At 36.3% G+C, this 72089-nt stretch overlaps 1 protein-coding gene, 1 long non-coding RNA gene and 2 other non-coding genes across 4 annotated transcripts; all 4 read right to left on the reverse strand.

Moving 5' to 3' along the window:
* Window positions 1-1714: 1714 nt before the first annotated feature.
* On the reverse strand, window positions 1715-3922 carry LOC127849809 (cyclin-dependent kinase inhibitor 1B-like). Its single transcript, XM_052382562.1, has 2 exons — window positions 3499-3922; window positions 1715-1809 (listed from the first exon to the last, which is right to left on the reverse strand). Exons 1-2 carry the CDS (start codon window positions 3920-3922, stop codon window positions 1715-1717), a joined length of 519 nt encoding a protein of 172 aa, XP_052238522.1.
* A 21737-nt stretch (window positions 3923-25659) lies between these two features.
* On the reverse strand, window positions 25660-25741 carry Trnal-aag (transfer RNA leucine (anticodon AAG)). Its single transcript has one exon. It is a non-coding gene; the product is annotated as a tRNA-Leu (tRNA).
* Window positions 25742-47208: 21467 nt separating this feature from the next.
* Window positions 47209-50357, reverse strand: LOC127851546 (uncharacterized). Its single transcript, XR_008035818.1, has 3 exons — window positions 50063-50357; window positions 47955-48053; window positions 47209-47697 (listed from the first exon to the last, which is right to left on the reverse strand). It is a non-coding gene; the product is annotated as an uncharacterized LOC127851546 (long non-coding RNA).
* Window positions 50358-54443: 4086 nt separating this feature from the next.
* Trnal-aag (transfer RNA leucine (anticodon AAG)) lies at window positions 54444-54525 on the reverse strand. The gene has a single exon. It is a non-coding gene; the product is annotated as a tRNA-Leu (tRNA).
* Between the last annotated feature and the right edge of the window lie 17564 nt (window positions 54526-72089).

Genomic DNA, 72089 nt, shown 5'->3' on the forward strand with positions numbered 1-72089 from the left:
TACCGAACCAAATCTGATTCTTGGTGGTAGAACACATAATGGTGACTAATTTCTAATTACAAGCCATCATTTGTACAGTCCAAATGATGAAAAGCTTTACATAAGTCTGACAGGCAAAAATGTTATAATAATCTTGATCCTATTAAATAATGCCTAATGATAATGTTACATCAAATTGTTCAAGATTACATAAAAGTCTTTCAAAAGATGACATCATTTTGGAATTCAAATATTATGTTTTACTAAGAAGATTTACACGGTGATAACATTTCCCCTTTCTTTCCTTAAAAAGACTGCATAATTAAAGATAATGAGCTAATTTACCCTAAGGCAATATGACGAAAAGCAGTCGATCAACTCACTTGTCAATTCTCGATTTCATATTAATGATGACTTGAACAAAATCCCTAAAGCAATATACTTGCATTAAAAATCAAAAACAAAGAAAATGCGGTCTAAAGTAGAAGTGAAGCATGACATGATAGCTATGAATCGAGATCTGTGTACATACAAATGTCCCATAAATAATGTCAATTGCAATAATATATTTCTTATTAAAACTATACAATAACATTTTCAGCAACTTTACAAGTGCTGCGCTATTCTGCTACCCCCACAAACAGCAGTATTATCGCCTGATTTTAGACTGTACAATCCATTTGATGGTGAGAGGTTAGCGCCCCCTTTGGGAGCTAGCTCTATCACATTCAGAAGTAACCGTTCGTATGGCAACCAGAACGCGCACGTGCCGAGATCATGACTCGTCTGGAACATTAGAATGTCGTCTGCGCGAAGAATATAATTATTCCAGTCTTTTGCGTGGCAGCTTTTGTTTTTCCTTAAATCCTTTCGTGTCCAGATGTGAAAGTATGTGAGTGCACGTGCAACGCTGGTTTGGATTTAAGCATGAGGCTTTACGCACGGCTCGATATGCAAAATAGGAAGGAGCGCGCACAACTGCACCAAATCGGCTAGCACTTCCAGAAGCTGAAAGAAGAAAACACATATTTGTTAAATTATAATCAGGCTTTAACCATTTAAATAAGGTCCTCTACTGCTCAAATATTCAATAAAACGCCCAGCAATGTGTCAACCTTACATTCAATAAGATTTATTTGCCCGCAACAATAACCGTGTTAACGCGATATCTTATTTTCCCACGTTCTCATGTATAAATTTGCTGCCCCTACGCTCTAGCCGCAGCGGAGTCTAAATCTATTTAAAGATCCGAGTTACGCGCGAGTAGTCATGACAACTGCCCACGTGACTTGATAGTGTAATCGAGAGTTTACAACAGCGAGCGAGCTGGGTTGACCCAGCTCGTTTAAGTTGTAGTAAATGCAAATATCAGAGTAGGACACTTTACTACAACCTCAACGTAAACTCAAGACAGATTAGCGGAAATGATTTTCATTTCTACACCAACATAAATTGATGGTTATATTTAGAAACGCATGAAGAGTGTTTGCAAAATATTATTTTCCTCACCAAGTTATGAAAGGCAGCAATTACCCACAGGTGTTTCCATCTTAAACTTTGTGAATGTGTTCCTGGGTATTTAACTATTTTATATATGAGCAACGTTCTGAGAAAACGGGGCTTAAAGCAAATGCGTAAATAGGTAGGACACTTCACCTTTCAAAATGATGTGTCGTTTGATAATAGCAAGAGCACACTCACCATTTACAAATAAATAGTCTAGATCTACGCTGGTCTAATGTCTGAGGCCGCGACGTTTTGACGGAGGCAGGTCAGTATCACTGTCGGAGTCCGAGTGGTCAAGACGGCGTTTCTTGACCTTCATGAACTCTGAAAACATAACAACACAGTTTTCAACTTATTCAATACATCTGATTTCACAAATATGAAAAATGTGGGCAAGAAATTGGAAAACTTTATTATCATTTGAATTAAAAGTGTTTTCGTACATTTAATTTTGCATTTAACTAAACGGTATTTTAGTTAAGGATTTATACATGTCAATCTATGAAAAGATTGTTGTATTATATTACTCTTTAATTTAATTAAAATACGTTCATTTGCAATCTGGTTTGACAATGAATGTAATAACACGCACACAGACGCGCTAGACGGTGGTGATTATTCAACGATGGTTCAACAATGCGAATTAAAGAATATTTGTTGAAATGTAATCAATTGATAAAGAATGAAATCATTGAATTGCTTTAACTGCGATTGGCAAAACACTCTATGATTGTCAATGAAAAGACTATCCATCGGTTATGGGCGATGATGTTATCGCCGATTTCGCATCAATCATGGGATCTTACTTAATATTAGAGTATTATAGTAGAAACATTTTTCCAAACCCAAGTTGTTTTTAGAGTTTCAATGTTGTACTAGTGTTATAGCCAATATTTTGGTAATAGATTGTTGGATGAAACACTTTCAAATATGCCGACCAAATCGATCCACATTGTAACAAGCACTATATTTATCTTGGCAGAAAAGTTAGCAACATCTGTTGACCAATTGAAAATCGATCGCACAAACGTGTTGCTTTCATACAGAGAGCAAGCATTGTTCTTTGTTTAATCACACTGAGCAATTTAACAAAAGTAATTTTTTTAAATTTCTCCTTTAAAACTTATTATTTTCATTTTTTTCTAAACGAAATCGGTATATAATAATTTTATGCAATAATAATTCGCAAACGAACAAAGATATATAACAGCATATTGGAAATGGTCCAAGTACGGATCGATTCTTGTTCTAAATATACCAGCTGAACTCTATCCATAACATTTCGCACTTCTGAACCTAAATATCAGACAAAGAAACGTATTGGGGTCTTGTTTCGACGCGTTTGTGTTATGAATGAACAGAGGGAAAACCCGGAGCGAGTTTAATAAATACGAACGAATAGCGGCCAATTTAGCGGACTTGTTGTAACCTGTAAATCAAGTCTGCCAATCATGAACAATAGAAGTGTATCGATTTTGCTTCCCGCAAAAATCGAAACAACCCGATCCGACACGCTGAATTTAAATGCCCGCTTTTTCATGTGTTGCTATAAACTGTTGTAAATAAACATCTTGCGAAACGAAACTTGCGTAATATGGGTAACATTGAAAATGTGTTTGATCTAGATTTATACCAATACGAAATAAGTATTTCAATGATCAACACAAAACTTCTAATATTTATGCGTGTAAACTTTTTTTCATGGGAATACGTTTTCAAATTTTGAATACAGAACATTTGGTAAAGAATTAGGTCAGTGCGATGAGATAAATGCGCAGAACAGAGCCCGGGGAAATGGCAAACAGCGTATATTTGATGCTAGGCAGATTTTTACAACCGCGAGTGTATTTACTACAGAACTCGAGTAGAGTGAGTCATAGCATCTTCGTCAAGCTTGAGTAAAATACGCACACACCACGCGATACGTGAAGCTGAACGCACGTAATAAAGTAGCCAAGTAGCAATGAATTCGCGATCGCAAATAACGTTTGAATACGTAAAACGTCAGCTTACCGTCAATTTTTGTTTGACGAACGACGCGGGCTTCTGGCGTCGTTTCATTTTCACGCTGAAGGTCCATAGACTCCGCTTTTTCTTCTGACGCAGACGGTGATGTTATCACTGGTATTCTGCTATTGGTAACTTTGTTCGGCACATTGTCAAAGTTCAAAGCAATCCTGGATTTCGGCTCAATATCCAGCCGAGATCTGAACTTGGTCTTGCGATATCCTTTCCGGTAAAATTCCGGCACATATTCGGTCGCCGGTACTTCACTCCACTGATAACGGCCTTCCATGACTTGATCTAAATCCTCATCATAATTCCATTTATTTTTAAAGACAGAGTTTGTCTGTTTCAACTGAGCCTGTAGCTCAGCCTTCAGTTTGTTGTGGTCTGGCATACCAAATAAACACCGACACACATGCGATTTATCCATGTCTCTGTTTTCAACTAATGCAACTCCTAATCTTGAGGAAAGAAAATCTTTCATAGGCATATTCCACGGTTCACAATTACAAATTACAAAATCCACGATTGTTAAGCACGTCTTGTCGCTACACCTTACGAAGCTTTTGTGTACTATAGACCGTCAGAGTCGAGTGTTTATAGGCGGTGGGCGTGGTTTAGATAATGCGAGTACGGTCACGCGGAAATACTGCGCGCTGATTGGTTGGCGTAGTTTAGCGTGTGAAAATTGGCCGCTAGCTGTATCAACAAGCCGGGATGTTATTTCCTGGCCCATCTGACAGAAAAAAGTGTTTAAAAATCAGGTATGCATTGTTTCGATTAAAAATGCACGTTAAAGGAAACATCGTTATGTTGTAGACGTATTTCATTGTTGTAAATATATTTAGTTCATAAATATATTTATTCTGAATGATATTGAAGTAAATTATTTTTTAAAGGAAACATTGCTCTGATTGTTCAATGGTTGGACAGAGTAGATTTTAACTGTAAACAGAATTAGTAGCGTTCTTTTGTAGTAGTTGATTAGTTTTCAGTATGTAGAGACTGGGTAGAACGGTGAACTGTTTTTACTAACATTTTAATACGTTAATTGGCTTGTCAAGCATGAGTTTATTCACTCAACCACATCCGTGTGCATGAATGACTATTTCGAATGTCATTCTTTGCATATCATTCATGCTGTCAACCTGTATGTTTATGATATTAAATCATAAATATAATATATTTAGGTAAATATGCAGTTTATACATCTTTTATATTCATGTCGGTCGGTTGTATTATTGTAATTATTTTGTTTTAATAGTTGTATTTGTGTATTAATTCAGTTGGTATCTTACCGTCGGAACACATCATTTTATATATAATTGAAATGTATACTTATTATAAGAATGTCATTCTTTGCATATCATTCATGCTGTCAACCTGTATGTTTATGATATTAAATCATAAATATAATATATTTAGAAACCCAAACGTGTTGTTCGAAGAAAGAACCCTAAGCGCCCATACGGCAACACTGGCGCCCAACAACGAGTCTTCGGCAACAACAGCGTTTGGAACAGAAAAACGGAAGTAGCGGACACGTTACTACGGCGAAAACAGACAGGAGCCTCAGACCGGTAGCGAGGAGGGGGAGAGTCCAGGAATTTAACACAGCGATTCCTTGGAAACCGGTTTTTGATTTTTCCCGGGGAGTAGGAGTCCACATTTTTGCGCGGCATCGAGCTCGAGCACCGATGTGAGTACAACTACGTATTTCTTGTGCACAAAACTTTGACGTCAAAACCGTTAAAACGTACGTACAGGATTTCACGTTCTGCTACGCAAGGAAGGATTCACGTTCAATCAGGACGGAGAGTGATGGACACTTAAATCGTTGTGGACATTGTGTATCGTGTCATTATTGTGTTTTGCTTGTATTTTGTAAGTGTTCCGACGGAGTTCGGTGAGTGTAAATATTTTTATAATTATTGTGCAATGTACATATATCTATTTATTGTAGTTTGATTGTCGTAAATGAATGATTTGAAATACCAATCAGTTGACTTACAAAAACAACAACAACATATATAGCTAATTTAAGTTTATGTGGTCATGCATTTTGCGAATTGGTCGAGATAAATGAAACGACCTTTTGTCAGCTCATTGGTAAGTTAGTGTCATATGAAGTTATTTTAAGGAAATTATAGTCCCTTTACGAGCACAAAGTTTATTGCATGGCGAAGTTAAATCTACTCACCACTTACATGACGTTAAGTAGTAGATAGGTTTGAGTAACTGGATTTATTTAGAAGCAGTAGATTTTGCCCAAGGGTTATAATAAGTATCAAGAGGTTTCAATGCGTAAATTTGTTAATTTGTCATACTTTACGTATGGTTGAATTGAAAACGCTTTGTGCGTATTTTTAAAGAGAAAACTCTCTTTATAAATACCGGAAAATAATTACTGTTTTTTTTTCTAAAAATTGATAATGTTAAAATGTACATATACGATTTAAACTGCATTATGTAGTTTAATGCGTGTATGTGCGACTGGCGTCTTACCGGTAAATGCACGTGCTCGCGATATCGTAGCGCAAGAAGAACGCTATTTCGGCAGTGTAGTAAACACGCGATAGTAAACCAGTTGCGAGTTCGAATCGAAATAAAATCGAACTTAGTAAACACCTGGTACAAAATAAAAGAGCTTTGAATAGATATTTGTGATAGTCAGGCTGTTGGTTTAAAATAAGCCCAAGGGAGGTAATACAGGTGTGTTGAGATAACTGTTTCGGTACCTTTATTGGAAAAAGGGAAAAAGTGAGTCGTTATTATTATAGCTTGATTAAACGAAATTTGACTTCGGTAAAAAGGGGAGATAATTGAACGTAAATGTAAATTAAGAAAGAGAGAAATAAATACGATTCGTGTGAATTATTTTTCACTTTTCTGTTCATTAAAGGACAATGAACTAAAAATTATATTCATACAATAAGTAATATAGCCTAAGAATTTAACATACGGGATTTTTTTTAGAATAAATCCCTAGTTAACAATTGTGCATACACATTTTTATTAATGTAACCACATTTAAAAGCATGGCTACGGGTAGCGACCGCGAATCAAGGGGGAGGCGTAGAAATATTGATGATGAACTGTTAGAATTACAAAATGCCAGGCAAATGTTTATTGAAAGGGGCAGACGGGGCTTACATGTTGAGAACCAAAGCACACCTTCACACGACATTAGGCCCGAGGAGGAAAGAGATCAGTCTAAAACTCCTGGCAGAGCTAATCCCAGTGGAAATGAGCAAATACAGGAAAATGGGGTTAAAACTCCAGTTGCAACCAGACTTTCTGAGTCGTTGATAAACAGAGAGCTGTCTGAAATGAGTATTCTGAGAACGCAAACAGAAACGGAAAATCAAACCAAGGATACTGACGTAAAAGCGAGAGAATTGAAAATAAAAGAATTAGCACTTGTGGAACGCGAACGCAAAAATAAACAGGAAGAGTCCCGTTTAAAACAATATTTTGAGGGAAAGGAATTCGAGTTGAAAATAAAAGAAGCTGAATTCAAACGGAAGTGCATCGAACAAACTGACAGGATTGCCGAACAGGAGTTAAGACTACGAGAAATAACAAGTAAAACTGGACCATCACAGAAAGAAAAAGATGATGTAATCACAGAACTGAAACTAGATTTATGCCATTTAGAACCTGAAATGCAAGAACCATTGAAAGATTTAGTTTTTGAATTTCGAGATGTATTTTCAAAAGGGCCCCTAGATTTAGGAAGCACCGACATAGTAAAACATAAAATACATCTTGACAATCCAGAACCGTTTAAGGAACCATACCGTAGAGTGCCTCCAGGCCTAGTCAGCGAGGTAAGAGAACATGTACAGGAAATGCTAGACATGGGAGCCATACGACCGTCGAACAGCCCATTTTCATCGAATGTCGTCACAGTGCGAAAGAAAGACGGGTCGATACGATTTTGTCTCGATTTCCGGAAACTAAACAGCCGGACACATAAAGATGCATACGCCCTTCCAAGGATCGACGATACCTTACACCTGTTAGCTGGTTCCCGGTATTTCAGTAAACTTGATTTAAAAGCCGGATATTGGCAAGTGGAAATCGAGGAACAGGATAAGGAGAAAACGGCGTTCCAGGTGGGAAACCTAGGGTTCTACGAATGCAACCGGATGCCGTTTGGGTGCTGCAATGCCCCCGCTACGTTTCAGAGGCTAATGGAGGCATGCATGGGTGAGATGAACCTGCGAGAATGCCTCATATACCTCGATGACGTCATCATATTCTCCGTCGACTTCCGGTCCCACATGTCGCGTCTCAGAGCCTGTTTTGAACGGCTAAGAGAACATAACCTTAAATTAAAGGCATCCAAATGTGACTTCCTGAAAAAGGAAGTTACCTACCTTGGTCACGTGGTGAGCGAAGAAGGGATCAAAACTGACCCATCCAAAACGGAAGCCATCCGCAACTGGAAAGTACCAACCACCATCAAAGAAGTGAGAAGTTTCTTAGGCTTTGCGAGCTATTATCGCAAATTTGTGGAAAATTTTGCTACAATAGCTCGACCATTAAACGACCTGTTGGCTGGGTACGAAAACAAATCGAAAAAACGTCCATTTGTTTGGGGTCAACAACAACAAAAAGCGTTTGAAACGCTCATAGACAAATTATGTACGACGCCTGTTTTGGCCTATGCAAATTACAATAAGCCGTTCATCTTACACACGGACGCATCTTTGAATGGTCTCGGGGCCGTCTTGTATCAGATGCAGGACGACAATACAAAACGGGTTGTCGCATATGCGAGTAGAAGTTTAAAACCGTCGGAGAAAAATTATCACTCGAGCAAACTGGAATTTCTCGCTCTCAAGTGGTCAGTCACGGAAAAATTCCATGACTATCTGTATGGAGTGTCCTTTGAAGTTCTTACAGATAATAACCCCCTAACATATGTAAAAACTACCGCAAAACTGGATGCGTGTGGTCTCCGATGGGAAGCGGCACTATCAAATTATGATTTCTGTATAAAATACAGAAGTGGAAAATCAAATATTGACGCCGATGTGTTGTCAAGACAACCACATGTCGATACCGTTTCGGTGGGAAATAATGTCATACGCGCTGTTCTCGCGGCACATGTTGTTGACGATACACCGATTGCCGCGACGTTCACAGACACACGACACAATCAAACAAAGTGCCAGACATTAAGCACGCATGACTGGGCACACGGTCAAAATGCGGATGATGTTATTTCCCGTGTTAAATCGTTCGTAGAAGGCGGACGTTTTCCCGACATCGTTGACTATAAATGTCAGCCGGAAGCAGTGAAAAAGTACTTACGGCATTTTAAACAGTTACATATATCCAATGGTGTTTTATACCATCGCACTACATCAGAAGAAGATCGCAGTTATCAGATTGTTTTGCCAGAGTCAGCTCGACAAGAAATTTTCCGTGCGTTACACGATGACTTAGGTCACCAGGGGCGTGATAGAACTCTGTCTCTGTTTAAAGAACGCTTTTATTGGCCAGGGATGGCGACAGACGTTGCTTTGTGGGTTAGCAGGTGTGGGAGATGCCTTCGAAGTAAAAGCCCGCCGATCATAGCAACAGGGCTTGTCAATATTGAATCAAGCTATCCGATGGAACTCTTATGCATTGACTACTTGTCACTGGAAGTATCTAAAGGCGGCTACGAGAACGTACTGGTAATTACCGACCATTTTACGCGGTACGCTCAAGCCTTTCCGACGAAAAACCAGACCGCTCGGACCACCGCAAAAGTGTTATTTGAAAATTTCTTCGTGCACTATGGGTTCCCCGAAAAACTACACAGTGACCGTGGACAGAACTTTCTATCAAAAGTAATCCAGAGACTATGTAAGATTGCTGGTGTTAAACGCACGCGTACCACCCCATATCATCCCCAAGGAAATGGCCAATGTGAGCGCTTCAATCAAACTCTCATCAAAATGTTGCGAACACTAGAGTCAGAGCGAAAGTCCGACTGGAAATCAGCAATTTCGGCCTTGGTACACGCATATAATGTAACCAAATGTGAGGTTACGGGATACTCTCCTTACCACCTTATGTTTGGCAGAACACCACGGCTCGCCATTGACGCTGTACTGGGCATTCTAGGTCAACGTGTTGGTGGAGCCTCGCCATCAGAATATATGAGACAACTTGAGCTACATTTAGCCAACGCATACAAATATGCCAACCGATGCGCTCTCGTAAATGCTGATAAGGCTAAACAACGTTACGACATCAGGGTACAGGAGGCGAAATTACTTCCGGGTGACAGGTGTCTACTTCGGAATAACGGAATAAAGGGAAAACACAAGCTGAGTGATATATGGTCTTCTGACGTTTACGTTATTTTAGATCAGCCCAATTTAAGTTTTCCCGTATTTCGCATTCAAAAGGAAAACGGCGATGTGGGCATTAAAACCGTCCACCGGAATCATCTGCTGCCGTGTTCCTTCTTACCGATACAGGAAGTGCAGCGTGTTTCGTCGCCTGAGGTTTCCGACGAGTCCTCCACGGACGTGGATGAACGCGCAGAGAACACGAGTTCCGACAGCCATCAGTCGGAAGTTGAAACAGATGCACGACGCTCCAAACGGAAGGAGATACCACGGCGCTGCAGCCAACGTCAGACCCGTCGGCCGGCTTGGTTTACATCCGGGGAGTATAAATTGTGATTGGTGTTGTTATGTATTTGCAATAATGATTAAGTACAGTGACAGCATAAATTTAACATGTGTGGATTTGTATTGGAAAGATACACAGCTGTTAACCTTCACTTCTGAGTATTTAAATACAAATAAGTGTATTATGTTTTTATTTGTCAAATTGTCATTGTTTTCAAATTGAAAATAAACAGTTGCAAACGAAAACGTTAATATTGTGGTTGTCATTATTTTTTTAACAACGATGCTTTCATAAATATTTTGATCACGAGATTAATCAAACCTCGCTTTACAAGCGATGTTTGAATTTTAATAATGTCGAGGACGACATTTTCTTAGAGAGGGGAAATGTGTTGTAGACGTATTTCATTGTTGTAAATATATTTAGTTCATAAATATATTTATTCTGAATGATATTGAAGTAAATTATTTTTTAAAGGAAACATTGCTCTGATTGTTCAATGGTTGGACAGAGTAGATTTTAACTGTAAACAGAATTAGTAGCGTTCTTTTGTAGTAGTTGATTAGTTTTCAGTATGTAGAGACTGGGTAGAACGGTGAACTGTTTTTACTAACATTTTAATACGTTAATTGGCTTGTCAAGCATGAGTTTATTCACTCAACCACATCCGTGTGCATGAATGACTATTTCGAATGTCATTCTTTGCATATCATTCATGCTGTCAACCTGTATGTTTATGATATTAAATCATAAATATAATATATTTAGGTAAATATGCAGTTTATACATCTTTTATATTCATGTCGGTCGGTTGTATTATTGTAATTATTTTGTTTTAATAGTTGTATTTGTGTATTAATTCAGTTGGTATCTTACCGTCGGAACACATCATTTTATATATAATTGAAATGTATACTTATTATAAGAATGTCATTCTTTGCATATCATTCATGCTGTCAACCTGTATGTTTATGATATTAAATCATAAATATAATATATTTAGAAACCCAAACGTGTTGTTCGAAGAAAGAACCCTAAGCGCCCATACGGCAACAGTTATGTGTTAAATGCACACTTTAAATAAGGAAATTCATTATTTAGTGCCTGATTTTTAGTAAATTTTGAAAATCATGGCTACCCCCAATCTTCTAAACTAGGTCATCACAATTTTGTCACATTTACAACAGATTTATTAACTAAGTTATAAATCTGTAAAGTCAAATGCATGGTTAAATAAGTTTTTTATGATTTGCAATATTGAAATGGACCAAACAATCGATATAAACTGGGAATAGTACAAAATACATTGATACAATATGAAAACAAATCGGCCTTTCAGTCTAAGGGAGGCAATTATGATAGCCTATCCATGTGATGTACAATTTGCATGTTCAGACTCGTCGATTTGACTGGTACGAGATGTGACTAACTCGACGAGCATGAACATGCATTATATCATCAAAATGGATTTAAATATACGCATTATGCAACCGATGTTTATTCTTGTCTTTTTTCTTAAATAACTACTATAGGTCGTTTAAGATGGTGCGATAACACTGTGTTTTATACTGGTTATAAGGTTTATGTGTAAAATATGAGGATTATTTGGAAATGTGTTAGAATATAAATCTATTCATTTTTTAATACATAAGAGACAAACAAAAAGACATGCTTGGGATATAATCATAACAGTTTTCGTTTACCGAAATATTTTATTTCATTTAAGACATATACAATGTAGAAGAAAATGAAGAAAAGCAAATTATTATAAATAAAATGCACATTTTATTGCTTTTGTTACTTCTGATGAAAAGGCCGATGTTGTTAAAAGTACTTATTCGATTCAATGTACTTACACAATTCACACATTGAAACTATTAAAGATTTTACGATAAATTACCATACAATAATCATCGTTGATTTTGTTAACCTAATTGTAAATTTTATACTTCAATTAATTGATAAGATATTAAAAGTAATTTTCTTTTTTCTGAAGAAACAATCATCAAATCATTTAGAACAAATATGCATTGGTTGCTACAAAGTGAACCTAATTAGTAAAGGATGTTCTTTTCCAGCCCATGGCATATTTCCGCTAAAGCTCTGTGAATTGAAGGAAATAAATTAATCAATTGTATTATTTTTACAACTTAGTTTAAGTGAGCGATAAATGTTTGACTTAATAGTCAGGTGCCTGTTATGATTAATAGTTAATTGATTACATTTTAATTGTCTATCATTTTGTAAGATTTCAACCTATAAAATTAATTATAATTATTAGATAAAAGATCATCCTCGTCATTTTGTTGTTGTTTTTGTTGTTGTTGTGTAATAATAAAAGTATTGCGTCAGAATATCTATGTGGTAATCATTAAGTTTGGTGTTCTTATTTATTGTTACGTATTAAATATCACGCATATCACACTTGTTCTCCATAACACGTTTTCAAACAATTCCATCAGTGCATATACAGTTTTAAATTAATGCTCTGGGAATACTTTAACATTAAATCATTTGCAATGGTAATTATAAGCATTTTTGCTGCTGCTGCTGCTGATGATGATGGGAATAATTATGATGATAAAAGATGGTAAAATGGGCGAGCGCTTCATATAATGGGCATTTAAAAGTCTCATTGTTGAATTTGAAAATATATCGGATAGCAATCTTCTAACTTCCTAAGATCGTTTGTTTGAACAGTGAAATAATTTGACGCACATCTGTATCAGAATAACTGTATGAGAGAGATTTTCCGTTGTGCATTCTATCGCATTACAAATCTTAAAAAAAATAATACAATGCTGAATTGGTCGATGGTGTTCTATGAAATTAACGTAATAGACATAACGAAATTTACATATTTATGTATTTAAACTTCTGAATTAACCGGGGCTGTTTCACCTACGTATTTTTTAGTATAAACTTAAAAAAAACCTTCATAATGTATAATTTTGATGTTGGGTTATGAAAGGAGTGTTTTGTGTTAGTTGGCAAAATGAGAGATGAAAAAGACAGATTGAACAAAAAGCACACTATTGAAAAGTATACTTGATAAAAACGGCATGACGGTAAAACGGATTGGACTATACGATCCATATTAAATAATAAATGGACTAAAGAGATTGACGAATCAGGGTAAGCCTCCTCAAATTAAAAAAAAACTTTTTTTGTGTGACAAGAATCTAATTGTGAACTATTAAGAGTAGATAATTAAAACAAAACAATAATTGGCGAGTATACAGGTATCAGATGTTATAAAGCCCAAGTATGCGGTTTAGTGTGTAGGGTCAATAGATCCAGTATGTGTGTGTGTGTGTGTGTGTGTGTGTATCAGAGTTTATTTACAGGTCCTACTGGCCTCTTCACGAAGTCTTTGTAGCCCGACCTGCCCCTGTGACCTTTCAGGGGATAAGTTTCCATGTAAGGGGCTTTTAAGCAGCTTCTTTGAATATCAGCAATTCATTATCTAGCTCTTTTCTGAACCCACCGCTGTGAGCATGTATATGTAATTTGCGCTAATGGCTCAGAATGTGGTGTGTAACCCATAACAGAGTGGTGTGTTGCACTTGAAAAGGCGCGTGCCAGATGCTCGTGTAATCCGCATGAGAGGAGGGGGTGGAATGCAGGCTGCCTTATCGATGCAGCTGTGTTTACAGAATATAAAGTAATCTGGTAATAAATCTTCGAGAATTTGACAAATATTTGCTTATTTTCTAAGGAAAGATCCCACTCTCAATAACGTCACAAGAAAAATAAAACGTCAATTAACAAGTAATAAATGTGTAAAATGCTACCCAATTTAGCCAGTACCTAACTGCATTAATCGATTCCATTTTTTTAATGTTCGAATTTAAAAAAAACGCTGTAAAATCAATTGATCTGGTTTCATAACAACACATGTTAAGAAAGATTGCCGTTTAAATACCTTTACATGTTTCCGCGCGTTGTCGTAAAACAATAAAATTAATGATACTATTTTATAACCTTACACATGTTTATCAAGTTTTCCATGGTATTGCGATAAATCAATGTTTTCGAAATAAAATACAGAATGGACTATTTTCAATTTGGTTCGAATCGTTTTCAACAATTTTTAGTGTTCATTAATTGGCAGGGTTCAATAAATTCACAATTTACCGAAGCTGCAACTCGCCGCTGCTTCCAGCTTTCGGTCAACATGCAATAAACACTCGAATGTCGTTAATTCGTCTGCAAAACAGGTGGCACTTTATGCCTTTGTGTTTTCGGCCAAATCTTCGTAGTTTTATCGATATTCTTTATCGAAACACCACGACAGATGGCCTTTCATGGCAGACGATCGAAAGACAAAGTAATATGGATGCATTAATAATTAATTTGTGGGAAAGTAGAAATATCTTCGAGTAATTCTTATCAACTTGTAAACATTCTTCAGCAAACTCGAGCGAGAGACGACGCGTGGCGAATAAAATAGAGGCGCGGTTGGATTAGCGGGCATTACTTGGACGCTTTTCAAAAGCAATCGTCTGTTTGAAATGGAATTAAAGCGGGTATATACGATTTTGTCAAATATTTATGAATTTATATAAACTGTGTAAAAAACTAACTATATATATATTTCAATATAAATTAAAATAAAAGTTAAGAAGAACATGTGTTGAACAATGCGAAATAAGCCAGATATTTAATTCTGAAATTGAAAACGGCTGTACAGCCGAATTCGCCAGCATGTATACAATACATGTACGATGTGCATCTAAACTTAGTTTAACGGTTTATTTGAATTCCTGCAACGATATCTATTCATACGACACACGAACACTATCTCCGATCCTAATACAAAGACGAATGCTTCGGTTATTGTAGGAAAATATGTACGTCATTATCGGCTCGGGGCGCTAATTTGTCTTTGCTGCATTTTATGAAATTCGGCTTTAATGTATAATTTTTCTTGCCTATTTTGTGTTATTGTAACATATTTTATCAATATATTACAATTAAACACATATAAAAAATCGTATATACCCGCTTTAAAATCGGCGTAGCAACATTTCATTGTGGTGCTATTACATTGTCTCGTCGCCGACGATTAATTTATTTTCAAACCGTGATGATGTTTTCTGTTATTATAATTTTATATTTGGTTTACGTTATCCAATTGTTTGTTTTTGCCTTACAATTCATATTGTATAGCAATTATTGCGCGAAAAACATAGTAATCTGAAAGTTGAATATAAGACGTGTGTTTTCATTTAAGTATTAAAATGAAGCAATCTGTTTGGTGTGATTACATTTTAAATGCCGCACTTACAGTGACTGACACTTTCTCTTTCATCGAAAGTTCACAGTTGTAAAAATGCTCTTTATATATGTCTTGTTACATCATGTTTATTCTCCGGGTTGATATATATTAATTTATTTTTAAAATTATTAACAAAATATCAAATCAATCAAAAACATAAATGCTTGGAAAGCGACGATATCGTAAGCAGACGAAGTGTTTGTAGATTGCCCGTTTCCTTATCAATGGATTCTGTTGCTATTTCCAGTGTAATGTCAGCAGATGTCACGACAGAACACGCGATTCTCCCATTAATCAGTTGATTAACAAACGAGACATTTATCTGTAATTAAAATTAACGAGATATACAATATCAAGTGCGTGTTTTGACACCGCACGCGTCGTGTTCTCTCGCTACCGGGTGACACATAATGCAATACACACAGTGGCAACAGATGCACGCGCAGACGCGACTGGGACGTGCTGGAATTCTGCTGCTGCAGACGACAATGCATTTCGCTTTCTACTTTCCGTTATTTGATTTGAACAAAACTACTCTTATAATTACACGGTTATGTTGTTTCATGCGTTCTTTATTTTAACAAAACAATAAACATCCCTATTTTCAGAAAGTTAATTAATTGTCTGCATATCAACAATAATTACTTGACTTCTGATGTCATTCTGAAAACATGACAAAAGCATCTAAAGCGGGAATAAACACTTAATTTCCAGCCCTCTTTTACCAAGTGAGCACCGTGGTCGGTGTATAATAGACCCCAATTTTCTCAGCTCTAAAGCAAAAAGACATGATAACACCATTATTATTCAATTTATATTATTAAGGGACCGATCCCTTTTATCCAATATTCCCGTGTAAGGAGCTCAATGAAAGGACGGGTTTTGTAATTTTGTCGTAAATTACCGGTACGACAATTGACGATATAAATGCGTCCAAATGATAAAAGAGATATCGATTGGCTCTCAGTCTTAAAAGGGACAGTATCGCAGTGATTGCTCCGATCCGTAATTTTTTTAAACGGATTACCTGTTCTAGTGATCTTTTTGGTACATTTAAAGCCTGCAAAATATAATTGTTTATGAACATTTAGACGAATATGAATATGCTGTGTTTTTTTGTATATGTTGGAAACTGGTGGACATGCCGTAATAGTTTTACACAAAATATCGTACACATTTGACCATGTTATGTACTTATCACACATAACATAAAATTTATCTTGTTCTCATGTGTTTACACGCATTATTGTTGAAAGAACTAATTTTAAGAGATAGGTTAGTCACGCCCCAAACTGCGACATTGCACCTTAAATCAATTTATCTGTTAATATCACCGTCACGAAAAAATAAGAGGTTTTTCAACCCATAAAAATACATGAACATTTATTCACACCATTGCTATGGGGAATTTATATTTTACTTCAACAATGATTTGTTTACGCCTCACGTTTCGCAATTGCTTAATTTAGCAATTTGCAAATTTCGTGCCCCATTAATTACGTTACTATTTGTCATACGAACCGGCGACATTTTAGACACTATCTCCACGCGTTATGTTGCAGGTTAAATGCATGTTTTGCACTTTTTCTTAAAGCGTATGATTTCAATTAAGATATATGTGCCTAATGTTTTTGGTACTAAATAAATCAAATGAGCATTCGCCACAAAGCGATAGCAATCACATCATACAGTAATAAATGCAATTGTGTCTGTGTGTGGGGGGGAAGGGGGGGGGAATCTCTTATTAAGCTGAATCGAATCGTTTCTTGCATTACTTTATCACTTTACTATATCAGTATTAAGTTCCAAATAACTTGCTACCACTTGTTGAAGAAGTTTCAAGTATTCTATCGCTTTTCCGCACCCATCGAAAATGTCAAAGCAACAAAAACACCAACCAGATGCCAATATTGCACAAAGGCTACAGAACACTATTTCCTACTCGTGAATATGTTCACTTCCTCTACACCTGCCAGTACTAGTCGATTCCATTATATTCCCATGCCTATATTGACCAATATTATGCTACAATGGTCATTACTGACCACTTGCTTTTAGTATTGTCCGTCAAAAATCCGCGACAAAATCGCCACTTATGGCGCGCCTGCATACATTGCGATCGACTGGACTTGTTAACCCGAACAAAAGACCGAATCTGCCACTAGTTGCGCTCGATTGTTTCCTTATTGTTTTGCATGTTAAACAAATGTCGCTAGGTGTTAGTTTTCTTACTTGCCACATAGTGTCATTACGAAACGGTCGTAGAAAAAGGCGATGAAAGAAAACATACATTAATATTGTATTCCCAATGTTCATTACTTAAATATGTTAACCAAGTGTCGGTAATTTTAACCTGTTTATATTGTGTTGTTGCAGTTTTAAACTTGGTTAGTGGAATGTTTTATTAAGACAACAATGTCACCTTTCTATTCCAGCAGATATAATAGACGACCTAATAAGCGTCAATTCTCTGATAATTTTGTTGTAACAAACGGTATAAAAAAGCCTTAAACGGGCGATTTTTTAACGCATTTATGCCTAGTGGACCCTCACATCCTTCTAAACTGTATTAATTTATTTCCAAAATTAGGGATGTCTAGTTTATTTATTTCTATATTTAGAATATTTCTTACAGAAATTCCATTAAGCAAACAGCGCAGACCCTGATGAGGTCATCATCTGGGTCTACGCTGTTTGCCAAGGCCTTTTTTCTAGACGCTAGGCATAAATGGGTTAATCATAAAACTACGGTTTGGTGCTTTATTTATGATCCTACGTACGTCTATTAATAACTTTATGCAAGTCGCTATTGTATATGTGTGTTAATTGGGATAAGCTTGAAATGGTTAATTCAAAAATAAAATCTTCTGTATTGAATCTGAAAGGTTGAGGTTACTTTCCCTCGTATATTGGCATAGAATAGCGTTGAATCTAAAACAGTTTCATTTTTAACACTTTACCACTAAGAACGTATTTGAAGCATTTGTTATCTCTTAGAAAGTTAAATTTAATCATAGACCTTTCTTACTAAATATAAGTTTTAAACGTTTAATTTCCAACCCTTAGATACTGATGAGCAGCAAACAGCATAAAATCTTTACTCACAGGCTGTTCTAGTTTTATGCTGTTTGCACATAGCCATTTTTACTTTGCATCTGAGTGAGAAAGGGTTTATGTAGGTAATAGTCATGACAATATTCTTTGAAATTTTTAGCATAAATGTCATTTTGCCGACAGATGTTTAATACGGCGATGTCCTGGTTCCGGGTTTGATTCCATCAACAATTGCAGCAGCATCGTGAAACCATGCACGGGGGTGGAATATTGGCCAATTACAAGAGGCATAAATTCACGTACCCGAGAAGTCATTATTTCTCAATAAGTACAATCATCACGCGTATCTCTCTGCCATCGGAAACTAATCAAAGCAATACAACGATAAATTTCACGTGGGTTTGTTCAGTCCATAGTCTACAATGTGCACCGGCCTTTAAGGTGCAATACAATTCATCTTGCACGGTGTAATTTGTTCCCTAATGTCATCAACACGTTTGATCGACCAACTTCAGACAAGGGCCTTGAAAGGGGCTCCGAGATATACCGGTACCTGTAATTTACAATACAACAATCGCTTGTCGAACATTTCAACAAATGCACAATCAAAGCCTTGATATCGATAATCAAAGGAAATGAGATGTCGAAGTGATGCAAATTTCAAAATGGTTGATGATTTATATTACTAAACTGACAATATGAATGCGTCGATGGTAAATATCGATAAACTTTAATGTTATGTCGATAGTGACTTATTCTTATTTATTCTAGAAGACAAACCACGAAGTAATAAGTATATATGTACTTTATGTATGGTTCCGGTTTTGAAGCGCTCTTCAGTGTTTATACCGTGAAATAGCACATAATGGAGTAAAGAATCGATACCGAATAACATTTCAAACTTCTAATGACAAAAACAAGTTGCACGATGAATGAAAGCGCTGTATAAACAGAAAGAAAGGACTAGAATCTCAACGGCTCCATAGGGACCACAACGGTAAAAATCAGGGATTTCACGCGTCGATGATCACTTTGGCAGCAATGCCGGTCAATCCTGACCATGCAGTGTTACATGGATGGCCACACAAATACCACCCGCATGAAAAAATTAATCCACCTACTTACATAATCCGCCGATGCTCAATTTATAAAAATAAATGCACCGCCATGCATAATCCTAGAATCATGAACATTATTCAGTCATCTAAATTGAGTCATGTCCTGGGTTTTACGTGATATGCGACCAGCGTGCATCCCTGGAAATCCTAGCTAAAACCCTTAGGGCAAGGATGATTTGATTGCACCAGCAAAGATTTTTTTCCTGGAATTCACTTATACAGCAACAACACCATCAACAGGTTTTTGCAGCCACAAAAAGCGCGCATTTTCAGCCATAAGTGTTACATGTTACTAGTACTTCACAGAACCTCGTCTCAATTAATTATTTATTACAATTATTTGTTTGCAAGGGTAAAGTCGCTTTACTGCTCATCCATAAGAACACGGTCACTCAAAACAACCTCTACACAACGCCATGCAGTACAATTAGTAGCCAATTTGTCTTCTTTGACATGAGCCGCGCTCTGAGAAAACGAGACCTAAAGCATGTGCAAACAGTGCCGTCCCAGACTAGCCTTTTCAGTCCGCACAAGGGGACGACGCTTTCCGTATAGACTGGTTCACCTTTCGGAAAGACGTCCTTTAAATGAAAATTCCATAACATGAAAAAGTGACGCCCCTAATTACATTGTGTAATTATATTGTGTGCACCGCAAAGGCTTGTCTGAGACGACTATTAACGCGCATGCGTTAAGCCCCGTTTTCCGAGAGCGAGGCTCAAATACTTCTTGCTGCACTTCAAATGCCTTCAGGTGCGCGCTCGAGCCGAAAATCCATATCTTAATCTGCGTACAAACACTTAATTATAAATATATTAGTAATTCATTATGACAACTGTTACGCTGCCAGTTATCAAAACTGACGTAAACCATGTGTATATATTTCCATAACCGTATCATAAGCCAAACAAGATCCTGTCAAATTACTGACTTTTACAGGCTTTCAAAATATTGACTGAATAAAATTATGTCAACATAAGCGAAATCTGACATTTTGGGCCATTACAGTCGAAAATCTATTACGCTAAGGTAAATATAACAATCGAAATAAGTGCGAATAACGGTTATATTCAAACCAATTTAGAATGTTAAACAATTTTAAACGTGCCAAACTTAAAACGCAGCGGTTGTCATTTTTGTTTGCAATTGTAGTAAATTTCAATTTGCATTTACCTTATATTTAAACACATGCTTATATCGAGAAGAATTATGCTTTCTTTTCCAATTGCTATTATACACGAGCACCTTACTTTTTAATACACGTATTCAAATATGATTGAATAATAAATTGCGTTTTATATTAACGATCATTTAAATGCATTACAATGAATGTAAACAAAATACAGTTTATTGTTGTTTTTTCGTACTTAATAGTTGTAAATTGCTGACAACACATAACACCAAGGCAAGTGAAACACGTAGAACACTTTTTACCTTAAAAACGCTTGGTAGAATTTAATGCATAAATCATTTTATATAAAATATAAATACATATTTTATATAGATAAACCATTCTTGCAAACGATATGGACATTCTTCTATACGGTATCAGTACAATTACACTTCATCATTCCCTAAAGTCAACGACATTGTGTTTCAAAATAAACACAACAAATTGTCCGCATGGTACCAAAACCTGTTCGCGCATACGTGAGAGTGCCAGTATTTGATAGTCCCAAAATCACCGACAAAGCAGCCAAATGGATCCCCAGTGGGTGCTAATTCCTATTGAAAAGATACCCGTAATTGTCAATTCCGAAGTTTTCAGACGGGGCCGTGTGTTAATGTATACTAAACACGAAAGGGCGTTCTTTGATTCTATGTACAACATTGCGCAATATTTGGGTAGTTACTTACCAGACATAAGTAGATGCGACAAAAACCTTGCTCCCTTCAAAGGCCAGTTTGTTGGAGATAAATAGACTTATATTGATAAATAACCGACCTGGTCTTTAAGTCCAAACAAAGAAAGATAGTAGATGTTAACCGTTAACACAGCAATGTGATAATTTTGTGATAATGCTGTTATCTTCGGATGATATTACACAATGCTTAGTTCAGGCGGCTGTGTAAGTCCAAACAGTGTCGAATAATGGAAGCAAGACAAAACATCTAACTACAGGAGTGAGGAAAGTGGTTATTTATCTACAATCTCAATGACCCAATCTGTAACGGGTTTTCTTTGAGGGTTACCCTTTATTTATCTGCCGACCAATTCAATTCTTCTCTACCTTAACGCATAATGAACTCATTGTCTCCGTTGTGGATAAATGTTTATCGCCAATTTGTAACGGTTCCCTTTGTAGTCTGAAGGGGCCGAACGATGAAGCGCTTGAAGACCGGACCACAACCCTCTCCATATTGACTGGATTTTCCTGTAGAAGAGACTTTCTTTAAACGAAAACAAATCCATAAAAGCGGGAAGTGTCGTCCCTGAATAGCCTTTGCGGACTGCAGACTATGTCAAGATATACAATAATATAAGGCTCGGTGTGTTGCTCCAAAATGACCCATTGAAAGATAAAGATAATTATTCGACCCATGTGTCTTCTACAGACATGTAGTATTGCCATCTGCACAGGCCAAATGGGAACGATTCTTTCTGCCTAAAATGGAATTTCGTTTGGAAGAGACGTCCTTAACACACAACCTTTTAAGCGTCAAGTGTCATCCCTTATAAGACAGTGCGGTTTCCAAAAGCTCGGCTCAATTTAAGATGGTTTGTAAACTGGCACTTTTCTTAAATACTAGTCTATACAACCCGATGTAATTACATCGAACTACCACTAAAGGTAATAAATATGTCAACCTTGTTGATGCTGCGAGCACTGAAAACGTAGACCCATAGGCCAGCAAATTAATATATTTGTATATAAAGTTAAATTATAATAAATTTGAACATTATTAGTGGTATACGATTACGGATTTTAAACGTATTCAAATTCAATACGTTTGTTGATGTTAAACATACTTACCGGTAGTGGAGTAAAGGGATGTATGTCATGCGATAAAAATGTATTAATAAAAATACAATAGCCTGTCATTACAAAGGCGTGTACTATGATTAGAAATAAATTTAACTTGAGAATTCTCCCACGAGTCTCAAGTAAAACTTAGCAATATTTCCCCTGACATTGCATTCATTAACTGCTGCAACCATTGTACGACCATTAGCCCGAAACGTTCAATCAGCAAACTTCTGTAATCCGTCGATGAAATGTTTAGAGGAATACTCTTAAAATTGTTATTTAATCTGCATGTAATCGTTTCTAATCAAGACCGCACACACAGACGGCCAAGCAACGCTCGCTGTTGTCATTAGGCCTTTTATATGGACATCAAAGTACCATTTATCCGGATTATCAGTTTTAATCAGTTTCAGAATGTTACACATTCCTCTAAAATCTGCTTGGTTAGAAATAATACCTGCAAAAATAAAACTGATAGCGTATATCAGTTTAAATATTGAATACAAATCCGTAAATAAATTTACAAACGACAATATAAGAGACGTTCCAAATGAATGTGATTCTGCAGAATATTGGGCCTCGCTCTGGGAAAACAGTGTTTAATGCATGTACGTTAAGTGTCGTAACAGGTTTGCTTGTGCAGTCCGCACAAGCTAGTATAAGGACGACACTATCCGCCTTCACTGGATTTTCATTAAGAAGTGACATTCCTTACACGAAAAATACAATAAAAATACAATAAAAGCGGAGAGTGTGGTCCATGATTAGCCTGTACAGACTGCACAAGCTAATCTCTAACGTGTATTTAGTACCGCTTTCCCATAAAGGAGGCACATTCATGTTCTAAAGTCGACTCAGAATGCCGTCCCGAGACGCAGATCGACTTTTAAAATTGAAATACACACGCACACACGCACAGCTTCGAAAGATGAAAAGATATTTTATATATAAAACAACAACAACAGAGCAGCGTCGCCGTGGTGTAATGGATATGGTGTCCGCCTAGCGACCCGGAGGTCACGGGTTCGATCCCCACCGTGGGAGCGTTCTTTAGATCACCCCAAAGACACCAAGTACTGGTTATAGGCCCAGGAAACGGACTCGAGGGCGTTTATATAAGCCTCAGGCTTTCGATGCAATCGATCTGAAATAAATAGGTTTAAACTAGCAGAGCAGCGTATTTAAACCGGTTAAATGATACTAAAAACTTATATATCAAAAGTACTCAGTGAAGTATATATGGATATCGTAAACAACAACATATTGAGCACTGTCGGGATTCGAGCCCTCAAGGACTGGTGTGTTTAAAAACCAGAACTGCACAACGTACAATATTAAATTTTCATCCTGTATACGCTATCATACAAACGAAATATAAAAAAAAAACACAACAACAAATCGATTCGTTCACTTTCATTTAGACTTACTCCCTTGCCGGTGAATCGCAGCGCCCCTTAAGGTAAAACAATTTGTCAAGAACTTTGTAATTGTCTGCGCATGTCATCAGCGTTTGATCGACCGACTTCACACAAGTGTCCGATTAGGTCTTGAAAGTTACTCCGATTCATATGAGTTATTTACAATGCAACAATTCTTGTCGAAAACTTCAACAAATTGACAAGCAAAGCCGCGACTTCGATAATCAAAGTTAATGAGATAACGAATTGATACGAATTGCATTATTATCTTTGATTTATTGTTAGCAAATGACAGTATAAAAAGCATGGTAAATAAAAATGAAACTTTAAAATTTGACAAGAAATCAACGACTTATGCCTTGATCATTGAGTAGTCGAAATATAGATAAATTATGGATTGATGACATTTGATAATCATTACTGTGTAACATGAAACATTATTCTCGCCTTCGATTACTGACTTCAAACGTCAATCTTTGGAAACATATATAGTGTATTAACCTAATTGAGTCTCGCTTTGGGAAAAGGGGGTTTAAATCATGTGCGTAAAGTGTCGTCTCAGATTAGCCTATACAGTCCACACAGGCTAATGAGGCACTACACGATCCGACTAAAGTAGATTTTCGTTAATTGAAGAAGTTCTTTAACCATTAAACCGGAAAGTGTCCTCACTGATTAGTCTGTTCGGAGCGCACAGGCTTTTCTGGGACGTCGATATACGCACTTGCATTACGTCCATGTTTTCACATAGCATGACTCAATATAGTTGCGTTATTTCTAAAGCGGATTGAAGATGTAAAAGCAAATAGTCTTTCTCTCTCGTCCTATGTGTTTGTCAACAATGAATCACCCTTGAATTAGATACACATTTTCCTAAAGGAACAGTTTAATAGTATACAATGAAAATAACAGTTGTAACACCGTCACTGAGCATTATCGCGATGAACAATGGTACGTGTTATTTGCCTATTACCCCGATAAACAATTGTACGGGATATTTGCCTATTATCCCGATGAACAATGGTACGGGATATTTGCCTTTTATCCCGATGAACAATGGTACGGGATATTTGCCTTTTATCCCGATGAACAATGGTACGGGATATTTGCCTTTTATCCCGATGAACAATGGTACGGGATATTTGCCTTTTATTTTAATGCTTCAGGTCAATTATAAGCATCATACACTGCGTACAAAATAAACAATTCAAATATAAAAGCTAAACTATGTCTTAACAATAATAAAGATATTGATCATAGAAGCTGTAAAAAGCTTGCTTGTTTCCACATACCTGGTCGACCCTAAGTTTTCGTGACGGCCATTAACTTTTTGTGGCACCTCAAGTTGAGTTTTCAGTCGGGATACTCGCTACTTTTTGCTACGCAAACTTTCTCATTTATACAAAAGAAATTATGTTGCATATTTGTTTTGAATATTAATATATATTTGAATAAACGAATTAAATTGGACAATGACATGTGCATCGAACAAACTGTATCCTTTTTATCACGTCGCATGAAACATACCGTGTATAATTGCATGAAATAGGAACCTGCGCGTCACACCAATATTTGTGCTCACTAACACCAAGAATGCCATGCAATCGTCACCATTCAACGACAAGCACTTACACTTTTTGATAAAATGGAAGTTCAAACTAACAACTACATTGTTCTTGCAAAATATATGGCAGCGGTGGGATTTGAACCCACGCCTCCGAAGAGACTGGTGCCTTAAACCAGCGCCTTAGACCGCTCGGCCACGCTACCTCTTGCGGCGCTTTGTGACTTTACTTTTATTTACTGTTGAACGAATTATCGGGTTGATTGCTGTATTTACAAGAATTTTTCACAATTGTGAAAAATCGGATAGGATAGCATTCTTCACTCATATAAAGTCAAATATGAGCCTCGTTTTTGGAAAACTGGGTTTAAGGCATGTGCGAAAAAGGTCGCCTCGGATTAGCCTGTGCTGTCCTCACAGGCTAATCAATAACAACAATTTCTGCCTTAAATTGATTGTCGCTAAGAAGAGACTTCCTTCAAACAAACAATTTCATAACTCCGGAAAATGTCATGTGCGGACTGCACATGCTAATTACGACACTAAACGCACATGAATTTAGCAATGTTTTCCCAAAACGGTTCATGTATTCGTCATTATTAAACATTTTTGTTGTAATGTTCAGGTATGTGGGATATACGATTTTTATAAAGGATGGTCGTATGACTCCATGTAACGTTATTTTTCCACATCAATGCGAGAAAACGGTATTTTGTGTTGGGTCCTATTGTCGCAAGCACAACTGCGTGATTTTATCTGAATACAAATAAAACGAAATTATTCGAAGGCCATTTGAAGAAACCATGAAGGTGAGAAACGTTTAATAAAATGTACAAAAAGTGTGAAGATATCCCATTATTGTGATCCGAAAACGTGTGAAGACCGTGCAAAGATCACACCCGAGATCAAACAAGAAATCTCCGCTAGATGACGGAAGATATAATTCCAGCGATAGCAGGGGAGGGTGTTGATCCTTAATGTTCTCTGTTCTGTTCTGTTCTGAGAGTTGTTGTTGTTGATTTAATTTGAATTTAATCCGCTATCCACTTCTTTGAAAAAGGTGTAGGTGATAATAATGTGCTCGGCAGATCCTGTGATCTGAGGATGATAGGTGCGAACTGAGCCGTAAGTATATTAGCACTCGGGGTTGTTAGAGGCGATAAGTCAACAAGAAGATGCCTTCTGTACAAAGTCCCTCCAGATGTTAAGTTTCGACTGACTTTTAGCACACAACCTGCGAATCATTGAAATTTAATAAACATCATTTATGAAATTGTTATCATCTGTGAGTGTGTGTTTAGCAAATGCAACGTAACTTACATTCACCGTAAGATGTTTAGTAAGGCGGAAACAAGGTCTTATTAGATCTTTGAGAAAAAAATCGACGTTGAGAGATAACTATAAAATAAAGTTCTCGAAAGATAAAAGATATTAGTCCCTAAGAACGACTTATCGAGGGAATATTATATTGCTGCGTAGTAGCGTCACGCTGCTTAATATATATAATTATACGAGCAGTGCTCTTTGAAAACGGGGTTAAATGCATGTGCGTAAAGTGTCGTCCCAAATAAGCACGTGCAGAGACTTTCTTTAAACAACAAATACCATAAAAGCGGTAAGTGTCGTCCCGCTTTCTCTTGGCGGAATGCAAAGCAATTGTGGATACATGTAATAGGAAACGAGAAATCGAGAACATGCGTATCAATAAATAAGACAGGGAAACAAAGATCAGTACTGTTATTCAAACAATAAAATTAAAAGAAAACATCTATCACGTAATTACGATATAATGGTTAAGGTTTTATTTGAGCTATGTGTCAAGCAAGTGAATATCTTTAAGGATTGCTTTTTTGAGTGTAATGTTGCTTCAGTAACTCTAACTGTGATGACATAGACCGTGCTCCATGCGTTTGAAATAAAATACCGAGCAGTTTCGTGCGAATGTTTGGAAATATGCTATACATTTTATTTTTAATTCTTTGTATCATTCATTCCATTTCAAACATAAATTCGTTACAATATTCAGTCCTCGGGCTCAATACAGAGCATTTCAACAAATTGTTTACATATATGTTAGACATGATACATGTTTAAAAATAAACACGAGACAACATAATGGGGAAGTACCCGTGGGCGACTGTGGATTGATCTTATTTATGAGCTATTAATTATTTTACTTTATCTTTACATCGTGTGACATTCTTACGTCTTTCCGGAAGTTATTTATCTTTTGGATAATTAAATTGCATATCGGTACGGTACATCTTTCGCTCGAGGTCCAGAAGTCCACGACTGCTAATTATGAATTAATGTTCGTTAACATTTATTAGCAATCCGACATTTCGATTGTAAAGATAAGAAATTTAAGACAATCGATATATGTGTTATGAAAATACACAATTTGGCACGATTTTCTTGTATACTGAGAAATAAGAAAGTTGACATTAACATCTGTTTTATTATGCACTTGTTATCTTTATAACATGTGCAGTGATGTCAATAAACAATCGAGATCTTCATTTGTCTACGCTTTCAAATTTCAGGCGATATTTAATAATTTTCATTATCCTACGTATTCTCTTTTAAAAACAGATAACAGTTTTCACTTTAATTTCAATCGTTATTCAATGTTGTAGAAAAAGGCATTCTTGTGGTTTCAGAATTGAAAACTTGACTTCATCAAAATAGATAACAAGCATACGCTTTTATGAAAGACAATGATTTTCAGTCAGTGAAAACTAGTTCGTTTATATATAAAATAACATGTAAATATGTGTATTTTCGACGGCACTTGGTGCGAATGTAACGAGCCTCTTGTACTTAACCCTTCGCCACTCAGAAGCAAAGTGAAAATGGCTATGTGCAAACAGCATATAACCATAACAGCCTGCGAGTAACTCGCAGTTTGTTCAGGTTTTATAATGTTTGCTGCTCATCAGTATCAAGGGTTTGGAAATGAAGCCTTTAAAATTTGAATCGAGTAAGAAAAGTCTGTCATTAAATTTAACTTTCTGAGGGACTACAAATCGTTAGTTAAAAAATGTCGATATTGTGTCCGTTATATTTTTTTGTTAGCTATTCTGCAGTTTTTTGTTTTGCATAATCTCTTGTGGACTCCGGCTTTTAATTACACGAAATTGAAAATTTTTTGTTTCACAACTTTAAAGTTATTATAATACATGCCCAAAAAATAAATTGCCACTCTTTAGAAAGAAGATTTATTAAAAAATCCTGGTACAAATATGTTAAAGTGGCCTTTTCACAGATTGTGGCATATTTTGAAGTTTGTCATTAAATGCTTTATATTGATAAATGTAAACATTGGATCTTAAAAGCTCCAGTAAAAAATCAAGCATAAAATTAAAAAAGGGAAAAACAAGTGGCCGGTACCAGGGCTCGAACCAGTGACCCCCGGAGTCCTGGAGTTAGTCTGAAGTAAAAACGCATTAGCCCTCTCGGCTTTTCCGCCTGGTATACACAGTTAGAGTATTTTATACATTATATAAGCAATCTTCGTAGTTTCGAAAATTTCAACGACAACAGAACTCACCAAATTATTCAATCGTTTCGCGTTGCAACGCTTTATAATTTTTAGGTTTTCAAATCGTCAAAAGATACATATAATGGCTATATTCGACTATGGTAAATGTTCAGTAATACTGTTTCCTCACAAATATCATAACTTAAACGAAAATTTGCGAATTTGAAACAACTTTTTCAATTTTGTCAATTTACCAAACCGTGAAAAGATCCCTTTAAAGAAATCCCGTTATTTCCGTCTGAACAAAAACGCGGATTTTCTAATTACTTTTAGAACAATCTGTGAGTAACGTAATAGTGTTAACAGAGTTATTAAGTCTCTTAATCTAATGAATTTGGAATCAATTTCTGATTATAGCTACTGGAAACAGATGGACCCTTTCCCTTTGATCAATTACGCGCTTCATCTCGTTTCTTAGTTGTATCCTGCGAGATTTTCAAAAGGGCTACGCGTCAGAGTTCAACATGTTACATGTTTGTTTTAAATATGTTCGTCGTCTATTTTTGGTTACATTTGTTGGAATTGTTTTCGGCTCGATGCATTATAAGTCATTGAAAACAAATATGCCTTCATTTTGATGTGGGCTTCGAAACTAAAGCCTCGTTTTCACTTAAGCGCGGGTTAGACACGCGTTATATCATTTCCATTTAAATGAAAATTGGACGCGCATTTGAACCGAACGTTATAACATGCAATTGATTACATTCAGATATTGTTTTTCGCAGACAAAACACGAAACGATAGATTGTATTTTCACCGGTATTCAGCCAAATAGAAAAAGATCAATAAATAAATACAAGGGATATTTTGGATTAAGCGTGTAGAATAAATGCACCGACATCTGTCATTGGTTGGCAATTAATATATGTTTTTATAAATCAAATCAAATCGTTTTCGGTGTTGCGCAGTGTGACATTTACGAGGAGCAGGCGCGTAGCTGTGCGTAGGCAGTGTAGGCACGTGCCTGCACATCATTATGAAAAATCGAAAAAAAACGGCCGAAAATGCAAAAAAAAAAATCGAAGGCTATGGGGGGCACCCCTCAAGAATTCAAACATAAAATATTTTGGACATTACAAATGTTCAACGAGTTCATATTCAAAACTAAGAAAGCAGGCGTAGCAGTACCTGTGTGAAACTCCTTGGTGTAGCAGGGCAGATGAGCTGACCACCTTCAAACAGTCATTCCCAGTCGTCGTCAACGCACTCGACTGTCTGCAAGACGACAATGACGAGAAGGCTGGCCAGTACCTCAACGCCATACTTCGCTTCGACTTCATAGTCGCACTAGTCACCACACAACACATTATCTCGTTCCTGGTCGGCCTGGCAGAGGTGCTCCAGAAGGTATAGCGCAGGTGCGTGAAGTTGGCTCGCCGTTCGACGTTCGACATTAGTTCAACATTCAAATTACCGAATGTCGAGCTGGCTCGGCATTCCAGCTCGACATTCAGTTCGGCATTCGCATATAATGTTGTATGCTTATTTTTGAATGTCGAGCTGGCTCGGCATTCCAGCTCGACATTCAGTTCGGCATTCACATACAGTGTTGTATGCTTATTTTCGAATGTCGAGCTGGCTCGGCATTCCAGTTCGACATTCAGTTCGACATTCGGATATAGTGTTGTACAATTTTTTTTGAATGTCAAGTTTGCTCGGCATTCCAGCTCGACATTCAGTTCGGCATTCGCAAATAGTGTTGTATGCTTATTTTCGAATGTCGAGCTGGCTCGGCATTCCAGCACGACATTCAGTTCGACATGGAGATAATGTTGTTCAATAATTTTTGAATGACGAGCTGGCTCGGCATTCCAGCTCGACATTCAGTTCGACATTCGGAGAAAGTGTTGTACAATAATTTTTGAATGACGAGTTGGCTCGGCATTTCAGCTCGACATTCAGTTCGACATTCGGATATAGTGTTGTACAATAATTTTTGAATGACGAGCTGGCTCGGCATTCCAGCTCGACATTCAGTTCGACATTCGGAGAAAGTGTTGTACATTTTTTTTTGAATGACGAGCTGGCTCGGCATTCCAGCTCGACATTCAGTTCGGCATTCGCAAATAGTGTTGTATGCTTATTTTTGAATGTCGAGCTGGCTCGGCATTCCAGCTCGACATTCAGTTCGACATTCGGATATGGTGTTGTACAATTTTTTTTGAATGTCGAGCTGGCTCGGCATTCCAGCTCGACATTCAGTTCTGCATTCGCAAATAGTGTTGCATGCTTATTTTAGAATGTCGAGCTGGCTCGGCATTCCAGCTCGACATTCAGTTCGACATTCGGAGAAAGTGTTGTACAATAATTTTTGAATGACGAGTTGGCTCGGCATTTCAGCTCGACATTCAGTTCGACATTCGGATATAGTGTTGTACAATAATTTTTGAATGACGAGCTGGCTCGGCATTCCAGCTCGACATTCAGTTTGACATTCGGAGAAAGTGTTGTACAATTTTTTTTAATGACGAGCTGGCTCGGCATTCCAGCTCGACATTCTGTTCGACATTCGGATATTGTGTTGTGCAATTTTTTTTGAATGTCGAGCTGGCTCGGCATTCCAGCTCGACATTCAGTTCGACATTCGGATATAGTGTTGTACAATATTTTTTGAATGACGAGCTGGCTCGGCATTCCAGCTCGACATTCAGTTCGGCATTCGCATATAGTGTTGTATGCTTATTTTCGAATGTCGAGCTGGCTCGGCATTCCAGCTCGACATTCAGTTCGACATTCGGATATAGTGTTTTACAATAATTTTTGAATGACGAGCTGGCTCGGCATTACAGTTCGACATTCAGCTCGACATTCGGAGATAGTGTTGTACAAATTTTTTTGAATGTCGAGCTGGCTCGGCATTCCAGCTCGACATTCAGTTCGGCATTCGCAAATAGTGTTGTATGCTTATTTTTGAATGACGAGCTGGCTCGGCATTCCAGCTCGACATTCAGTTCGACATTCGTAGAAAGTGTTGTACAATAATTTTTTAATGACGAGCTGGCTCGGCATTCCAACTCGACATTCAGCTCGACATTCGGATATAAAGTTGTACAATAATTTTTGAATGACGAGCTGGCTCGGCATTCCAGCTCGACATTCAGTTCGACATTCAGATATAGTGTTGTACAATAATTTGTGAATGACGAGCTGGCTCGGCATTCCAGCTCGACATTCAGTTCGACATTCGGATATAGTGTTGTACAATAATTTTTGAATGACGAGCTGGCTCGGCATTACAGCTCGACATTCAGCTCGACATTCGGAGATAGTGTTGTACAATGTTTTTTGAATGTCGAGCTGGCTCGGCATTCCAGCTCGACATTTAGTTCGGCATTCGCATACAGTGTTGTATGCTTATTTTCGAATGTCGAGCTGGCTCGGCATTCCAGCTCGACATTCAGTTCGACATTCGGATATACTGTTTTGCGACAAAGGAGAAGATTCTGATGTATCTGGCAAGTGAAATGTTCAAAATATTACAAAATGGATACAATGTCCGACTGTTTCGAGTAAGAATTTCAATGAAAATACGAAATGCTAAACACATTGCCTATCTAGGTCAGCACAAGGAAAGCGATTTCGGGACGGATTCAAAAGAATAATCTATATTCTGTACAAATTTACCATAAATGTATGTGCGGTCGAATAGCATTGAGCTTTATGGGAGAAAAGGTCTCCAAGTAGAGCATATATGTGAAAAATCAAAACAACTCACCTCTTGAGGCTCCATTTTTGCAATTTTCCTGTCAATTTATGTATCCCCGGAAGTAAAACTTATGATTTTAAGCGTATCCCTATTGGGGATTCATAAGTTCGTTTACCAGGCGTGAACAATGTGAAAGTCAGCGTCCCCCCCCCCTTCAGCAAACAGATGATGCGTTTCGACTCAAAATGCGAAATGTGAATTTTAATGTAAACTCTTTTAAATATCAAAATTTGCAATATTCGGCATGTTAAATGACACGGATTTTTTTCCATGACTATCTAGCGTATTTTTTGTAAAACGAACAAATCGTGTTCACACAAAAAAGTGGACAAATATATTTCTTTTAAACTATAGCAACTATAAAGAACACCAAAGATCAGGTTACATGTGTACCATTACAATGCAATGGGAATATGAACTAACCTCGTGAGTTCAAACAAAGAACCAATTGTGACTGTTTCAATTGCGTTGTTTAGAATAGCGGCATACTCGTATTCCTTAAATAATATTTATATATTTTTGTATGAAAATACAAAACTTTCCTAGGACAAATACTGAAGTCGTCGCTTCAAAGTCAAAAGGAATTTCAAGATGAAATTTTTCTATGATTCTTTTTTAGGGGGAGGGCTAATGATGAACACACCAGTTCAAAAAGCGATAACAGTTATCGTAAATTAATAAACACATGCGTGTTTTTCTTACCAACGAAATGTCCAGGACAATGTCACTGAAAATGAATGTTATTGTAAGCCTCTGTTATCATGTTTTATCACTAAAATAATCAGGGAGCTGAACAAGTTTCTACATATTCTTTGAAATCGCATACTTTGATTTTGTCTAGAACTAGTATATGACTTAAATTGTTTAAGTAAGTTCGCCGTGGCGTAACGATATGGTGTCCGCTGAGCGATCGGGAGGTCACGGGTTCGATCCCTACTCGGGGAGCGTTCTCTCTTCACTATAGACAATAAGTACTGGTTATAGGCCCAGGAAACGAACTCTTTTCTATAAGACTGTCGCTTTCAATGCAATCGAGCTAAAATAAATAGGTGTAAACTTAACAGTTGTATGCTTTAACGATTACCCTGTTTCATGCCAGAAATTTATTTTCCTTTTTAAGTGCGAATAGTTTTGCAAAGAACACCTTCAATACTGTGTTCATGCACTCTTAGCTACCTTTACTGTCTGGTTGGAAGAAATGCCCAGACAAAGAGTTCGCATGTAGTTCATCCTTAAAACGGTAAATATTTATATATTTGTATGACAATACAAAACTCTCCGAGAACAAAATCTGAAGTCGTCGATTCATAGTCAAAAGGCTTTTTAAGATGAAATCTTTCTTTTGTATCTTTTTATAAGGAAGAGCTTCCGAGTCCAAAAAGCGAAAACATTTACCGCCAAAGAATTAACACAGGCTTGTATTTCTTACCAACGAAAAGTCCAATAGAATGTCACTGAAAATAAATGTTATTGTTAGCATTCGTAATCAATTGTAATCACTAAAATAATCAGGAATCTGGACAAGTAATTTTACCGATTCTTTGAAAATACATACAGTGATTTTAGCTGGAACTAGAATATGGCGGAAACAGTTTTATGCTTTTTTTTAATGCTTTGACCGTGTCATGCCAGCATTTTATTTTTCTGTTAAATTATGGGGTAGAAAATAACTTTTTATTAGGCCTAATATAGGTTCCTTGGCAATTTTACAATGTTTCAAAATATTAAATATGTTACGTGCAATGCATTAAAAAATATGGATCATTTTATTGTCAGTTGTCATTACGCCCACAAATATGTTCAATGCAGTTATGTTTATAGTTTTTAAAAAACAACAACAACAAAACTAATATTCCGAATTCCAAACATTTGTCATTTCTCATTTTATAACAATATTTTCATATTTAACATTTCAGTGCTGGCGTTTTAAAATCTGTCACACCGCCTTGAGTAAAACTGTGACATAAAATTTATTTTTCGAGTCATATCGCATACGCGATCGTGTTTTGTTTTACGCTCGCTAATTACTTTTTAACACATGTCAAAATATGCGTCGTACCTTTGGCAATAATGTCGCAGCCAAAGTGAATAAAAGCTGATTTTATATTACAAAATAAACAATAACGAATTCTGCTTAGTTATGATATAAAAGCGCCTACGGCCATGTCAGAGTGTTTGTTTATCTCCGAGAGTGCGGACAAGCTGACATTATCAAAGGATCTTTTGTACGAGGTGGTGGTGAACTTTACACCTTTTCATGACACCAAAATGTTCGTGCAGAATATGTGGGTATGATTATTATCTTTGGAGTTTAGAAGAAGGTTTGAGGTTTATTATTAAATTTATCAAATAGCAAACTGGCGAGTATTGTCTATAGTCTAAGGGAGGTAAAGTCTTCCATCAGTACGTCCTGATTTCGGAGTAAACTTTCCTTGCAGTTGCACTCGAGTGATTTTTTTGTCTCGATAAATCCGTAAGCAAATATTACCATGCACAAACCACGTAATCTAGACATAAAATATAACCGTCGATTTTTAAATACATGGCCATGCGCGTTGTCATGTCTTTATTTGTGCAGATATTCTCAGTCCGACAGGTAATTAACTCCTTCTAAATGGTCTATCTACTGTCCAACGCCAATGCACATGGAAAGTATCAATCCAATCTGTCCCTCCTTTGACAAGATATTGATCGGAAACAATGTTTACTCTTAGTTTGACAGTGACCTTGACCTTTGAACAAATGACCCCTATTTCTACGACAAAAGCCTTTGCACTTGTGAATTATCAAGTTAACAGGTCAATCCCTTCACAAGTTATTAATCGGAAACAATTGTAACAATGTGACAGTGACCTAAACCTTTGACCTAGTGACCCAAATTTCAGTAGGTGTCATCTACTGGCAAAACCCAATGCACATGTGAAGTATCAAGCCAATCCGTTCACAAGTTATTGATCGGAAACGAACTGGTCTTACGACAGACAGACAGACCGACCGATTCTTCGAAGGGGAGCGGGTGGGGGGGGGGGGGCTAAAAATCCACGAAACTGAAATACTGTCAACATTTGCACTCACCGTGCGATTGTGTTCTTCGGACTTTGAAATCGAGTGAAATATGGGCGATCAAAATAAATACTGCGCTCTAATTGGTCAGCGTAATTGAGGGTGGGACAATTTAAAAACAAGCCGGAATGCTTTGTACTGGCCCATCTGACAGATTAATATGTATAAAAAATCAGGTCTGCATTGTTTGAATAAAACGCGCACGTTAAAGAAAACTTCGTTATGTGTTAAGTGCAGACTTTGAAGAAGGACATTCCAAATTAATATCCTGATCCCCCAATCTACTAAACTAGAGCATCACAATGGTATCATATTTACAATTAAATAAAAACTGTAATCTCGAATACATGTGAACACGATTTTGTCATTTTTACTCTATTAAAATGGTCGAAGCAATCGATTTTAAACGGGAATTGCATAAAATAATTATGTTGACAACTATTTGGACTTTCAGTCTAAGGGAGGCTATTATGTATTCAGACTCGTTGTTTTGACTGGTACGAGATGTGACTAACTCGACACGCTTGAGCATGCAGCCATCATTAAAAGCGCTTTAAATATACACATTATGTAACAAGGCTATATTCTTATGCATTATTTGCTCTACTGCTGCTGTTATTGTTGTTGATGATGATGGGGATTTTGATGATGACGCTGGTGAGCAGGAGGAGGAGGAGGAGAAGACAGATTGGGAGTAGGATGAGAAAGAGGATGATGAGTATGAGGATGATGATGAGGTTGATTATGGTGATGATGATAATGGTGATGATGATGATGAGGAGGAGGAGGAGGAGTAGTAGGCGGAGGAGGTTGAGGATGATGATGATGATGACAACGGCGATGTCGTTGCTGCTGCAGACACTACTTTTGCTGTTGATTATGATGATGATGATGATGGTGAATAATAATAATAATAATAATAATAATAATAATAATAATAATATAATAATAATAATAATAATAATAATAATAATAATAATAATAATAATATGATGATGATGATAATGATGGTGATGATGATGATGATGATGATGATGATGATGATGATGATGATGACGATGACGATGATGAGATGATGATGATGATGATGATGATGATGATGATGATGATGATGATGATGATGATGATCATGATCATGATGATGATGATGATGATGATGATGATGATGATGATGCTGATGATGATTGATGATGATGATGATGATGATGATGATGATGATGATGATGATGATGATGATGATGATGATGATGATGATGATGATGATGATGATGATGATTATGATGATGATGATGATGATGATGACGATGATAATGATGATGATGATGACGATGATGATGATGACGATGATGATGATGATGAATTAGTGACTTACTGTACGATACATATGCAATGAAACATGGGCTGAAAAAGATCGACGAATAACTAATATCACTATTGCAAAAAGTAGCCCTTTTACATGTCGAAATTGCATTGAATGTTATCCAAAAAATAAATTGGAGAGACAATAATCAAGGAGATTGATGAGTAGTAGCGAACATTAAATGACATTGACTGTTACAATGAGAAGTGTTTCAATGGGCCCAGTCTATTCCATGTGAAGGGCTTTCTAGCAGCTGATTTGTAAAACATTAGTTCATTACCTAGCGCATAACTCGTACGAGCGGCTCTGTTTCTGAGCTGTGAGTAAGTAGGGGCCGGTGAACACATAATGTGGTGTGTTACCCGACAAACTGGTGGGTAACCCTAGCAAGGGCGCGTGCCAGATGCTCGTGCAATCTTCAGGGGTTGGAATGCATGCTGTCTTATCGATGCAGCTGTGTTTACAGAATATATAGCAATCTCGCAATAAATCGTCGACAAATATTTTAACCATTTCTGAGGCATTGATCGAGCCAACTCACGATGACGTCAGGAGGCCAAATGTATATTTGTACACATGCTGTTCATATTAATGTTTAAAAAGTAATAAGATGTGTACGGCTTATATCCCATCAAACATGTCACTAACTGCATCATTAAGTTCTTATTTTATTAAAAAATTTGATTCCTTTTTAATTAAAAAAAAAACAACGGTCTTTAAATGCAATGATCTGGTTTTATTTTTAAATCAAAGTGCTGAAGGCACTGTAAGTGTTTGATGTTGTAAAATGTCTTCCTTGATTAGCTTGTGCGCATTGCACAGGCTAATCAGTATGCACAGGCTAATCTTATTTGACATGCATTAAGCCCAGTTTTCCCTGAAAGCAGCCGATATGTACAGATTTCAAAAATAAACACCAGACTGGCCAATCTCGTTTAGCAAGCTGTTAAACACTATTAGTCATATAAACCCTCTGCAGTGTACCAATACACAGCGGTTCATCACATTCATATTTATGTTGAGGCACGAACGACAACTCTGCTAGGAGAATGGCATTTGTCGTCTGCTGCAACAGGCAGTGGTTGTCTTTTCATACCGTACCTAAGGCTTCTAAGCATATACTGAATTGCAAAATATGGTCTGTAACATTAGTGTGAGCTAACGCTCACACTAAAAATCATGTAAAACAGGGTGACGCTTAAATACCGTAACTTACTGTTTCCGCACGATTATATTATTATATTATTATTATATTAATATATGACATTTTAATGACATTAGGCCTGTTTATCAAGTTTTTACTCGTATTTCGGTTACCGGTAATCAGTGTTTCCGAAATATAATAGGCGATTCTCATTTGGGCTCCAAACGTTTATTGTTATATATCGAAATGTCCATTTCTTGGCAGGGTTTATACATTCACCATGTTCCGATGTTGCAACTCGTCGTTGTTTCTAACTTTCGGTTTAAATGCAAACAAAAACACACTCGAATGTCGAAGATTCGTCTGCAAAACAGGCACTTTAATATGCCTTTGTACTTTCGGTCCAGTCGTTATTGCTTTATCGGGATTCTTTATCGAAATAGCAAGACAGATGCCCATCGAGAAGTAATAAGCATGCATAAATATCTAATGTTTGGGAAGGAAGATAAATCATCGAGTAATTCTTATCAACTTTTAAAAATTCGTATGCAAACTAGAGCGACAGACGGCGCGTGGCGAAACGAGATCCACGCGCGGTGGTGATTAGCGGGCATTACTGGGACGCTTTACAAAACCAATCGTCTGTTTGAAATGGAATTAAAATATGCGTAGCATAATTTCATTGAGGTGGTATTACATTGTCTCGTCACCGACGATTAATTTATGGCAACCGTTCTTATGTTATCTGATATAATAATAACTTATTTGGTTTATGTTATCCCTTTGTTTGATTTTGCCGTACAATTCGATTATTGTTCGAAAAACATAGTTATCTGAAAGGATTTTCTAAGACATGCGGTTTTCGTTTAAGTATTAACATGAAACAATCTGTTTATTTAGAATATATTTTAGCAGGCATTCAAAGTGACTTTAATTTCACTCTCGTTAAAAGTTGAGAGCTGTTAAAATGCTCTTAATATTCTTCCGTTTACATTATTGTATTTGTCTACGGAGCAATATTTGTTTATGTTTTAAACGTATTTTTACACAACTTTTGTCACATAAATTCATAATTGAACTATTTGCAAAGCGACGATATCGTAAATTGATTAAGTGCACGTAGATTGCCCGTGGCTTTATACTTGGATATTGCTCTGTTTCCTTCCTAGTGTTATGTCGGCAAATGTCACGACAATACACACCATTATCAAATAAATCAGTTTGTTAACAAACGAGAAATTTATCTAGAATTAAATGCACGAGATATACAATACCAAGCATGTATTTTGACTTCGCGCGCGTCATGTTCCCTCGCTCCCGGGTGACACTACCCCATAATGCAATACACACAGTGGCAACAGATGGACGCGTAGTCGCGATTGGCACGTGCTGGAATTCTGCTGCTGCAGACGACAATGCATTCCGCTTTCTACTTTATTTTATTTGATTAAACCAAAACGACTCTAATTACACGGTTATGTTATTTCGTTGCGGTCTTTATTCTCACAACGCAATCACTATTTATATCATAAAATTTATTATTTTTCAGCATTTCAAGAATAACTACTCGATTTATGATGTAATTCTGAAAACATGACACCAAACATCAAAAGCGGGAATAAACACTTAATTTCCAATCCTCTTTAATGAAGTGAACACCGTGGCCTGGTTATAATTGACCCCAATTTTCTCAGCGCTTTAGCAAAGGGACATGCTACTACTATTATTATTCAATTCATAGTATTAAGGGCCCGCCCTTTCTTTATGCTACAATCCCGTTAAAGGTGCTATATCTGACAGACTGGTTTTGTAATTTTGTAGTCAATTACCGACTCGACAATTGGCGATATTTAAGTGTTCAATAGATAAAAGAGATATCGAGTGTATCCAATCTCTAAAGGGACGTAGCGCAGTAAATGAAATTATTTGTCTGAAACGAATTATCTGCTTTATGGTGCATTTAGTTCAAATTTAAAGCTTGGAAAGACCATTTTATATGGAACGTTAGACAAAAAATAATTCGTTGTATGTTTTGGTTGAAAACAAGTTTGAAACTGATGCACATATCCTAGTATTTTTACAAAAAATGTCGTGCATGTCGGTATGATCTAAGCCTTTGCTTCTTTTTTATTAATATAAAGGAAAGTATGACATGAAACAAATGTGCCGATATCCAATAGTCCTTAATTATCACAAAATGAAAGATACCTCAAGATACCTGAATTAATTGTAATAACTCAAAGTAAATGGCTCATTCTAAAAGACTTATTTGATGTTTTTTTACCACTTTTTGTGTCATTTCAATATGTCTACTCCAAACCAACCAACGAACTTCAGATTTCCAAAACGGAATTTCGGAAAAAAATTCCAGAAGAACGTTCTTTCAACTCACATTGTCCCTATTGTTCTGTCGCCTTCTTCAAAGTACAAACTGCGGCATAATTATAGAGATCACTTCTCCATCGTCTGTCTGTCCGTCACAACTTTTGTCATTCAGAATATGACTGCAATAGACGTTAATAAGATCATGATCAGGCATAAAAACGTACCAGAATGCGCCGTTTGATGCTAAAGTTTGAAAACAAATCCGTGGGAGGCCCGGACCCCCTCCCATACCCACCCCTCCGCCGCCCCAATGTCAATTTGCTTCCGACGCACCTGACACATATGAATATGTTATGTACATGTAATGAACCAGCCTAAACATGAAATTTAAGCTGTTTTGATTAGATAATACTTATAATTGTTTAAAGAAATCATTGAAAGAGATTATGTTAGTCCCGCCAAAACCTGCGAAACTTACCCTAATAAAGTCATTATGGGAATAGAACCGTCACGATATAGTTTTTTAAATCAATTACGCACAAATTAACACACTCTATTGCTTTGTCGAATTATAAAATTTTCTACCAAATGATTAATTTACGCTTTAGATTTCGTAATTTCTTAATTTAGTTATTAGAACATTTCAGGCCTTATCTATTACTTGAATGTACGTCCAACGAACCGGCGAAACTGTAAGATACGATCTCTGCGCTTTACATTGCAATTTACAAGGATCTTTTGCAGTTTTGGTTAAAGTGTAAGGTTTCAATTAAAATAAATGCGCAAAATGCATTTGGTACGGAAGAAATGTAATGAAATCCTCCGCAAAAAGATATCAATCACATCATATAGTAAGAAACTAAATTGAATGGGGATTTACTGTCGAATCTCTCTTTTAACTGAATCAAACCGTTTCAGGGATTTCTTTACCATTTTACTATATCGGGTTTTTATTTCGAATTAAAATAAATGCGAAAAATGCATTTGGTACGGAAGAAATGTAATGAAAGCCTCCGCAAAAAGATATCAATCACATCATATAGTAACAAACTAAATTGAATGGGGATTTACTGTCGAATCTCTCTTTTAACTGAATCAAACCGTTTCAGGGATTTCTTTACCATTTTACTATATCGGGTTTTTATTTCGAATGACTGGCTACCACTTGCTGAATACGTTTCAAGGATGCTTTCGCTTTTCCTCACCTCTCAAATATTTCAAAGCAACAAAAACACCAACCAGATGTCAATATTGCACAAATATTACAATACACTATTTCGTATTCGTGAATGTGTTCATTTCCTCTACACCTGCCAGTGCTGGTAGATTCCATTATTATACTCGTGCCTATATTGACAATATTATGCTACAATGGTCATTACTGATCATTTGCTTTAATATTGTCCGTCACAAATCCGCGTCAAAGTCGCCACTTCTGTCCGCCTGAATACATTGCAATCGACTCGATTTGTCAACCCGAACAAAAGACCGAATCTGTCACTGGTTGTGCTTCATTGTTTCCTTATTGTTTTGTATATTAAACCAAGGTTGCAAGGTGTTAATTTTCTTACTTGCCACATAGTGTCACGCCGAAACGGCCATAGTAAAAGTTAATCCACAGAAAACATTAATTAATATTTCATTTACTATGTTAATTACTTAGATTTGTTTACATAAGTGTCGGTCATTTTAATCTGTGTATAGTGTGTTGTTATAGTATAAAAATTGATTAGTGGAAAGTTTTACAATGACAAAAATGTCAACTTTTTATTCAAGCAGATTTAATAGACGACCTAAGAAGCGTAAATTCTCAATTTGTTTTGTTGTTACAAACAGTATAAAACGGCTTAAAACTGGCGAATTTTTTAACCATAAAACTACTTTTTGGTGCTTTTTTTTATTTTCCTACGTACGTCAATGAATAGCTTAACACAAGTAGCTATTTTATATGTATGTTAATTGGGATGAGCTTTAAATGATTAATTCAAAAATAAAATCTTCTGTATTGAATCTGAAATGTTGAGATAACTTTCCATCGTGTATTTGGCATATAATGGCGTTGAATCCAAAACAGTTTCATTTTTAACCCTTTACCACTTAGAAACATATTTTGACGCATGTGTACTCCGTTAGAAAATTTAATTTAATTCAAGACCTTTCTTACTGGATTCAAGTTTTCAAGTTTCATTTCCAACCGTTATATACTGATGAGCAGCAAACAACATAAAACATGAACATAACCGCGCCCAGTTAGGTAACGTTTTCCAATTTGCAAATCTAGTGCAAACACAAAGGCCTCGTATTCTCAAATGCCTAAGCGCAGTGTTGACAAGCCATCGGATCCTGATACCTGTGTCTCATAAAAATATTACCACATGTCTGAATATCGATTGATTTTTTATCCTTAAAAATGTATTCTCGTCATCTATATTCATTTTTTTTTCTTAAAATCATTGTACTACAGTTTTCATCGTGTTATTTTATTCGTTGTATTCTTAAATTCATTTTATCCTAATATTCACCGTTTTCTTACATTTATGGTTTTATTGGAATAAGTGACTTCAACGAGGATCAACATTATTCAACTGCAGTAAATTTTACTACTCAGCATAAATAACTAATCACCAGATACTTTGAAGATTTTAACATAATGTCAATTTGCCGACATACTACATGTATGTAAGTTGTATGTTTAATACGACGATGCCCTGGTTCCGGGTTTGCTGAAGGATTCCATCAACAATCGCAGTAGCACCGTGAAATCGTGCACGGGCGTGAAATATTGGCCAATTACATCAGACATAAATCATTTAGTACAATTATCACGCGTATCTGGCTGCCATCGGGAACTAATCAAAGCAATTCAAAATTCAACTTCACGCGGGTATCTTCAATCCCTTTTCTGCAATGTGCAGCGGCCCTTAAGGTGCAATACAATTTATCTTGCACGGTGCAATTTGTTTCCGGATGTCATCAACACGTTTGATCGACCGACTTCAGATAAGGGCCTTGAAAGGTGCTCGAAGATATACATGTAATTTATAATGCGACAATCGCTTGTCGAACATTTCAACAAATGCACAATCAAAGCCTCGATATCGATAATCAAAGGAAATGAGATGACGAAGTGATGCAAATTTCAAGATGGTTGATGATTTATATTACTAAACTGACAACTTGAATGCGTCAATTGTTACTATCGATACACGTTAATATAATGTCCGTAGTGACTAATACTTATTTATTCTCGAAGACAAACAACGAAGTAATAATTTATTTATTTGTGTACTTTAATGCTCGAGAAGCGTTGGGTTCCGGTTTTGAAGCGCTCTTCAGTGTCAATAGCGTGAAATAGCTCATAATGGAGTAAAGAATCGGTGCCGAATAAAAGTTCAATCTTCTTATGACAAAACAACTTGCACGATATATGAAAGCGCTGCACAGACAGAAATAAAGGACTAGAATCCCCACGGCGCCATACGGGCCACAACGGTAAAAATCAGGGAGTTCACGCGTCGATGACCAATTTGGGACCAATTCCTGTCAGTCCACCCCGTGCAGTGTACATGGATGGTCACACATATACCACCTGCATGAAAAATTAATCCACCTACTGACATATCCGCCGATGCTCAAGCTATAATATGCACCGACATGCATAAACCTGGAATCATTAACATTATCGTCATCTAAATTGAGTCATGTCGTGCGAATGGGTTTTCAAGATATGCGACCAGCGTGCATCCCAGGAAATCCTAGCTCAAACCTTTGGGGAAGGCTGATTTGATTGTACCAGCAAAGATTTTTTCCTGGAATTCATGTATACAGCAACAACACCATAATTAGGTTATCGCAGCAACAAAAAGTGTGCATTTTCCAGCCATAAGTTTAACATGTTACTCAACAGAACCTCGTCTCAATTAATTATTCATTACAATTATTTCTTTGCAAGGGTAAAGTCGCTTTACTCCTCTTCCATAAGAACACGGGCATTCAAAACAAACTCTACACAACGCCATGCAGTACAACAAGTAGCCAATGTTTGTTCTTTGACATGAGCCGAACTCGGGAAAAACGAGACCTAAAGCATGTGCCGTCCCAGACGACGTTTCCGTATAGACTGGATTTCCTTACGGAAAGACGTCCTTTAAATGAAAATTCCATAACATCAAAAAGTGTCGCCCCTAATTATCCTGTGTGGACCGCAAAGGCTTGTCCGGGACGACACTTTACTCACGTGCGTTTAGCCCTGTTTTCCCAGAGCGAGTCTCATATATTTCTTGCTGCACTCCAAATGTCTTTAGGTGCGCGCTCGAGCCGAAAATCCATATCTTAATCTGCGTCCAAACACTCCATTATAAATATATTAGCAATGTATTATGACAACTGTTACGCTGCCAGTTATCAAAACTGACATAGACCATGTGTATATATTTCCATAACCGTATCATAATCCAAATAAGATCCTGTCAAATTACAGACTTTTACGGGCTTTCAAAATATTGACTGAAAAGAATTATGTCAACATAAGCGAAATCTGACATTTTAGGCCATTTACAGTCGAAGAATCTATTACGCTAAGGTAAATATTACAATTGAAATAAGTGCGAATAACGGTAAAATTCAAACAAATTTAGGAATGTTAAACAATTTGAAACGTGTCAAACTTAAAACGCAGCTGTGGTCATTTTCGTTTGCATTTGTAGTAAATTTAAATTTGCATTTACCTTATATTTAAACACAATTCTTCTATTGAGAACAATTCTGCTTTATTTGCTAATTGCACGGACTCTAGATGAGTCAGTATACGCTCCGTGGCCAATTGCTATTATACACGAGTATATAACTTTTTAATACACGTATTCAAACACGGTGCCTATACCACGTGACTTTTTAAGATCTGTGTGGGGAGTAAAATATCAACAAAAGCGCGACGCAGGTAAGATTTTTAAGGATTACTTTTTAAATAGTTAACCATTTTCAATGGGATAAAGTGGAGAGCCTGCTCATTCATGAGAGTTTTCTATAGGTATCATGATTTTATAAAACAAATAAGTAGTTTTTAAGTAAAGTTCAACCGCGCGTTTGGACGGTTAGAAAAAGGTAGGATCAGTGTGGGGACATTATTTTATTTTGACACAGAAACATCACCTCTGGTGAAATTAAGCAATAAACTTTATGGGCGGAGCTTACAATATATCATTTTGAAATTATTTTCAGGTTTCTGTTATATATTTACGAAAAAAAGTTCGTGAAAAATATTCTTACAGTAATATGATCTGTGTGGTATACGTGTTTAAAAGGATCTGTGTGGTATCCGTGTGAATTGATTCATTTCAGTTACCACCTATTTGACACTAGTGAACAGAAAATGGTTAAGGGAAGAAAAAAAGAGGAAACAGTTTCACGACACAGGAATGCTATACAGAAGGGGACACTAGGAGTAAGGTGGAAGCTGGCGAGACAAAACGATAGTGCAAACTGTTGCCAACAATAAGACTAGGGAAAGACGAACACAATTGAAATTTTAGAATATGTTCAACTATGCATGAGCGTGCATTATCATACGGTACACATCCATGCCTCTATTATATTTCTTCGGATAGTGTATACAATCGTTTGTTTTTGCATTCCGACACAAATTCTGCAATAGAAATTGTTTCAAATATAACACAGGTTGATAAAAAGCAAAGGCATGTTCTTTCCTGAGTAATATGTATGATTTAAAATCAAAGTTGAAATAAAAACTGATAAAACAGAATCCACCTGACGCATTGGTTTGTCATCGATTTCAAAGTGCCTTGCATCATTGTGAAGAAACTTTAAACGGCAAAAAATGTTACATGGTCGACATTACTTTATATCTTGTTGTTATTTAAAGTTGACGGTAACCGGTATGATTTACTAAAAATAAAATAATGGACATAAAAGAAACATATATATGTGTTTTTGTGATATGTTCCTTATATTTGGAATTTATAAAGTTGCATTAGTTTATTACACAGTATAGATCTTGACAATCATTCGCCATGTGTTGGTATTAATGTCATGTTATAAATTATGTCGGTTTATATAGTGTAACAAGTGTATGCTTATCTTGAGCGTTAATTATTTTGAAGAGAATATAAAAAGTTAATGTAGAAATATTATATTAAATGATTATATATGTACGATTCTCCTCTTGTGTTGAAGTGGGATGCAGCTGTAAAGAATACCAAGACATATTTCGCATTAAAGAGTATTGTATTGTATACACAACCTCATTGCACACATTGTTTACTGTCAATTACTACGGACTAGAACAAGTATAAGCAGGCAGTTAATTCAATCGTGAAAATCACTACTATTAGGAAACCTGTCTGCTTATGATCATCGAACTAGCTCGTGACAGCGGTATATAAAATTGAAATCAACGCAAAAAACATCGCAAAACTTTAATCAATTTATATTTCAAAAAGAATCACAGATTCGATAACACAAATCACAGATGCGATATATTAATGAATAACGTAAATCCAAATTATTGCACAATTATTTGAGAATGATTTCAACAGATACACAAACGAACTAAACGAAACATAAAAACTTATCAAATTCGGATAACATTAGAACCATTTTGAAAAGTAAAGTTAAAATAAAACAACGAATAAAATAACGTACCACGATTATAATCAAGTTACAAAGACAAACTGTAAACTATTGTGATTTTTTTATCAGTATTCACGGATTTATGTTAGGTCCTCATGTCGAGAGAAAGATTTATTTTGCGTTGGTACGTTTTGAAACACTCCTCACATCTATAACACTTGTCCGGCAGGTGGGTCTTGACGTGCTCGTTGAGGTCATTCTCACTCCTAACTGCCAACCCACATTGGTAACTTTTCACCAATTCCTCTTGTTTGCACTTTTTTCGTGAGCCGCGAGTAGGTACTTCTCCGCAAAGCTCCTACCGCACTGTACACACACGTGACATTCGGGTCCTTCGTGCTTTGAGGCCTTATGCATTCTAAGGTTGTAGGAATCCTAAGAAAAAAACTATTTTATTCACGTGACATTTCAGTGCTTAAACACTCTATTTCAAAAATGTAAGTATCAGAGGACACGCGTTCGTTATTTTTAAATTACCAACGATTTTACGATTATTGCGATATTTCAAAATATACGATAACCTGATAAATGAGATATATTGTATATTTGTGTTGTTTCAAGAAAATCCATTTATCTGTTTGTTAGTATAACTGTATAAAAAATGTAACTATTTTTAAGGTATTTAATCTTACCTGAAATGCTTTCCCACAGCAGTAATAGTTTCCAGAGTTAGCGTGTCTTTAGTGTGGCGCAATAGCACAGCTCTGGTCTTCAACATTATTCCGCATTACCTTAGAGCAAATATAATATTCAAAGGGGAATTTTCACAGATTTTGGCATGTTTTGAAGTTTGTCATTAAATGCTTTATATTGATAAATGTAAACATTGGACATAAAAAGCCCCAGTAAAAATAAAAAATACAATTTAAAAAAGGAAAAAAGTAGCCCGCAGCAGGGCGCGAACTAGTGACCCCCGGAGTTCTGGAGTAAAACCAATTAGACCGTTCGGCCATCCTGCCAAATATGTATGAAGGACGTATTTTAAGCTTTATATAAGCAATCTTCGTAGTTTCACAATATTGAACGACAACAACAGAACTCTCCAAATTATTCATTCGTTTCGCGTTGCAACGCTTTATTATTTTCAGGTTTTTAAATCGTCAAAAGATGCATATAATGGCTATATTAGACCATGGTAAATGTTCAGTATCACTGATTCCTAACAAATATCATAACTAAAACGAAAATTTGCGAATCTGAAACAACTTTTTTTTAAATTTAACGTGAAAAGATCCCTTTAAAATAATAAACGATACATTACTTCACGTGACAGTAGTGTTTGGCGCCAAAATAGCATTGAAATTTAATACAATAATGTATAGCCATTATGTGTAATATATGCTATCGCATTTAAAAATCCAGTTTCAAATATATTGTTGACAAGCATTTTTTTTAACAACTGAATAGAACTGAAAAACTTAAAAACAGTATACCAAACAGATCCTTCTAAAAACGTATACCACACAGATCATATTACTGTAAGAACATTTTGCTTGAACCTTTTTTCGTAAATATATAACAGAAACCTTAAAATGAATGCAAAATGATATATTGTAAGCTCCGCCCATAAAGTTTATTGCATAATTTCACCAGATGTGATGTTTTTGTGGCAAAATAAAATAATGTCCCCACACTGATCCTACCTTTTACTAACCGTCCAAACGCGCGGTTGAACTTTACTTAAAAAATACTTATTTGTTTTATAAAATCATGATACCTATAGAAAAGTCTCATAAATGAGCGGGCTCTACACTTTATTCCATTAAAAATGGTGAAATATCTAAAAAGTAATCCTTAAAAATCTTACCTGCGTCGCGCTTTTGTTGATATTTTACTCCCACACAGATCTTAAAAAGTCACGTGGTATAGGCACCGTGTCAAATATGATTGAATAATAAATTACGTTTTATATTTACGATCATTCAAATGAATTCAAATGAATGTAAACGAAATACAGTTTCTTGTTGTATTTTCATACTTAATTGTTGTAAATTGCTCACAACACATAACACTCTGGCAGGTGAAACATGTAGAGCACTGTTTACATTAAAACCGCTTGGTAGAATTCAATGCATACATCATTTGATATCTAATATAAATGCATATTTGATATAGTTAGACCATTCTTGAAAACGATTGGAAACTTGGACATTCGTCTGTACGGTATCATTACAATTACACTTCATCATTCCCAAAAGTCAAAGACATTGTGTTTGAAACTAAACACAACAAATTGTCCGCATGGTACCAAAATCTGTTCGCGCTTACGTGAGAAAGCCAGTATTTGATAGCCTCGGATTCACCGACAAAGCAGCCAAATTTATCCCCATTGGGTGCTAATTCCCATTGAAAAGATACCCTTAGTTGTCAATTCCGAAGTTTTCAGACGGGGCCGAGTGTTAATGTATACTAAACACGAAGGGGCGTTCTTTGATTCTATGTACAACATTGCGCAATATTTGGGTAGTAACTTACCAGACATATGTAGATGCGACAAAAACCTTGCTCCGTTCAAAGGCCAGTTTGTTAGAGATAAATAGACTTATATTGATAAATAACCGACCTGGTATTTAAGCCCAAACAAAGAAAGATAGTAGATGTTAACCGCTAACACAGCAATGTGATAATTTTGTGATAATGCTGTTATCTTCGGATGATATTGTGTTAAGTCCAAACAGTGTCGAATAATTTAAGCAATACAAAACATCTAACTACAGGAGTGAAGAAAGTGGTTATTTACCTACAATATCAATGACCCAATCTGTGACGGGTTTTCTTTGAGGTCTACCCTTTATGTATCTGCCGACCAATTCACTTCTTCTCTACGTTAACGCATAATGAACTCATTGTCTCCGTGGTGGTTAAATGTTTATCGCCAATTTGTAACGGTTGCCTTGGTAGTCTGGAGGGGCCGAACAATGAAGCGCTTGAAGACCGGACCACAGACCTCTCTATCTTGACTGGATTTTCCTTTAGAAGAGTCTTTCTTTAAACGAAAACGAATCCATAAAAGCGGGAAGTGTCGTTGGACTATATTGGTTGCTTATACGATAATATATGGCTCGGCGTGTTGCTCTAAAATGACCCATTGAAAGATAAAGATAATTATTCGACCCATGTGTCTTCTACAGACATGTAGTATTGCCATCTGCACAGGCCAAATGGGAACGATTCTTTCTGCCTAAAATGGAATTTCGTTTGGAAGAGACGTCCTTAACACGCAACCTTTTAAGCGTCAAGTGTCATCCCTTATAAGACAGTGCGGTTTCCAAAAGCTCGGCTCAATTTAAGATGGTTTTTGTAAAATGGCACTTAAAAAAAAAAACTAGTCTATACAACCCGATTTAATTACATCGAACTACCACTAAAGGTAATAAATATGTCAACCTTGTTGATGTTGCGAGCACTGAAAACGTAGACCAATAGATCAGAAAATTAATATATTTGTATATAAAGTTAAATTATAATAAATTTTAACGTTATTAGTGGTATACGATTACGGATTTTTAACGTAATCATATTTAATACGTTTGTTGATGTTAAACATACTTATCGGTAGTGGAGTAAAGGGATGTATGTCATGCGATAAAAATGTATGAATAAAGACACAATACCCTGTGATTACAAAGGCGTGTACTATGATTAGAAATAAATATAAATTGAGAATTTTCCCACGAGTCTCGAGTAAAACTCTAAGCAATCCTTCCCCTGACATTGCATTCATTAACTGCTGCAACCAGTGTACGACCATTGGCCCTAAACGTTCAATCAGCAAACTTCTGTAATCCGTCGATGAAACCTTTAGAGGAATACTCTCAAAATTGATATTTAATCTGCATGTAATCGTTTCTAATAAAGACCGCACACACAGATAATGTTGAGGATGAGAGCCATGTTATTCTTGATTGTTACTTGTATCATGACTTAAGACATATGTTATTTAAAAAAGCTGTAAGTGTAAATCCTAACTTTCTATCTATGTCTAAAAACGATCAGTTAGTTTTTCTCTTCACAACCCCATTAATGATAAGAAGTTGTGCCAAAACCTGTTATGATATTTTAAAACGTCGTCTTTTATATGCTTGTAAATAATGTCTTTTCGCTGTTTTTAAGTAACAATAATGTATTTTAGAGGCTTCTAAGAAGTTGTTACTAATCAGGTCATCTACGATCTGATCGGGGTGATACATGTACTCGATTTTCTAAACAATTTCTTTATTGCGCAGCAGTGCTCGTATTTGAACTCATTTAAAAAAAATTTATTAATTTTTTTTACGATGTTTAGGATTAGCAACAGCCTCTTAGGTTTATCATGTAATATAGAACTGTTTTGTACAGAGTTGGAACGCTGGTGATTTTATACATGTATATATATGGTTTTATATGATTAGAATGCAAAAGTCTCTGATATTTCTTATTTAGAAAGGTTACATACAATTGTCTATTGTATATATATAAGTGAATGTTTGTATTGTTGTATTGTATGTAATTGAGACTATAATAAAGAATAAATCAGACGGCCAAGCATCGCACGCTGTTGTCATTAGTGCTTTCAAATGGACATCAAAGTACCATTGATCCGGATTATCAGTTTTAATCCGTTTCAGAATGTTACACATTCATTTTTAATCTGCCTGGTTAGAAATAATACCTGCAAAAATACAACTGAGCATAATATCAGTTTAAATATTGAATACAAATTCGTAAATAGATTTACTAACGACAATATTAGAGACGTTCCAAATGAATGTGATTCTACAGAATATTGAGCCTCGCTTTGGGAAAACAGTGTTTAATGCATGTACGTTAAGTGTCGTAACATATTTGCTTGTGCAGTCCGCACAGGCTAATCAGGACGACACTCCGCCTTCACTGGATTTTCATGAAGAAGTGACCTCCCTTACACGAAAAATACAATAAAAATACAATAAAAGCGGAGAGTGTCGTCCATGATAAGCCTGTACAGACTGCACAAGCTAATCTGTTACGTGCATTAAGTACCGTTTTCCCATAAAGGAGGCACAATCATGTTCTAAAGTGGACTCAGAATTCCCCCCCCCCCCCGAGATGCAGATGGACTTTTAGAATTGAAATGAACTTATATTTCAAAAGTACACAGAGAAGTATATATGGATATCATCAATGGCAACATGTTGAGCACTGCCGGGATTCGAGCCCTCAGAGACTAGTGTGTTTAAAAACCACTACTGCACAACGTAAAATATTAAATCATCATCCTGTATACGCTATCACACGAACAAAATAAAGTAAAACACACAACAACAAATCGATTCGTTCACTTTTAATTAGACTTACTCCCTCTCCGGTAAATCGCAGCGCCCCTTAAGGTAAAACAATTTGTCAAGAACTTTGTAATTGTCCGCGCATGTCATCAGCGTTTGATCGACCGACTTCACACAAGTGTCCGATTAGGTCTTGAAAGTTACCCCGATTCATATGAGTTATTTACAATGCAACAATTCTTGTCGAAAACTTCAACAAATTGACAAGCAACGCCGCGACTTCGATAATCAAAGTTAATGAGATAACGAATTGATACGAATTACATTATGATCTTTGATATATTGTTAGCAATTGACAGTATAAAAAAACATGGTAAATAAAAATGAAACTTTAAAATTTGAGAAGAAATCACCGACTTATGCCTTGATCATTGAGTAGTCGAAATATAGATAAATTATGGATTGATGACATTTGATAATTATTATTGTGTAACATGAAACATTATTATCGCCTTCGATTACTGACTTCAAACGTCAATCTTTGGAAACATATATATTGTATTAACCTAATTGAGTCTCGCTTTGGGAAAAGGGGGTTTAAATCATGTGCGTGAAGTGTCGTCTCAGATTAGCCTATACAGTCCACACAGGCTAATGAGGCACTACACGTTCCAACTAAAAAAGATTTTCGTTAATTAAAGAAGTTCTTTTAACCATTAAACCGGAAAGTGTCCTCACTGATTAGTCTGTTCGGAGTGCACAGTCTTTTCTGGGACGTCGATATACGCACATGCATTACGTCCATGTTTTCACATAGCAATACTCAATACAGTTGCGTTATTTCTAAAGCGGATTGAAGATGTAAAAACAAATAGTCTTTCTGACTCGTCATATGTGTTTGTCAACAATGAATCACCCTTGTATTAGAGACACATTTTCGTAAAGGAACAGTTTAATAGTATACAATTAAAATAACAGTTGTAACATCGTCACTGAGCATTATCCTGATGAACAATGGTACGGGTCATTTGCCTATTATCCCGATAAACAATTGTACTGGATATGTGCCTATTATCCCGATGAACAATGGTACGGGATATTTGCCTTTTATCCCGATGAACAATGGTACGAGATATTTGCCTTTTATCCCGATGAACAATGGTACGGGATATTTGCCTTTTTATCCCGATGAACAATGGTACGGGATATTTGCCTTTTATCCCGATGTACAATGGTACGGGATATTTGCCTTTTATCTCGGTGAACAATGGTACGGGATATTTGCCTTTTATCCCGATGAACAATGGTACGGGATATTTGCCTTTTATCCCGATGAACAATGGTACGGGATATTTGCCTGTTATTTTAATGCTTCAGGTCAATTATAAGCATCCTACACTGCGAACAAAATAAACAATTGAAATATAAAAGCTAAACTATGTCTTAACAATAATAAAAATATTGATCATAGAAGCTGTAAAAAGCTTGCTTGTTTCCACATACCCGGGCGACCCTAAGTTTTCGTGACGGCCATTAACTTTTTGTGGCGCCTAAAGTTGAGTTTTCAGTCTACGCAAACTTTCTCTTTTAAACTAAAGAAATTATGTTGCATAGGGGTTTTGAATGTTAATATATAATTGAATGAACGAATTAAATTGGACAATGACTTGTGCATCGAACAAACTGTATCCTTGTTATCACGTCGCATGAAACATACCGTGTATAATTGCATGAAATAGGAACCTGCGCGTCACACCAATATTTGTGCTCACTAACACCATGAATGTCATGCAATTGTCACCATTCAACAACAAGCACTTACACTTTTTGATAAAATGGAAGTTCAAACTAACAACTACATTGTTCTTGCAAAATATATGGCAGCGGTGGGATTTGAACCCACGCCTCCGAAGAGACTGGTGCCTTAAACCAGCGCCTTAGACCGCTCGGCCACGCTACCTGTTGCGGCGCATTGTGACTTTACTTTTATTTACTGTTGACGAATTATCGGGTTGATTGCTGTATTCACAAGAATTTTTCACAATCGTGAAAATCGGATAGGATAGCATTCTTCACTCATATGAAGCCAAATATGAGCCTCGTTTTTGGAAAACTGGGTTTAATGCATGTGCGAAAAAGGTCGCTTCGGATTAGCCTGTGCTGTCCTCACAGGCTTATCAATAACAACAATTTCTGCCTTAAACTGATTGTCGCTAAGAAGAGACTTCCTTCAAACAAACAATTTCATAACTCCGGAAAATGTCATGTGCGGACTGCACATGCTAATAACGACACTAAACGCACATGAATTTAGCAATGTTTTCCCAAAACGGTTCATGTGTTCGGCATTATTAAACATTTTTGTTGTAATGTTCAGGTATGTGGGATATACGATTTTTATAAAGAATGGTCATATGACTCCATGTAACGTTATTTTTCCACATCAATGCGACAAAACGGTATTTTGTGTTGAGTCCTATTGTCGCAAACACAACTGCGTGATTTTATCCGAATACAAATAAAACGAAATTATTCGAAGGCCATTTGAAGAAACCATGAAGGTGAGAAACGTTTAATAAAAATCTACAGAAAGTGTGAAGATATCCCATTATTTTGATCCGAAAACGTGTGAAGACCGTGCAAAGATCACACCCAAGATCAAACAAGATGGAAAATATAGTTCCAGCGATAGCAGGGCAGGGTTTTGATCCTTAAAAAGATCAACGCGTACTCTTCTTCTTAGAAAGTTGTTGTTGTTGATTTAATTTGAATTAAATCCGCTATTCACTGCTTTCAAAAAGGTGTAGGTGATAATCATGTGCCAGGCAGGTCCTGTGATCCGAGGGCGATAGATGCGAACTGAGCCGTAAGTATATGATCTGAGGGTGATAGGCGTGAACTGAGCCGTAAATATATGATCTGAGGGTGATAGGTGCGAACTGAGCCGTAAGTATATGATCTGAGGGTGATAGGCGTGAACTGAGCCGTAAGTATATGATCTGAGGGTGATATGTGCGAACTGAGCCGTAAGTATATGATCTGAGGGTGATAGGTGCGAACTGAGCCGTAAGTATATAATCTGAGGGTGATAGGTGCGAACTGAGCCGTAAGTATATGATCTGAGGGTGATAGGTGCGAACTGAGCCGTAAGTATATGATCTGAGGGTGAATGGTGCGAACTGAGCCGTAAGTATATTAGCGCTCGGGGTTGTTGGAGGCGAAAGGTCAACAAGGCGATGCCTTCTGTATAAAGTCCGTCCAGTTTCGGCTGACTTTTAAGCATACAAACGGCGAATGATTGAAATGTAATAAACATCATTAATAAAAATTGTAATCATCTTAGAGTTTGTGTTTAGCAAATGCATCGTTACTTACATTCATCGTAAGAGGTTTAGTAAGGCGGAAACTAGGTCTTATAAACGATCTTTGAAAAACAAAATATCTTACACAAAAATCGACGTTGAAAGATAAGAGATAAGAGAATATCATAAATAATGTTCTCAATAGATAAAAGACTTCAGTTCGGGGCGTGTATATATACGAGCTGTGCTCTGTGAAAAGGGTGTTGAAGTCATTTGCGTAAAGTGTCGTCCCAGATTACCATGTGCAGTCCGCACAGGCTAATATGAAACGCCACTTCCCGCCTAAACTAGATTTTTTCCAAGAAGAGACTTTCTTTAAACGTCTATTATAAAAACGGAAAGTGTCGTCCATGATTAGCCTGTGCGGACTGCCCCTTTTCAAAGAGCGAGGCTCATTTCGTTATGCAAATATTATATCCAGCGTAGTTTAATGAGACGCCTATCCAACTCTTTGCGACGGTCACTTTGTCGTGTAAATCTGAACCTCTCGAACGTCCGTGCATGAAAGGGTTGAGTTTGTGGTATGTCCTACGGAATGCATAGCAAGTGAGGATACATGTAATAGGATACGAGAAGTTGTGAACGAGAAAATAAGAAAGGGAAAAGAAAGATCAATAATGTTATTTAAGCAATAAAAAACATCTATCACGTCATTACTATATAATGGTTAAGGTTGATTTCAGCTATGCGACAAACAAGTGAATTTCTTTCAGAATTGCTTTTTGGAGTGTAATGTTGCTTCAGTAACTTTAACTATGGTTATAATATAGGGCATTCTCTTCGTGTTTGAAATAAAATATCGAGCATTTTCATGCGAATGTTTGGAAATATACTTTAATTACATTTTTAATTCTATGACATTATGCACTCTTAGAACTCTTTTAGTTTGTATCATTCATTCTATTTAAACCATTTATTCGCTACAATATTCAGTCCGCTGGCTCAATTCAGAGCATTTAAACAAATTGTTCACAAATATGTTAGACGTAACACATGTTTAAAAATAAACACGAGATATCATAATGGGGAAGTATCCGTGGGCGACTGTGGATTGATCTCATTTATAAGCTATTAATTATGGATATTTTATTTTATCTTTACATCGTGTGACATTCTTACGTCTTTCCGGAAGTTATTTATCTTTTAGGTAATTAAATTGCATATCGGTACGGTACATCTTTCGCTCGAGGTCCAGAAGTCCACGACTGCTAATTATGAACTAATGTTCGTTAACATTTATTAGCAATCAGACATTTCGATTGTAAAGATAAAAAATTTAAGACAATCGATATATGTGTTAAGAAAATACAAAATTTGGCACGATTTTCTTGTATACTGAGAAATAAGAAAGTTGACATTAACATCTGTTTTATTATGCACTTGTTATCTTTATAACATGTGTAGTGCTGTCAATAAACAATCGCGATCATCATTTGTTTACGCTTTCAAATGTAAGGCGATATTTAATAAATTTCATTATACTGCGTATTCTCTTTTTAATTCAGATAACATTTTTCACTTAAATTTCCATAGTTATTTAATGTTGTAAAAAAAGGCATTCTTGTGATTTCAGAATTCAAAACCTGACTTCATTAAAATAGTAAACAAGCATATGCTTCTATGAAAGAAAATGAATTTCATTCAATAAAAGCTTGTTCATTTATATATAAATAACATAACATGTAAACATGTTTATACTCGACCGCACTTGATGCGAATGAAATAAAGGCTTTAGTGTCCTCATGCAACGAGCCTCTTGTACTTAATCGAGCGACTCCAGCGGCATTATGGCGCGTCTATATAAATGTTTCAATGTTTACTTACCCAATCGTTATACCAAAGACCTATAATTATAATACATGTATTTGTATTTTGGGTCTTTGGTTATGCTTTGACGGATTACGATGTTGATTAAAAAAAATTGTCTGTAAGGTGTCCGTTAGAAAATATATTTTGTTCGCTATTCTGCAGATTTTTTTCGCATCAGCTCTTGTGTATTCTGGCTTTTAATTACACGAAAGTGAAAACGTTGTGTTTCAAAACTATTAAAGTTATTATAATTACATGACCGCACAATGATTTGGCTCTCTCTAGAAAGAAGAGTTATTAAAACATCCTGGTTCAATGTTAATGAAATCCCGTTATTTCTGTCTGATTAAAGACGCGGATTGACTAATTACGTATAGGACAATCTTTGAGTAACGTAATAGTGTTAACAGAATAATTAAGTCTCTCAATCTAATGAATTTGGAATCAATTTTTGATTATAGCTACTGGAAACAGATGGACCCTTTCGCTTTGATCAATTCCGCGCTTGATATTTCTTATTTTGTATCCTGCGAGATTTTGAAAAGGGCCACGCGCCGGGGTTCAACATGTTACATTTTTGTCTTAAATATGTTCTTCGTCCATTTTTGAAAACATTTGTTGGATTTTTTTCGGTCCGATGCCTTATAGGTCATTGAAAACAAAGATCTCTTCCTTTTGATGTGAGCTACGAAACTAAAGAGTCGGTTTCGCCTAAGCGCGGGCTAGACACGCGCGTGCATTATATCATTTCCGTTTAAATGAAAATTTGACGCGCATTTGAACCGAACGTTGTAACATGCAATTGATTACATTCAGATATTGTTTTTCGCAGACAAAACACGAAACGATAGATTGTATTTTCACCGGTATTCAGTCAAATAGAAATAGATCAATAAATAACTACAAGGGATATTTTGGATTTAGCGTGTAGAATTAATGCACCGACATCTGTCATTGGTTGGCAATTAATTATGGAGTCGGTGCGAGTCGATCTGAATGAGATTCTCGCACTGCGTAATGTTACATTTAAATTTACAACTCAATGGAGGCGGACCATTGTGATCAATACCTGTTTATTAATGAACGCGAATCAAATCGTGTTCGGTGTTACGCAGTGTGACATTTAGAAGGAGCAGTTCTCAACCAGTTGTGGGTAGGCGTGGAAAATATGAGCCGCGCACTGTGAAAACGGGGCTTAATGCATTTGCGTTAAGTGTCGTTCCATATTTGCCTTTCAGGCCTCACAGGTCTCGAGAAATCCGTTAGCAAATATTACCATGCAAATACATGGCCATGCGCGTTGTAATGTCTTTATTTGTGCAGATATCCTAAGTCCCACAGGTAATTTACTCCTTCCAAATGGTCTATCTTCTGTCCAACGCCAATGCACATGGGGAGTACCAAGCCAATCGGTCCCTCCTTTGACAAGATATTGATCGGAAACAATGTTTAATCTTAGTTTGACAGTGACCTTGACCTTTGGCCTAGAGACCCTTATTTCTACGACAAAAGCCTATGCACATGTGAAGTATAAAGCCAATTGGTCAATCCCTTCACAAGTTATTGATCAGAAACAATTTAACAATGTGACAGTGACCTAAACCTTTGACCTAGTGACCCGAATTTCAGTAGATGTTATCTACTGGCAAACACCAATGCACATGGGAAGTATCAAGCCAATCCGTTCACAAGGTATTGATCGGGAACGAACTGGTCTACCGACAAACAGACAGACCGACCGATCTCCAGCAAAACAATACACTCTCTTCTTCGAAGGGGAGGGGGGGGGATAAAAATCCCCGAAACTGAAATACTCTCAACTTTTGCACTCACACACAGTGCGATTGTGTTCTTCGGACTGTGAAATCGAGTGAAATATGGGTGATCAAAATAAATACTGCACTCTAATTGGTCAGCGTAATTAACGGTGTGACAATTTTCCCCTAACTTAGAAACAAGAGGGAATGTTATTTTCTGGCCCATCTGACAGAAAAATATGTATAAAAATCAGGTGTGTTTTGTTTGAATGAAACGCGCACGTTAAAGAAAACTTTGTTATGTGTTAAATGAAGACTTTGAAGAAGGGAATTGAATATTTATGTCCTGATTTTTACAAAAATTTGATAATCATTGTTACTTCCAATCTACTAAACTAGGTAATCACTATGGTATCATATTTACATGAAAATTATTAAATAAGTTTAAAACTGTTGTCTAGAATACATGTAAACACGATTTTGCAATTTTACTCTATTAAAATGGTCAAAGCAATCGATTTTAAACGGGAATTCTACAAAAATAAGTTGACAACAAATTGGACTTTCAGTCTAAGGGAGGCAATTATTATAGCCAATCCATGTGATGAAACATTTGCATGTTCAGACTCGTCGTTTTGATTATTACGAGATGTGACTGACTCGACAGGCTTAATCATGCAATCATCAATAAAAGCGATTTAAATATACATATTACGCAACAAGTCTATATTCTTATTCATTTTGTTTTAGTCTACATGTATGATTATTATAGTACACAGTTGTGATATAAAAGTTTAGCATCTTGGAAATTAAGTTTATGTTATACTGAGACTAATTAGGAAAACATATTAAATTTGTTTCATTCTAAATTTAAAAAGAGAGTTATGACACGTAGACAGATATGTTGTAGGCTTAAAAAGGTGTTCTTATTGTGAAATATTTCATTTAAGACATAGAATTTAGAGGCAAATGAGGAAAAAATATTGTTAAAAATTGCTTTTTTTTATTGCCTTTGTTGCTTCTGATGAAAACGTCGATGTTGATAATAGTATTAATTCAAATCAATAACCTTATACAAAAACATACATTGAAAAGATTTAAGATTATACGATTGGTTTGAGTGTCATACGATAATCATTGCTGATCATGTTTTATTAATTAAATATTTCAAACTCCAACTAACAGATCAGACGTTGAAAATACTTGTTGTTTACTGATGAAACAACCATGAAATCATTTAAAACAAGTTTGCCTTGATTACTACACAGTGCACTTAAGTAATGAAGTATGTTCTTTCACGTCCATTGCACAATTCCGTTTGAGTGCACTAAAGGGAAGGAAATAAATATGTGTCAATACAATTAACTTATTGCATATTTTTAACCAACTTATTTTAAGTAAGCGATACGTGATAAACGTCATAATCAGTTGCCCGTGTGAATACTAGTTAATTGATTACATTTTAATTGTCTATTAAATTGTTAGAGTTCAGCCTATATAAAATAAATGATATCTTTACCATACGAAATCATCCGCGTCAATGAACAATATAACGAAGTCGTTGCGCCAGAATTTCTATTTGGTAATCAGTATGGAAGGTATTTTGATGTATTTATACGAGTCATACATCAGGCATATTACAATTAAAATTTTCTGCATAACACGAGTTTATTTGTTCAGAAACAAAAATATCTATGCGGATACTATAATATTGAATAGTTTGCACTGGTAAATATATTATGCATGTTTTGCTGCTGCATCAGCCGCTGCTGCTGTTATTGTTGTTGATGATGATGGGGATTTTGATGATGATGTGGAGGAGGTGGAGGAGGAGGAGAGGAGGAGGAGAAGGAGGATTACGATGTGGATGATGATGATGAGGATGAGAATGATGATGATGATGAGGAGGAGGAGGAGGAGGAGGTAGAGGAGGAGGAGGAGATTGAGGATGATGTGGATGACAATGACGACTTCGTTGCTGCTTCAGCCACTACTATTGTTGTTGTTGTTATTTATGATGATGATGATGATTATGATGATGATGATTATGATGATTAGGATTAGGAGGAGGATGACAACGACGAGATCGTTGCTGCTGCAGCAGCTGCTTTTGTTGTTGGTGTTGCTGTTGTTGTTAATAATGATGATGATGATGATGATGATGATGATGATGATGATGATGGTACCTATCGAATTGAAAATCTTAAAAACAAAACGATACAACTTTCAATTAGTTGATGTAATTCTGGGAAATGTACGTACCAGACAAATAGAAGTTTATTTGTTAGATATTGAAACCTCTTGAGTTCACCGGGGGCTTGTAACGCTAATTTTCAGATGAACAGAATCAAATACGTTAAATCAGGCCCGAAATGTGGATCTGATTGGTGAGGTTGGTTATGAATGGGTGCGGCAATATCTGCGGTTGTTAATGGTAACATGGTCACAATGTCAGGTGTAAGTTGACAAAATAAGAGAGAAGAAGACAGGTTTAACATAGAAGCACACTACTATACCTGTAGTTACGAGAAAATTATTGAACCAGAATCAAGTTGACGGCGAAAGGTAACTTTTGCGGAATTAGTGACTGTATGATACATATGCAATGAAACATGGACTGAAAAAGATCACTAATATCACTATTGCAAGAAGTAGCCCCTTTACATGTTAAAATTGCATGATGTGCCTTGAATGTTATCCAGAATATTAAATGTAGAGAAAACAATCAAGGCGATTGATGAGTAGTAGCGAACAATTAAATGACATTGAATGTTACAGTGAGATGGGTCAATGTACCAAGTCTATTCCATGTAAAGGGCTTGCTAGCAGCTGCTTTGTAAAACATTAGTTCATTACCTCGCGCATAACTCGTACGAACGGCTCTGTTTCTGAGCTGTGAGTAAGTAGGGGCCAGTGAACACATAATGTGGTGTGTTACCCAACAGACTCGTGTGTTACCCTACCAAGGGCGCGTGCCAGATGCTCGTGCAATCCGCAGGGGTTGGAATGTTGGCTGTCTTATCGATGCAGCTGTGTTTACAGATTATAAAGCAATCTTACAATAAATCGTCGACACGTTTTTTAACAATTTCTGAGGCATTGATCGAGCCAACTCACAATGACGTCACGAGGCAAAATGTTTATTTGTACACATGCTGTTTATCTTAATGTTTAAAAAGTTCTAAGATGTGTACGTCTGATATCCCATCAAACGTGTAACTTACTACATCATTAAGTTCTTTTTTTATTCAAATATTTGTTTCCTTCTTAATTTAAAAAACAACGGCCTTAAAATGCATTGATCTGGTTTCATAAAAAAATCATGGAAAAAAGAGTGACGCATGCCGTTACCTACTGTTTCCGCACGATATTGACATTGCAATAAGTTTTTATTATATGACATAATTACATTAGGTATATTTATGATTTACTCGTATTTCGGGTACCGGTAATCCGTGTTTCCGAAATAAAACATATAATGGGCGATTCTCGATTTGGCTCCCAACGTTGATTGCAACATATCGTAATGTCAATTTCTTGGCAGGGTTTATACATTCACCATGTGCTTAAGTTGCAACTCGCCGTTGTTTCTTACTTTCGGGTTATATGCAAACACAAAAACACTCGAATGCCGTAGATTCGTCTGCAAAACAGGTAAGGCACCTTATGCCTTTGTACTTTCGGCCAGGGACCTATTGTTTGTATAGGTCCCTGTTTCGGTCCAGTCTTTATTGCTTTATCGGTATTTGTTATCGAAATACCAATACGGAGGCCTATCGAAAAGTAATATGGATGCATAAATAATTAATTTTTGGGATATAACAAATATCATCGAGTAATTCTTATCAACTGTTAAACATTCTTATGCAAACTTGAGCGACAGACGACGCGTGGCGAAACGAGACAGAGGCGCGGTTGAGATTAGCGGGCATTACTGGAACGCTTTACAAAACAAATCGTCTGTTTGAAGTGGAATTAAAGCCTGCGTAACAAATTTTCATTATGGTGCTATTACATTGTCTCGTCACCGAAGATAAATTTATTTCAAACGTTATGATATTATCTGATATTAGAGTAACTGTTTTGGTTTATGTTATACCTTTATTTGATTTTGCCGTACAATTCGATTATTGTTCGAAAAGCATAGTAATCTGAAAGGTTAATCTAAATCATTTGTTTTTCATTTAAGTATTAACATGAAACAATCTGTTTGTTTAGATTATATTTTAAAGCATGCATTCAAAGTGACTTTAATTTCACTCTCGTTAAAAGTTCTGAGCTGTAAAAATGCTCTTAATATCCTTCCGTTTACATAATTGTATTTGTCTCCGGAGTCATATTTGTTTATGCTTTAAACGTATTTTTACACAACTTTTGTCACATCAATTCATAATTGAACTATTTGCAAAGCGACGATATCGCAAATTGATTTAGTGCATGTAGGTTGCCCGTGGCATTATACTTGGATATTGCTCTGTTTCCTTTCTAGTGTAATGTCGGCAGATGTCACGACAATACACGCCATTATCCAAATAATCAGTTGATTAACAAACAAGAAATTTATCTATAATTAAATTAACGAGAAATATAATACCAAAAGCATGTATTTTTACACCGCACGCGTCATGTTCCCTCGCTCCCGGGAGACACTATACCATAATGCAATACACAGTGGCAACAGATGGACGCACAGACGCGATTGGCACGCGCTGGAATTCTGCTGCTGCAGACGACAATGCATTCCGCTTTCTACTTTCCGTTATTTGATTAAACCAAAACGACTCTAATTACACGGTGATGTTGTTTCATTGCGGTCTTTATTCTAACAACGCAATCCCTATTATCATAAAATTAATTAATTTTCTGCATTTCAAGAATAACGACTAGATTTATGATGTAATTCTGAAAACATGACAGAAAACATCAAAAGCGGGGATAAACACCTAATTTCCAGCCCTCTTTAATGATGTGAACCCGTTGGCCTGGTTATAATAGACCCCAATTTTCTCAGCGCTTTAGCAAAGGGACATGATAACACTATTATTATTCAATTTATATTATCAAGGGCCCGCCCTTTCTTTATGCTACAATCCCGTTAAAGGTGCCATGTCTGAAAGACCGGTTTTGTAATTTTGTAGTCAATTACCGACTCGACAATTGGCGATATTTAAGTGTTTAATGGATAAAAGAGATATCGAGTATCAAATCTCTAAAGGGACCTAGCGCAGTATGTGAAATTATTTGTCTAAAACGGATTATCTGCTTTATGATGCATTTAGTTCAAATTTAAAGCTTGGAAAGACCATTTTTGTATGGAACGTTAGACAAATAAGAATTCGTTGTATGTTTTGGTTGAAAACAAGTTTGAAACTGATGCACAAATCCTAGTATTTTAACAAAAAATGTTTTACACATATGAACGTGTTATGTTCATGAAATGAACCAGCCTAACATGAAATATTAACTGTTTTCTTATGATTATACTAACAATTGTTTGAACAAATCATTGTAGGTGTAAGTCCCGCCCCAAAACTGCGAAACTTACCCTAATAAAAGTCATATGTGAATAGAACCGTCACGATATAGTAAGAGTTTTTAATCCATAAATATTACGCAAAAATAAATACACTTTATTGCTTTGTCGAATTGTATAATTGACTAAAAAAAATGATTAGTTTACGCCTTAAATTTCGTTATTTCTTAATTTAGAAATTTGAAAATTTCATGTCCCATGTATTACTTTAATGTACGTTCAACGAATCGGCGATGCTTTAAGATAATATCTCTGCGCGTTATGTTGAATTTTACATGGATCTTTTGCACGCTTGGTTAAAGTGTAAGATTTAAATTAAGATAAATGCGCAAAATGCATTTGGTACGGACGAAATTTAATGAAATCCTCCGCAAAAAGATAGCAATCACACCATATACTATCAAACTAAATTGAATGGGGGATTTACTGTCGAATCTATCTTATAAATGAATCAAACCGTTACAGGGATTTATTTACCATTTTACTATATCGGGATTCAGTTTCGAATGACTGGCTACCACTTGTTGAATACGTTACAAGCATGCTTTCGCTTTTCCTCACCTCTCAAATATGTCAAAGTAACAAAAACTCCAACCAGATGCCAATATTGCACAAAGGTTACAAAACACTTTTTCCAACTCGTGAATGTGTTCATTTCCTCTACACCTGCCAGTGCTGGTAGATTCCATTATTATACTCGTGCCTATATTGACCAATATTATGCTACAATGGTCATTACTGACCACTTGCTTTTAGTATTGTCCGTCACAAATCCGCGTCAAAATCGCCACTTCTGTCCGCCTGAATACATTGCGATCGACTCGATTTGTCAACCCGAACAAAAGACGGAATCTGCCACAAGTTGCGCTCGATTGTTTTCTTTTTGTTTTGCATGTTAAACCAATGTCGCTAGGTGTTAGTTTTCTTACTGGCCACATAGTGTCACGACGAAGCGGTCGTAGAAAAAGTTAATCCACAGAAAACATTTATTAATATTTCATTTACTATGTTAATTACTTGATTTGTTTACAGAAGTGTCGGTCATTTTAATCTGTGTATAGTGTGTTGTTATAGTATAAAAAATGATTAGTGGACAGTTTTACATTGAAAAAAATGTCAACTTTTTATTCCAGCAGATTTAATTGACGACCTTATTATAATAAGCGTCAATCTCATTTGTTTTGGTATTACAAACAGTTTAAAACGGCTTAAATCGGCGAATTGTTTAACCATAAAACTACTTGTTGGTGCTTTTGTTTATTATCTTACTTACGTCAATGAATAGCTTAACGCAAGTTGCTATTTTATATGTATGTTAATTGGGATGAGCTTTAAATGTTTCATTCAAAAATAAAATCTTCTGTATTGAATTCCAACCCTTATATACTGATGAGCAGCAAACAGCATAAAACGCGAACCGACTGCGAGTTACTCGCAGGTTGTCCTAGTTTTATGCTGTTTGCACATAACCATTTTCACTTTGCCTCTGAGTGGGAAAATGTTAATGTACATCTTAGTTTTGACACTGACCAGACGTTATTGAATAATCATACACATCGAACTGACGAAACACTTATGCATTCATAAGCACACCCACTTAGGTAACCTTTTCCAAATGCATATGTGCTGCAAACACAAAGGCCTCGTATTCTCAAATGCTTAAGCGCATTGTTAACAAGCCACCGGATCCTGATACCTGAGTCCCATAAAAATCTTACCACATGTCTGAATATCGATTGATCGTTTATCCTTAAAAATGTTTCTCGTAATCTATATTCATTGTGTTCTCGTAATCTATATTCATTGTGTTCTCGTAATCTATATTCATTGTGTTCTCGTAATCTATATTCATTGTGTTCTCGTAATCTATATTCATTGTGTTCTCGTAATCTATATTCATTGTGTTCTCGTAATCTATATTCATTGTGTTCTCGTAATCTATATTCATTGTTTTCTTGAATTCCTTGAATTACAGTATTCATCTTGTTATTGTTTTCGTTGCATTCTTAAATCATTGCACCCTAGTATGTATCGGTTTCTTATATTTAGTGTTTTATTGGAATGAATGACTACAACGATTATCAACATTATTCAACTGCAGTTGTCCTAAATTTTACTACTCAGCATACATAACTTATTACATGGAACTTTGAAAAGTTAAGCATAAATGTCAATTTGCCGACACATGTTTAATACGGCGCTGCTCTGGTTCTGGCTTTGCTAAAGGATTTTTATCCCAAATCGCAGCAGCATCGTTAAACCATGCACTGGCGTGGGATATTGGCCAATTACATGAGACATAAATTCACGTACCCGAGAAGTCATTACCTCCCAATTAGAACAATTATCACGCGTATCTGTCTGCCATCGGAAACTAATCAAAGCAATAAAATCAAAGTATCCTTCTCTGCAGTGTGCAGCGGCCCTTAAGGTGCAATACAATTCATCTTGCACGGTATAATTTGTTTCCGGATGTCATCAACACGTTTGATCGACCGACTTCAGACAAGGACATTGAAAGGTGCTCCGAGTTATACCTGTAATTTGCAATGCAACAATGTCGAACATTTCAACAAATGCACAATCAAAGCCTTGATATCGACAATCAAAGGAAATGACATGACGAAGTGATGCAAATTTCAAGATGGTTGATGATTTATATTACTAAACTGACACCTTAAATGAGTCGATGGTTAATATCGATAAACTTTAATATAATGTTAATAGTGACTTATTCTTATTTATTCTAGAAGACCAACAACGCAGTAATAATTATGTGTGTACTTTAACGCTCAAGAAGCTTTGGGTTCCGGGTTTGAAGCGCTCTTCAGTGTCAAAAGCGTGAAATAGCTCATGATGAAAAAAGAATCGATACCGAATAACATTTCAAACTTCTAATGACAAAAACAACTTGCACGATGAATGAAGGCGCTCCACAAACAGAAAGAAATCGTAAAAATCAGGGAGTTTACGGGTCGATGATCAATTTGGCGCCAATTCCTATCAGTCCTCCCCGTGTAGTGTACATGGATGGCTACACACATACTAGTACCATGCGTATGCAACAATTAATCCATCTACTTACATAAACCGCCGATGCTCAAGCTATAAAAATAAGTGCACCGAAATGCATTATCATGCAATCATTAACCCTATTCAGTCATCTAAAGTGAGTCATGTCGTGGGTTATACGTGATGTGCGGCCAGTGTGCATCCCTGGAAAGCCTAGCTCAAACCCTTTGGGCAAGGCTGATTTGATTGTACCAGCAAAGATTTTTTCCTGGAATCCACTTATACATCAACGACACCATAAACAGGTTATTGCAGCAACAAAAAGCGTGCATTTCCAGCCAAAAGTTTAACATGTTACTTCACAGAACCTCGTCTCAATTAATTATGTTTACAATTATTTCTTTGCAAGGGTAAAGTCGCTTTACTTCTCTTCCATAAGAACACGGTCATTCAAACCAAACTCTACACAACGCCATGCAGTACACCAAGTAGCCAATTTTAGCTCGGCTGTTTTCGGAAAAAAAACGAGGTATTATAATAGCCAGCTCGTCGTCCGCCGTCCGCCGTGCTAAAACCTTAACATTGTCGCTAAAATCAAAGTGCTTCCACCTACAACTTAGAAACTTCATATGTAGATGCATCTTGATGAGTTCTACACGCCACACCCATTTTAGGTCACTATGCCAAAGGTCAAGGTCACGGTGACCTCTAAAAAAATCTGTCAAGCTTTTATCTATTCAAAACTGCAACCGCAGCCGAGCGTTGGCACCCATTATGCGGTGCTCTTGTTGTTCTTTGATATGAGCCGCGCTCTGTGAAAACGAGACCTAAAGCATGTGCAAACAGTGCCGTCCCAGACTAGCCTTTGCGATCCGCACAGGCTAATCAATGGAACGACGCCTTCCGTATAGACTGGATTTTCCTTTTGGAAAGACGTCCTTTAAATGAAAATTCCATAACATCAAAAAGGGTCGTCCCTAATTATCCTGTGTGGAACGCCAATTCTTGTCTGGGACGACACTTAACGCACATGCGTTTAGCACCGTTTTCCCAGAACGAGGCTCATATTCTTCTTGTTGCACTCCAAATATCTGCAGGTGCGCGCTCGAGCCGAAAATCCGTATCTTAATCAACGTACAAACACTCAATTATAAATATATTAGTAATTCATAATGACAACTGTGACGCTTCCAGTTAACAAAACTGACATAAACCATTTGTATATATTTCCATAACCGTATCATTAGCCAAACAAGATCCTGTCATATTACTGACTTTACGGGCTTTCAAAATATTGACTGAATAAAATGTCAACATAGACGAAATCTGACATTTTGGGCCTTTCACAGTCGAAGAATCTATTACGATAAGGTAAATATCACAATCGAAATAAGTGCGAATAACGGTAATATTCAAACCAATTTAGGAATGTTAAACAATTTATAACGTGTCAAACTTAAAACGCAGCTGTGGTCATTTTTGTTTGCATTTGTAGTAAATTTCAATTTGCATTTACCTTATGTTTAAACACAATGCTTCTATCGAGAAGAATTTTCTTTATTTGCCAATTGCTATTATACACGAGTACATTACTTTTTAATGCACGTATTCAAATATGATTGAATATAATTTATATTAACGATCATGTTAATGTATTAAAATGAATGTAAACGAAATACAGTTTCTTGCTGTATTTTCATACTTAATTGTTCTAAATTGCTCACAACACATAACACCATGGCAGGTGAAACACGTGGAACACTTTTTACCTTTAAAACGCTTGGTAGAATTCTATGCATTTATAAATAATTTTATATCAAATATAAATGCATATTTGATATAGTTAGACCATTCTTGAAAACGATTGGAAATTTGGACATTCTTCTGTACGGAATCATTCCAATTACACTTCATCATTCCCAAAAGTCGACGACATTGTGTTTGAAAATAAACACAACAAATTGTCCGCATGGTACCAAAACCTGTTCGCGCTTACGTGAGAAAGCCAGTATTTGATAGCCTCGGATTCACCGACAAAGCAGCCAAATTTATCCCCATTGGGTGCTAATTCCCATTGAAAAGATACCTTAATTGTCAATTCCGAAGTTTACAGACGGGGCCGAGTGTTAATGTATACTAACCACGAAGGGGCGTTCTTTGATTCTATGTACAACATTGCGCAATATTTGGGTAGTAACTTACCAGACATAAGTAGATGCGACAAAAACCTTGCTCCATTCAAAGGCCAGTTTGTTGTAGATAAATAGACTTATATTGATGAATAACGGACATGGTCATTAAGCCCAAACAAAGAAAGATAGTAGATGTTAACCGCTAACACAGCAATGTGATAATTTTGTGATAATGCCGTTATCTTCGAATGATATTACACAATGCTTAGTTCAGGCGACTGTGTTAAGTCCAAACCTTGTCGAATAATGGAAGCAAGACAAAACATCTAACTACAGGAGTGAGGAAAGTGGTTATTTATCTACAATCTCAATGACCCAATCTGTAACGGGTTTTCTTTGAGGTCTACCCTTTATTTATCTGCCGACCAATTCAGTTCTTCTCTACGTTAACGCATATGAACTCATTGTCTCCGTTGTGGTTATATGTTTATCGCCAATTTGTAACGGTTTCCTTTGTAGTCTGAAGGGGCCGAACGATGAAGCGCTTGAAGAACGGACCACAGCATTCTCTATCTTGACTGGATTTTCCTTTAGAAGACTCTTTCTTTAAACGAAAACAAATCCATAAAAGCGGGAAGTGTCGTCCCTGAATAGCCTTTGCGAACTGCAGACTATGTCAATGTTGCTGTTATACGATAATATAAGGCTCGGCGTGTTGCTCCAAAATGACCATTTGAAAAATAAAGATAATTATTCGACCCATGTGCTTTCTACAGACATGCATTATTGCAATCTGCACAGGCCATATGGGAACGTTTCTTTCTGCCTAAAATGGAATTTCGTTTGGAAGAGACGTCCTTAACACGCAACATTCCAAGCTTCAAGTGTAATCCCTAATAAGACTGTGCGGTTTTCCATAAGTACGGCTCAATTAAGATGGTTTTTATAAACTGGCACTTTTCTTAAATACTAGTCTATACAACCCGATTTAATTACATAGAAATACCACTTAAGGTAATAAATATGTCAACCTTGTTGATGTTGCGAGCACTGAAAACGTAGACCCATAGATCAGCAAATTAATATATTTGTATATAAAGTTAAATTATAATAAATTTGAACGTTATTAGTGGTATACGATTACGGATGTTAAACGTATTCATGTTCAATACGTTTGTTGATGTTAAACATACTTTACCGGTAGTGGAGTAAAGGAATGTATGTCATGCGATAAAAATGTATGAATAAAAATACAATACCCTGTGATTACAAAGGCGTGTACTATGATTAGAAATAAATTTAACTTGAGAATTCTCCCACGAGTCTCAAGTAAAACTCTTAGCAATATTTCCCAGGACATTGCATTCATTAACTGCTGCAACCATTGTACGACCATTAGCCATAAACGTTCAATCAGCAAACTTCTGTAATCCGTCGATGAAATGTTTAGAGGAATACTCTTAAAATATATATTTAATATGCTTGTAATCGTTTCTAATCAAGACCGCACACACAGACGGCCAAGCAACGCTCGCTGTTGTCATTAGGCCTTTTATATGGACATCAAAGTACCATTTATCCGGATTATCAGTTTTAATCCGTTGCTGAATATTACATATTCATCTTAAATCTGCTTGGTTAGAAAAAATAAATATAAAAAATACAACTGATAGCGTATACATGTATTAGTTTAAATATTGAATACAAATTCGTAACTAAATTTACAAACGACAATATAAGAGACGTTCCAAATGATTGTGATTCTACAGAATATTGAGCCTCGCTCTTGGAAAACAGTGTTTAATATATGTACTATAAGTGTCGTAAAATATTTGCTTGTGCAGTCCGCACAGGCTAATCAGGACGAGACTTTCCGCCTTCACTGGATTTTTATTAAGAAGTGACCTCCCTTGTGAGTG

This window comes from Dreissena polymorpha, chromosome 11 (assembly GCF_020536995.1).
Source record: "Dreissena polymorpha isolate Duluth1 chromosome 11, UMN_Dpol_1.0, whole genome shotgun sequence".
NCBI classification, from domain to species: Eukaryota; Metazoa; Mollusca; class Bivalvia; order Myida; family Dreissenidae; genus Dreissena; species Dreissena polymorpha.

Excerpts from the sequence above, each read along its gene's own strand:
- LOC127849809 (XM_052382562.1), bottom strand. The coding sequence starts at position 3,922 with ATGGATAAATCGCATGTGTGTCGGTGTTTATTTGGTATGCCAGACCAC. Across the intron at positions 1,810-3,498 it reads TCGTCAAACAAAAATTGACG|AGTTCATGAAGGTCAAGAAA; the intron begins GTAAGCTGACGT and ends TTATGTTTTCAG.